At 47.9% G+C, this 72089-nt stretch overlaps 2 long non-coding RNA genes across 2 annotated transcripts in view; both read left to right on the top strand.

The window, feature by feature from the left end:
* Nucleotides 1–23857: 23857 nt before the first annotated feature.
* On the top strand, nucleotides 23858–44956 carry LOC119974872. The gene is made up of 2 exons (XR_005462598.1): nucleotides 23858–23955; nucleotides 44496–44956. It is a non-coding gene; the product is annotated as an uncharacterized LOC119974872 (long non-coding RNA).
* A 25262-nt stretch (nucleotides 44957–70218) lies between these two features.
* Nucleotides 70219–72089, top strand: part of LOC119974740 — a 7983-nt gene continuing 6112 nt past the window's right edge. Inside the window, exon 1 of the long non-coding RNA XR_005462567.1 lies at nucleotides 70219–70360. This is a non-coding gene — a long non-coding RNA (uncharacterized LOC119974740). The remainder of the gene's footprint in view (nucleotides 70361–72089) is intronic.

The raw sequence follows: 72089 nt of genomic DNA, 5'->3' as shown, positions 1-72089 counted from the left end.
CCATGCCCCCACGCTATCCCCGTAACCTCACCTAACCTTTGGACACTAAGGGGCAATTTAGCACGGCCAATCCACCTCACTTGCATATCTTTGGACTGTAGAGGAAACCGGAGCACCCGGAGGAAACCCACGTAGACATGGGAAGAATGTGAAAACTCCACACAGACAGTGACACAAGTTCGGAATCGAACTTGGGTCACTGGCGCTGTGAGGCAAATGTGCCACTGTGCTGCCCTTGTTGAACAATCCTAAAATATGATGCTAAGACATATATTCATATGCTGAGATCTGTACTATGAAAGCAAGAACAAATATCCAGACATTGCACCTTTTATAAAATTAAAGAAAAGCAAGAGTTCCATGGTGTATTCTCCATGGCAATGCCTGGACCAATCAGATTTGACTTGCCAATCAATCAGTGCCTTTTTCTCATGTGGTGTAAGTTGTTACATCTGTCCTGAAGTGTGCAAGCTGAAAAGCTTCGACAGCATGTCTCTTTTCTTCAGCAATCCTCAGAAAGAAAAATATCCCAGAATCGCCAATATGAGAAGCTGTATTATTGTTTTTTTTAAGGGGCAATTTAGCGTGGCCAATTCACCTTGCCTGCACATCTTTTGGGTTGTGGGGGCGAAACCCACACAAACACACGGAAAATGTGCAAACTCCACACGGACAGTGACCCAGAGCCGGGATCGAACCTGGGGCGTCGGCGCCATGAGGCAGCAGGGCTAACCCACTGCGCCACTGTGCTGCCCTCGAAGTTGCATTATCAAATAGATATACAGACACAGAGAAACTGGGAGAAATAAATGGATTGCTTTCTCAAAGCAGGGTATGAGGAAGAATAATAAAGGTCATTATGGGATTTAATGACCTTGTTGTTGATATCAGCCAATAGTCGATCTCCAGTAATAGATACAGAGCAGTAAAAGAAGAGAGGGGAAGAGTCTGAGCTGGACCATGTGAAGGTGAGAGAAGGGTGGAAATTTTCCAGTTCTGTGTGGATGTACGAAATTGCACGTATATACCTATCAATGTGTGGGATAAAGACAGAGGACTCTGGGAACAAAGATCGGGGAAGAGGGTGCACATAGTGCATAAAAAAAAGGCTTGCGCTCAAAGCGCAGGTGGAAAAGTAAGTTGTGACAGTGATACAGACAGTTTGCAAAGAGATATTGATTGGTTAAGTAAGTGTTCAAAAAGTTGTCAAATGGAGTATAATGTGGAAAAATGTGAAGTTGTTCTTTTTGCCAGGGAGAACAAAATATTATTTAAATGGAGAAAAACTGCAGAAAGCTGCAACACAAAGGGACTTGGGGTACTTCTGCATGAAACATGGAAAGCTCGCACACAAGTAATCGGGAAGGCTAATGGAATGTTGATTCTTATTTCAAAGGGGTTGGAGTATAAGAGGAGCGAAGTCTTGCTGTTCAAGATACTGGTGAGGCCACATCTGGAGTACTGTGAGCAGTTTTGGTCCCCTTATTTCAGCAAAGATATTATTTCATCCGAGGAAATTCAGAGAAGGTTCACTAGGATGATCCCCGATTATGGATCGGCTTATGAGCAAAGGTTGAACAGATAGGGTCTCTATTTATTGGAACTTAGAAGAATGAGAGGTGATCTCCTTGAAACATTAGGGATTCTTACGGATATTAACAGGGTAAATGCTGAGAGGATGTTTCCCCTTATGGGAGAGTCTAGGACCAGAGGGCATAGTCTCAGACTAAAGAGGTGACTATTTAAGACTGAGATGAGGAGGAATTTCTTCTCGGGAATTGCGAGTGTTTGGAACTCCTTGCCACAGAGACCTTTGTGGGGCAGAGTCCTTGTGTAGATTTAAGGCTGAGATCGAAACATTCTTGATTAGTAAGGAAATCAATGGTTATGGGGAAAGGGCAGGACATTGGATGTAAGGAATGTCGGATCAGCCACGATCCTATTGAATGGTGGAGAATGCTTGAGGCGCCAAACAACCTACTCCTGTTCTTATTTTGTCTGCTCATATCTTCAAATGGGTCATAATGAAGGCCACACACATGTACCTGATAATAAGGTGGCATTGTAATGTGAAGTTGCCTCAGCCTGCGCAGGCATGAAAGACATCATTTCCGGTTCAGCATGGCGAGTCGGAGACTGGTCAACAAAGAGCACTTACTCACCTTGCAGAATTGCAGAGCGCAAACAAATTTCCAAAAAGACAAGAAAAGAATGCCGGAAGCCAAAGTGTGGGACAAAAATAAAGGTCTCCAGAAGGTCTTCTAATCAAAAGAATAAAACAGGAAATGGAAAAGTTCCTGTTCTGTGAAGTTAGGAGTAAGGAACAGAGAAAAACACTTCCAAGGTAAAAAAAACAAAGAAGCAGGAAGCAGATGTGAAGCAACATAAGCCTTTGAGGAGCCAGAGTACCAAGAAGACAGCCAAAGTTCTGTAACCCCTTACTATGGGCCTGCGAAGCAGAGGTATTCTCCTGGTATGGATGAATATCGGAGAAAATGTGTGGAAGGCAAAGTTTGAATGACGTGGTGATCCAGAGGAACATAGGAAGAAGAGATCGAAGCTCTGGAGTTGGATGCTTGTGGAAGACATTCAAGAGAAAGAATTATTTGAGAGAAGATTCCAAAGCAAGTAATTTGACCATTGAGATTGGAAACTTCATTGTGAGACCAGTTGCTGTGTGGCACGCCGCTGAGGGGAGTTGATCCATAGCATCTGTTTGGGGTGGCATCTGCCATTTAGCTTCAGACTGAGGTGTGTCTGATCACAGGTTGCCTATTGGTTTACTGGACTTTGTACTTATTATGAACTTCAGAGGATAAGATTTTATAACTTGTGTTATCCCAATGAATCTATATATATCTATAAAAGTACAGTTGTGGGTGAAGGAGCAGTGTAGTACACTTCACCTTTTCTTAGTTAATGAATGTTTTATTATTTTGTTAAAAGTTCATCAGCAGATTCTGTGGGTGGAATTTTCCATTCTCTTCACAGAGTGCTGAGGGAGGAAGGAAACTGGCTCGCAGGCTGCAGGGTTGGCTTACCTCTGTCAACCATCCAGCACTCTGTGCAAGAAAAATGTGCAGGAGTGGCCCATGCCACCTTGCTGGCAGGGTGTGGCCGGAGAAAGCTGGGAATCCTGAGATCAGGGCGCCATTTTTAAAGAGCACCTTGATCGCTGAAAAGGACTCCCCCAGCCCCAACACACTCACTGAGACCCACACACCACAGACAAGGGGGACCCTCCCTCATGAACATAGGGGAGCCCTCTAAATGCACAAATGGGGCCGCAGGGTAGCATGGTGGTTAGCATAAATGCTTCACAGCTCCAGGGTCCCAGGTTCGATTCCCGGCTGGGTCGCTGTCTGTGTGGAGTCTGCACGTCTTCCCCCTGTGTGCGTGGGTTTCCTCCGGGTGCTCCGGTTTCCTCCCACAGTCCAAAGATGTGCGGGTTAGGTGGATTGGCCATGCTAAATTGCCCGTAGTGTCCTAATAAAAGTAAGGTTAAGGGGGGGGGTTGTTGGGTTACGGGTATAGGGTGGATACGTGGGTTTGAGTAGGGTGATCATGGCTCGGCACAACATTGAGGGCCGAAGGGCCTGTTCTGTGCTGTACTGTTCTATGTTCTATGTTCTAACCCCTGCCCACATTCACGAGGGAACCATCCATCCCCCACAAGTCATAAGTGGAACCCTCACAACGAAGCTCAGGCCCCCCTAACCCAACACTGGGCCCTTCCCAAGGTGCCAAGGGGAAGTGCTAGGGCATTGTCCAGGTATGCAACTCTCCCCTCAGGGGCTATACCTACCTGTACAACCCCCCCCCCCCCCCCCCCTCCCCCACCCCCGGTGGATTCCCTTCGCCTGGTTCCGATGGTGGGTGGAGATTCTTCAAGAATAAAATGATGGAATAAGTTACTATGGAACATCAACACTAATATACATTCTGCTCACTGCTGATCTGATTTTAAAGTCCCCGTCTTTTCCCAGCCTTTATCTGGGGTGGTTGGAGGCCAAGGCCGGGTGTGGTGACTAGGCCATCCACCAGAATTAGCAAATGCAGAGACATTGCAGCAAAGCTGTCCATTTTAAAAGTGACTTGCGGGGGCAGTAAGGTGATGCAATGGTTAGCACTGCTGCCTCACGGATCATCTCCATGAGGGCTGGGGGTGTTGAGAGATTAGACACCCATGGGCCATGAGACTAGAAACATTAAAGCAGCGAAGGGCAGCCAAAGAGTCACAGACGTAGGTGAGAAGAGTTTGGGTAAGGGAAGGAAAAATAGAATTGAGATGAGGAGAAATCAGTTGAATGGGACAAGAAAAAGTGGCACAATGGTTAGCATTGCTGCCTCTCAGCGACAGGGACCGGGGTTCGTTTCTGGTCTTGGGTGACTGTCTGTGTGGAGTGTGCACATTATTGTGGGTTTGTGTGGGTTTCCTACGGATACTCCGGTTTCCTCCCACAGAGCAAGATGCGCAGGATACGTGGATTGGCCATGTTCAATGTCCGGGGTTACGAGGATCGGGAGGAGCTGAGATAGACTGCTGTTTCACAGGGTCGGTGCACACTCTATGGACCAAATGGCCTCCTTTTGCACTCTCTGAATTTTATGGAAAAGGCTAAAACAACACATCTAAGAGTTAGAGGAACACTTTGTGGATCCCAGGCAGGAGATAGAAGTGGGCTCTTCAGAATAGGGGAAGTTGTGAGGATGAAGGCAGAAGATCATAGAATCATGTGATCATAGAATATCTACAGTGCAGGAGGCCATTCGGCCCATCAAGTCAGCACTAACCTCTGAAAGAGCACCCTACCTAGGCCCACTCCTCCACCCCATCCCCAAAACCCCACCGAATCTTTGGACATGCAGGGGCAATTTAGCATGGCCAATCCACCTAACCTGCATATCTTAGGACTGTGGGAGGAAACTGGAGCACCCAGGGGAAACCTACACAGACACATGGAGAATGTATAGATTCCATACAGACAGTCACCCACGGTCAGAATCGAACCTGCGTCCCTGGCACTGTGAGGCAGCAGTGCTAACCACTGTGCCACCATGCTATCCCCAATTTTTTTGCCTCCATGCCACCTTGCCCCAATATCGCCCCTAACTATCTCTGATATTTCAAAGATGAACTATATCCAGAGATCAGTGAAGTCTTGGCAATGATGGCTTGTTGTCCAGTGGTAATATTATGGTTCATGAGGAGGAAGGAAGTGACAGAGTTTTAACATTCCGTCACTGCTAGGTAAATGTTGGTGCGCCAAAGAACAGGACCAGTCTGGACAACAAATTTGATGGCAATGTTAGGACTGTACCTGAGGGACTGAAATGCTGCAAGCTCAGAGGGAGGGAGGTTACAGTGAGCGAGGGGTCGACAGGGAAATTGAAATGTCGCACTGGTCGTTCTGAGTGAAATACCCAGAGAGTGTAAGAGGGAGGGATACAGGTGGAACAAGGATTCTGAAGAAGGGAAAAAGGGTCTTGGTGGTGGGCAGAGGCCCACCCAGCTCGAGCTCTTAGGATCAAACATAAAAGCTGACCTGGACAATGCTGATTGTGCCAACGGGGACTGTTTAGTGTAAATTGTTTACTGTCGTGGGCAGACTTTATGTTACCTTAATTAAATTCAAAGTTCTTCCAATCGCTGGCTTCCTGGTCATTAAAATTGCTTTTACAGTTTTGTATAAATAATTAGATTGGACCAAAATATTTTCCTAACTTTGAGGGAGGATCTAAGAATAAATGAATTTGTTTTGCTTCTACTGCCTATGTAGCTCTGTGACTTAGTACCAATTCTGCAATGTCCTTCCAATTTAAAATATTAAATGATAATACCATCCTTTATTCTGTCCATTATCCATGCCTTATTGTTCAGCCTGATTACTAATTATAATAGATTAGATGTACTGTGAACAATTATGGGTAATGATAATTTTCTTCCACGGTATTAACTTATGGCTGCAGTCCATGCTATTCTGAAGCAGCTCTTTTACAGAAATGTGCTGCTGAACACCAATTCTGAGTGTTTATAATGAGCTGAACAGGCCAATTATGCAATAAATGTGGTTCCCATGACTGACAAATGTTTTAAGTGCAGCATAAGCTTAATTATGCTCATTTCGGTGGATCCAGTTTCACATTCTTGGCAATGCCAAACCCTATGATAAATTAATCGTAACTTGCCTTCCCGAAATTGTTTCCCGTAAATTGTTGTTTGTTGCCTGCAGTCGGAATTGGGTGGGGTTTATAGTTCATGATATGAACAAGGGGACGATTTTTTGTATCACAAACAATGTTCCCTCTAAACTGCGTTGTTGCACAACAACCTGGAACCTCCCACATGGGTTGCACGCAAGTTGACCACTTAACATTACAAATGCATGTGCAATTATACAAAACAATTAAAAGGGCCCATGTACATAGAGAAAAAAAACACCCACACACTCAAAAAACAAAGTAGAGGCTATGTTGATCACAATCCATTTTATTTCAGTCATAAATTTTAAAGGTACATCATTATAAAATGACAAATCTTTTCCCACTCATTAACAAACACAGCAGTGATAGCAACAACTTATTTGCGTGTGTGTTATGATTATAATGAAAATGGAGGGCGGAGCTTCCTGGATAGCCTCTCCCCGAGATCGCAAATTCCCACGGTGGACGAGACTGGAAAATTTACGCTTCCGACTCTCCTCCTTCCTTAAGTGAAAATTTTAATCTTACCTCTTGTGAGATAGGCACAGTGCTTTGTTAATAAACGGTACAAATCTAGGGGTTGGATTTTCCGGTCGCATCTGCCCAAGACCGGATATTCCCACCTGAGGTTAGCGGACCTTTAAGTGGTCCATTGAATTTTCCATTCTTCCCGTGACGATTCCCAAGGCCGGCAGAATCAGAAAATGTACTTGTATCATAGCAGTGCCAGCCCCCCCCCCCCCCCCCCACCTCTCTCTCCCCGTGACGTGATTTGTGGCGGCCCACCATTGTCAACCGGAAGATCCCGCCACTGACAACGAAGTTTTCTGCTGTTTGCATCCTCTGGAAAATCCCACCAAAAGCACAGTGGGCTAAATAGCTGGCTTGTAATACAGACCAAGGCCAGCAGCGCAGGTTCAATTCCCGTACCAGCCTCCCCGAACAGGCGCCGGAATGTGGCGACTAGGGGCTTTTCACAGTAACTTCATTGAAGCCTACTTGTGACAATAAGTGAGTTTCATTTCATTTGCAGAGACTGGTTTAGGCAGGGGCTGGTTTAGCACAGGGCTAAAGAGCTGGCTTTTAAAGCAGACCAAGGCAGGCCAGCAGCATGGTTCAATTCCTGTACCAGCCTCCCTGGACAGGCACTGGAATGTAGCGACTAGGGGCTTTTCACAGTAACTTCGTTTAAAGCCTACTTGTGACAATAAGTGATTTTCATTTCATTTTCATTGATCAAAATGGATCCCGACAACCTGTTCATTCAGAGGCGGCTGTGTTACCACAGAGCCGAGGCTGACGTTAGACCAAAAGGGAGAAATCCCTTCACATTGGGCTGCTTCTGCACACATTCATATTGATTTGCAGGGGACAGACAGCGCACAATGGGCGAAATTCTCCCCAAACGGGAGAAATCGTCAAACTGCCGTAAAACCCGGGCGGGTTTTACGGCATCGCGCCCCTTCCCGACGGGGGACCGATTCTGGTCCCCCGTCGGGGCTAGCAGCCCGACGTCGGAGGCTCCGACAAGTCGGGCTCAACGAAAATCGTTAAGCCCGCTTGTCGGACTTAGCGCCGGCTGACGCGTCATATGACGTCAGCCGCGCATGCGCAGGTGGGAGGACTCCACCCGCGCATGCGCGGGTGACGTCATCGCGTTTTTGCGCGAAACCCGCGCATGCGCGGTCCGGGTTGCCCCTCAGCCGCCCCGCGTATTGATACTGCGGGGCGGCGGAAGGACAAATAGTGCGCGGGCATCGGGCCCGCTGCCCGCGATCGGTGGGCACCGATCGCGGGCCCATGGCACCCTTGGCACGGCCGTGGTACTGCCGTGCCAATCGGTGCCATGGTTATTTTTTTCCAGGTGGTCACGACGTTTTTACGAACGGCAGGACCAGGTGTGTTTGCCGTTCGTAAAAAGGTCGTAAAGGGCTGGGACTTCGGCCCTTCTAACAGCTGTGAATCGCTGCCGGCCGTAAAAAAACGGCGGCAGCGATTCGTGTCGGGATTTCGGCGGGGGGGCGGGAGAATAGCGGGAGGGCGTCAAAAAAGTCGGGAAGGCCCTCCCGCTATTCTCCCACCCGTCGTGGGGGGGGGAGAATTTCGCCCAATATTCTTTGATCATATGTCTGCATGGAAGCAGTATTGCACAATCAAATTTCCCCTGTTAAACTTACACAAAATATTCATCCACCGTACTTTGTAATTATTTTACATTTATACTATCAGTGCTATGAATTACCTCATGGATACTAACTAATGTACTTCATGAAGGCAATTTGGACATTTCTTCAAGTAAGACCAGGAAATCACCAGCATGGAAGGAAGGAATTTGGATAAAGTGCAAGACTGCCTGCACTTACATACCTCGCATAGTCCATTAAAGATAGGGATGAACATCCCATGATTTATGGAATGCCAGTGCAAGTACAGAGGAACAGAAAATGCATGTGCTCTATCCTGAAGACAAGAAAACTCCATCCCATGGTCGGAATCACTAATGAGGACAGTATGGGTTTTTAATAACAACACCTTCTGCAGTCCATTTAAGTCAGCTTGGACCAAAGACACTCCACTAGGCCCATTCTAGGCCCAGCGGATACAAACAGGACTTTTCATCCCAGAGGAATTGTTTCCTCTGTAATGTTTGATTTGTGGGGGGATGGCCCGGGGGGGGGGGGGGGGGGGGGGGGGGGGTGTCTTTCTCTGTAGCTTCAACAGTACCCACATCAGCTCTCAAAGCAGAATGAGTGGCATCCCCAGGAGAACAAGGGCATCCTCAGATACGCTTCCTTGAGGGTGGGAATGGAAGGATATGGACTCCGTAAGTGCATGCGGTTTTAGTTTATGCAGGTACCATGGTTGGCGCAAGCTTGGTGGGCCGAAGGACCTGTTCCTGCGCTGTACTGTTCTTTGAGGCAAAAGTCCAGCAACTGCTCCCCAGAATGGATCTGACGGATCAGTATAGTTGGGCTTGAATTCTCTATGTCAGCAAAATTCCATCCAAGTTCCTGCATGACCATCATCTAACCTTAAAAACCCCTGAAAGTTTGAGACCCAAGATCCCAAGGGTGGTACATGGTGGATTGGTTGGGGGGAAGGGAATAAACAACAATAACAACAATTTATATAACACTTTTAATGTAATGAAAAGTCCACAGCACTGCCCATGATTATTATAAAACAAAATATGACACTGAGCCACACAAGGAGAAATGGTCCAAGAGTTGTTTTTTAAGGCGTGTAAGAAAGGAGGTTAGTGAAAAAGAGAGAAAGATGTGGAGAGGTTATTCCAGAGTTAGGGCCTGAAGGCATGTTATCAATAGTGGAGCAGTTAAAATTGGGGAAATTCAAGAGGGCAAAGTTAGATGAGTGCAGATATTTTGCAGGACTATGGGGTGGTGTTGCACGTTTTACTTGAGTGTTACGTGTTTTATTGGAGTGTATTAACACGCCTCCGTTTAAAGGCCGTGTGCTTAACACTACTACAGCTCTGTGTATGTAATTCAGCTCAGGAGTCGCCAGGTGCCTTATTTAGACACCTCACAAGTACATCAAGGTCAGGTTCAAAGTAATAAATCTGTACACCGATTAGTAAGTTCAAACGATTGATATTTATTATAACAAATATAATAAATACACATGCATACGCTAAAGAGACTAAGTTACTTCTAAACTAAATGACTAAAATACTTATCGAAACAGGAACAGGCAAGGTCAGGGAGCGAGGCCTTCGTCCCGTTCTTGGTCTGCAACTCTCAGGGTCTTATAATCGTCAGGGTCTAGTAAAGTCTGGATCACATAGCGATCGTTGTGGTGACACTTACAGTTCAATGGCTGGTGGCTCAATGGCTGGTGACGGAACTGGAGACAGGATGCGATGTATCAGCAAAGCGATGAAGACAGCAGAGAGCCGGAGCCAAAACAACAGCAAGCCGGAGCAACAACAGACCGGACCATGTGCGGGGTCTACTTTTATAGGTCCCCCCCAAAGTCTGTGCCTCTTCGGAGCGGTCTCTACCTGCTGTATATCGATTGGGCCTTCTCCCAATCGATATTTTCCAAACCCCCCAATCTGAGGGTCGCTTCTCGATGGGTGGGGCGGTCTCTATGGTGCTTTGTGATGGATACTTATGGTGCCGTTTCGTCTGGGCGTCTACTCAAAGTATCCATTCATACCTAAATGTTTCTATTGTGTGGGCCTGGATCTGGATCACCTCATTACTATGTAAATCATTGTTGCCATTTACACCTTTAGCTGAGATTCTGCACCTGGCCATAAACTGGTTTCTGTATGTGCAGAATGCTAATTATCCTTCTGCAAACTGCTTGTCCTTGCTAAGACTGTTTTCTCCCTGCAGCCTTAGCAGTTCTCCATTTTGTAGCCCAGTGTCCATCTTAAGTGGCTACAGTGGGAGGGGATTACAGGGATAGGGAGGATCCACGCCATGAACGAATTTGAAAACAAGATTAAATTCAAGGCATTGCTTGACCGGGAGCCTATGGACATCAGTACGCCCAGAGATGATAGGGGAACGAGTCTTACTGTGAGCTAAATTACAGACAGTAGAGTTTTATACGACTTCAGATATATCTCACGATATGATGGAAAGGAAAGGACAGTTAAATGTGCTCGCCATTATTGATCTGTAATTTATCCAGTATTTTATGGGAGACCGAGTGCTTCGAGAAACCTGAGACCAGAGGTAACAAAGGCATGACTGAGGATTTCAGCAGCGATGTGCTGAGATTGGGGCAAACACAGGTGATATTACAAAGGTGGAAGTAGGTGGTCTATGTGATGGCACGAATATGAATGTGGCAGTTTATCACCAAGGTTAAAAACTGGCTGGTTTAATCTTAGGTTGTTGCCAGAGAGCAAGTGGAGTCATTAGCTAACTTTGCTTCAGTTTGTTCAGAATATGTTGTAACCATACATGTCAAATGTCCAACACTATGGGTGGGATTCTCTGGCCTCCCCGCGGCAAATTTCTCGGTGGCAGGAAGGTGGCCTGCCATTGGCCAGTGGCTGGATCTTCTGGTCCTGCCGCTGTCAATGGTATTTCCCATTGAATCCGCCCCATGCCGTCAAGCAACCCATGGTGCAGGTGTGCCATCGGCAGGACCCGAAGATCCCACCGCCATGAACAGTCATGAAATTTTCACCCACCCATTAAGAAAGCATTGGAGGTTTTCTTTCACCACACTTGCCTATGAGTGTTCATATCAGGTTCTGCAATTTTTGGCTGCTTGGTTTAGGAGACATTTCTCATTCATATGTGGTTTAATAGTTAATTTTAGCTCATACCAGGTTAAATCCACAGTGTACCCACTTTTGAATATGGATCAGAATTCAGCACATAAAGTATTAGATAAACTGATAGAAACAATGATGTTTTGTGCAACACAATTGAGACATGGAGATTCATTAAAGTATTTATAGTAAATATTCATACACAAAATAGCTTGATTCGTGTTGGGGTTAATTGGTATGTGTAATAGTTCATGAGGTACAATGAAGAATAATTGTGATTCAGAGGGTTTATTGTTCAACTAAGAAAGGGCATTATCAGCAGAAATCTGGTGAGGAATAAAAAGTTACTTTTTATTTTGGACACAAATGCAAAATAGGCAAAATTAATTAAGCTGCCGATTATACATTTCAGCAGGCTTTAATGTTCATTGCAGTAAATGTCCTTGAAGGTGCCTGGCTCTTTAAGTTGCTGAATTATCCGCCGTCGGGATTCTCCGTATTGCCAGTAGCCCGACAGCGTGGGGCTGCCCCACAATGGGAAACCCCATTGACCAGAAATCTGGACGGAGAAAGCCGCCCAACTCTTTCCTGTACAATAAATTCCAATTTTTTAAAGTTACATTCAGATGATGGCCTAGAATTTGATGGAAAGTAAAGTAGAGTTAAACATCCTCATCATTATTAACCTGTAAATCATTCCAATATTTTGTGCTGTGGGCGACACATGCTGTGTGATGTAGACCACCATAAATTGCTTGATTATTTGTGCGGCTCCATCAGTAGACTTTCAAAAATGACAACTGGCTATCAAGCTCACCATCAGATTCAAGAAATTTGCATTGTGGAAAGAAATTAAAGACAGCACATAAACTTATGGCATGTACTGAACAGTTCAAGGATCTTTTCAATGGCAAGATTTATGTTCCGGAAACCGGAGCACCTGGAGGAAACCCACGCAGACACGGGGAGAACGTGCAGACTCCACACAGTTAGTGGCCCAAGCTGGGAATCGAACCTGGGACTCTGGAGCTGCGAAGCAACAGTGCTAACCACTGTGCTACCGTGCCACCCACAGTAGAGAATCTAAAATGCTTTTGTTGCATAAGAAAAATTACCTTGATATATTTTGTTCAAAACAATGTTCCTTCATTCAGAAAATCTTGATTTCACCAAATCCCAACTATTTGGAATGTTTGTATTAGTTTTCAGGTAAAAAATGCATAGGCTTCAGAGTGAATATCACAGGTCCAATAAAATGAAGAAAGAACAATGCAGCACAGGAACAGGCCCTTCCGCCCTCCAAGCCTATACCGCCCTTGGCCAAAACCCTCAGCACTTCCCCGCTGTATCCGTCTATACCCATCCTATCCATGTATTTGTCAAGATGCCTGTTGAACGCCATTAATGTATCTGCTTCCACAACCTCCCCTGGCAATGCATGTCAGGCAGTCACCATCCTCTGTGTAAAAGAACTGTCTTGCACATCTCCTCTAAACTTTGCCCCACTGACTTTAAACCTATGCTCCTTGGTGACTGACCCTTCCACCCTGGGAAAGAGTGCCTGCCCATCCATTCTATCCATGCCCCTCATAATCTTGTAGACCTCAATCAAGTCATCCCTCAACCTCCGCTGTTCTACTGAAATCTAGTCCGAGTCTATTCAGCCTCTCCACATAGCTAACACCTTCCAGACCAGGCAGCATCCTGGTAAACCTTCTCTGCACCCTCTCCAAAACCTCCACATCCTTCTGGCCGTGTGGCAACCAGAATTGTGTGCAATATTCCAAGTGCGGCCCTACCAAGGTTCTATACAACTATAACATGACTTGTCTGTTTTTATACTCGATGCCCCATCCAATGAAGGCAAGTATTCCATATGCTTTTTTGACTACCTTGTCTATTTGTGGTGACACATCTGTGGGCCTGCACACCCAGATCTCTTTGACTTTCTATATACCTAAGAGTTTTGCCATTTATGGTATATTTCTCCTTTGTTAGACCTAACAAAATGCATTACCTCATGTGCAGACATCCTAAACCGTAAAACAAAATTCTTGATATCTATTACAACTTAATTAGACTTTTAAAAAAACATTCATGAAAGCCCATTCAAAACATTTAAACCCCATCGATTCATAATTCATAAAAAAACATTAATATTCACATCTCCTCAAAGACAGCTAATCTTTTATCAGCTCCTTAAGCTGTCAATCAAACTGTGAACTTGCAGCCCCACCCCTCCCTCCCACTGTGATAAGGCAAGTGCCAACTTCTCCAATCTATCTTCAAGACTGAAGTTCCTCATCCTTGAAGCCATTCTCCCGAATTTAAGAAAGAAAATGACTGAAACACACAGTAGAGGGTTTTAATACTTCCGATTCAGCCCTTCATTACGAAAAGTGGATCAGTATAAACCTGTTTGCATGGGAGGCAAGACATGATCCAGGTTCATAAAGTGCCTTAGAAAATTAATCACCCAGATGTAAGTACGTGAGGGAAGTGAGTGCATAACCAAGGTGGTAAAATTAACCTTCACTAGCAGCAGAAAGCAGGGTCATAGCAAACTGGATATTGTGCATAAAAGAACCGATTGAATGGCCTTTCCCCATTTAGCTTTAGAAATATCTTCCTTCAGTATGACTGTAAACACTTATGAGCAAACTGCTGTGCAGTACCTAAACCAAATTATACCAGCCACAACTCTCCTTGTTAAAGTTACGTTTCAGATTTTACTTAACTCTTCGTATCAGGCCAGCTTCAGAATCAGGAAACATTGAGGGGCCTTCGGAATCAGTGGTAAAGGGAAAACCTCAGAATTCAAGGACACAAGGGGAGGACTAAGGAAGAACTTTGTCAGGGACTCAAGGGGAACTTCGGAATCGGGGCCATCAGTTATTTTACATCAATGAACTCAGAAGTATAAGAATGGTGGGTGATCATTTTGACGGTGAGGCACACCTAATACATGTCTAACCAAGCCAGCTCATCACCATCGGAATGCACCTTTGAACGCATGAGCGGCAAAGCATGAACAGCCCTCAATCGCCCTGGGGAAAACCTGAAAAGAATACAGTTTTACGAAAGGTTTTGCTGCTGTGAGTTCCAATTTTGAGCACGGAATATTCTTAAAGAAATTTACTTTGAGTGTGTGCCTTTCTGCAGTCATTACAAGGCGGACAGATCAGGATGTGGCTTATTAGACTAAACCTTGACTTTGACATAATTTATCGGTAGTTATGACTGATGCTTATCTTTGTTTCTGTTGGCATGTTTCCAGTGTTCTGCGACCGCATAGTTTCAGCGAACAGCTGATTTTAATAAATTAATCATTGTTTCTCTGTGCGTCTTCCTATCCCCCTCCTCTCTAAATGTTGGTGATTTCTCAATTAATTCCTCTTGGATAAGGAAATCGATGGGTGGATCACTGAAGAAAGCTTAAAAGACCGATCGGAACCTTTTGAAATGGAAAATTGCTGCAGTCTCTTTCACCTGAGCAACCTCACTCCCCTCTGACAAAAAACTCCCTCACCCCCCTCCCCCCTATACTGGCTCCCCCCCCCCCCCCCACCCCCGACAAGAAACTCCCCCAACCCCACCTTCCCACACTGTTGTCAAATTTAGGAAACTCAACTCAACGGGGGTGGGGAAACGTCCCATACAAATTCTTTACCACCTGGCCAGCCATAGCAGAAATGAAGGTGTTGCCCTGCACCAAGTGAAATTGGCTGATGACCAAAAAAGGCCCCCTGCACGTTCCCCTCCTCTCAATATCTGAACACCTCCCGAAAATCCAAACCATGCAGAGAGCTGTCCATCTCTAAACATCTGCCTTTATTTCCGGTTGTGGGTACCCATGGATACTCCTCAAACCTGCGTGTATCATGGGTCATCCAGATGACAACATAACTTCTGGGAGGATAATTATGTTACTGTGGTGCTTCCCTATAATTTTCTGCTGCGCATTTGTTCAAAACGTATCCAAATGAGGCAGCACAAAGTGATCTTTCTGCCCATATTTCCAAACAAGAATGTGGATGATTCTAAGTGCCTTCTGAAGTGGCCTAGCTTAGCCATTGAGTTGTTAAAATGACAGAACAACCGGCACTGTCTCACGGCAACCAGTCTCAGGCAACGAGTGTGGCCTTGCTGAGGTTGCTCACATCCTGAGAGCCAATGGACTGAAAATTGTGAATTCTGTGCGGTTTGGTTTCTTTATGAGTACAGCTGCCATGTGTAACACAATCTAGCTCAAGTTTCAGCTGTTAACCACTGATCACAGTTGTAACACAACGCAATTCTATGATAACCATTAACAGTCGACACCTTTGGTTCACAAGTTCAGAACGCAGTCTTGCTTACATAGTGCGATCGGTTTCCTAAAGCCATTATTAATTATTAGCCACAATTGGTAACCAAATTACTTGAAGTACAAATGGTAAAGTGAAATTACAATAATATTTCATGAGCAAACATTTTGAACAGTTAAACCTTTAATGGAATGAGAGAGGAATGTGCTGTGTGCGGCATTTTGAGTAGTCGAAGATAAAATGAGATTGTTTTTTCAGCCAATACCTAGCTCCATGGTAATATTTGCACATAAGAGAAAGGGAAGAAAGATTAAGGTGGAATTCTCCATTCAACGCCGCTCCGATTGGGCTTCCCGATTAGGCGGAGAATGAAGCATCAAGGGAAAAACGGGTTTGCCGCCTAATGCTGATTCCCACTGGCAACCTCACCTATCCTGTCGTTTCCATTTGATTAATGGGTTGGAAGTCCGAGTCTCCACTTCCCCATTATGTACTGACCCCCACAGAGGGAAATCCTGTGGTGGGCTTTGGTGCAAGTTTACTCCAGCATGAGTCTGGTGTGGTGAGCCTCGAGGTAGGTCAAGGGGTCAGTGCTTAACTGAGATGCTGTCCAAAATCCATCAGAAGGCTCCCCTCTCCCCCACAATGCAAATACTGCCTCCTTGCTAACAAGTAGGGGCAGCCTCCCCCCACCATAGGAATAATGGGTCACCACCCCACAGTATTCACGCATATAAACACTTTTGCTACAATTGACAGATCCTCACCACATCCTCTTTTTCACAGCAGAAGGCACTTAGCTCCTTTTGAGGTGGTGAGGACCTGTCAAACGTAGCAAGGGTATTATGAACAGTGTAGTTAGCATCAAAGCAGGGCAGTAGAGATGCATTCAAGCATGAAGGGAAAGATACATCAATAATCCACCAAGCACCTGTCTTTGGGGTAATAAAACTGTCAATCACTGGCTAATCTAATGTATTGCTATGTGAAATTGAATTGAAGATTTGCATTTCATAGACTGTCAAGGGAGTTGAAGCCCTTTGAAATTTGCTGGGCTTTTTCTGACACTTGTAACAGCTGCTGCTTGAAACAGTTTTGTCTGAGGCAGCAGATGTAAGTGAAAATGCAATGATTTTTCACTATACGGCCTGGACTATTCCTTAGCTGACAGGCAGTGGTCTCCAATGGTGATCTCTGCTGGGGCCCTCTGATTGGAGTCTCACTTGAGAGTCTCTTTTGAGGGTGAGTTAAGGGTATCTGAAGAGGGTGGGGGGGGGGGGGCAGTGGGGGATGGGGGTCAGATCACCTTCATGTGTGCGTGCTGTGGGGTTGATTTCAATTCCAACTCTAATCCTATTGTGCTTAGAGAGAGTTATGATGCGAAGAGTAAGTAGACATATGTCATTGCTTAGCAACAGAATGCCACTTTCCAGAGGTGGTGCTTTTTCCATGTATCTGTTGACCTTATCCTTTTAGATGGTAGCACTTGTGGCATTGTAAAGTGCTGTCTAAGGAGACCTGGTGAGCTCCTGCAATGCACCTTGTAGAGACTACACATGGCTGCCACGGCTACCACAGCTCGTCAGTGGTGGAGGGAGTGAATACTTGTGAAAAAAGTGCCAATCAAGCGGGTTGCTTTGTCCTGGAAAGTGTTGAGCTTTTTGAGTGTTGTTAGATCGACACGCATCCAGACAAATGGGGAGTAGTCCAATACATTCCTGACTTGTACCTTGTAGATTGTGGTTTAGACTTTAGGGAGCCAGATCAAGGGGTGAGTTACTTGCTAAATGATTCTTAGCCTCTGACTTACTCTTGCAGCCACAGTATTTGTGTGGCTAGTCCAGTTCAGTTTCTGGTCAATGATAACCCCCAGGATATTATCAGTGTGGGATCCAATGATGGTAATGCCAGTGAACGGCAAGCAGAAATGGTTAGGTTCTCTCTTGTTGGAGATGGTTCTTTGCCTCGCACTTGTGTAGCACAAATGTTACTTGCCACTTGTCAGCAGAAGCCTAAATACTGCCCAGATTTTGCTGCATTTGGACATGGGCTGCTTCATCGCCTGAGGAATCGTGAATGGTGCTGAGCATTGTACAATCATCAGCTAACATCTCCACTTCTGACCTTATGATGGAAGGAGGGGAGGGCAGCACAGGAGTGGATAGCACTGGGATTATGATGCTGAGGACACGGGTTCGAATCCCGGCACTGGGTCCACATTCTCCCCCTGTCTGCGTGGGTTTCACTCCCACAACCCAAAAGATGTGCAGGTTAGGTGGATTGGCCATGCTAAATTGCCCCTTAATTGGAAACAAAATAATAATTGGGTACTCTAAATTTATTTAAAAAAATGATGGAAGGAGGGTCATTGATGAAGCAAATAACAAAGAACAAAGAAAAGTACAGCACAGGAACAGGCCCTTCGGCCCTCCAAGCCCTTGCTGACCATGCTGCCCGACTGAACTAAAATCTTCTACACTTCCTGGGTCCGTATCCCTTTATTCCCATCCTATTCATGTATTTGTCAAGATGCCCCTTAAATGTCACTATTGTTCCTGCTTCCACCACCTCCTCCGGCAGCGAGTTCCAGACACCCACTACCCTCTGTGTAAAAAACTTGCCTCGTACATCTCTTCTCAACTTATCCCTCGCACCTTAAACTTATGCCCCCTAGTAATTGACCCCTCTACCCTGGGGAAAAGCCTCTGACTATCCACTCTGTCTATGCCCCTCATAATTTTGTAGACCTCTATCAGTTTGCCCCTCAACCTCCGTCGTTCCAGTGAGAACAAACCAAGTTTATTCAACCACTCGCTATAGCTAATGCCCTCCATACCAGGCAACACCCTGGCAAATCTCTTCTGCACCCTCTCTAAAGCCTCCACATCCTTGTGGTAGTGTGGTGACCAGAATTAAATACTATACTCCAAGTGTGGCCTAACTAAGGTTCTATACAGCTGCAACATGACTTGCCAATTCTTATACTCAATGCCCCGGCCAATGAAGGCAAGCATGCCATATTCCTTCTTGACTATCTTCTCCACCTGTGGTACCCCTTTCAGTGACCTGTGGACCTGTACACCTAGATCTCTCTGACTTTCAATACTCTTGAGGGTTCTACCATTCACTGTATATTCCCTACCTGCAGTAGACCTTCCAAAATGCATTACCTAAATGCAGTTGAAGACGATTGAGCTTTGGACAGTATCCTATGGAAAACCTGCAATAATGTCCTGGAACTGAGATGACTGAACTTCAACAACCACAAGCATCTTCCTTTGTGTCAGGTATGACTCCAACCAGCAGAGTTTTCCCCCAACTCCCATTCACTCCAGTTTTTCCTCAAGCTCCTTGGTGCCGCACGAGGTCAAATGCTGCCTTGATGTCAAGGGCAGTCACTCACATCTTAGCTCGGGCATTCAGCTCTTTTTGTCCATGATTGAACCAATGCTGTAATGAGTTTAGCAGCTGAGTGACCCTGGTGGAACCTAAACTGAATATCAGTGAGCAGATTATTGCTAAGCAAGTGCTGCTTTATTGCTCTGTTGATGACCCGTTCCATCACTTTAGCGATGGTCGACAGTACACTGAGGGTTGGTAATTGTCTGGGTTGGATTTGTCTTGCTTTTTGTGTGGAGGGCACACCTCAGCAATTTTCCTTGACATCGATGCCTAAATGCCAGTGTTGGAGCTGTACTGGGACAGCTTGGCTAGGTGTGTGGCAAGTTCTGGAGCACAATTCAAACTATTGGAAGCATTTCTGAGAGTCAGAACTAATCTGCATTTGGAGAGGCAGGGATTAATCAAGAACAGTCAACATGGTTTTGTTAAGGGGAGATCATGTCTGACCAACTTGATTGAATTTTCCGAAGAGGTGATCAGATGTGTAGATGCATTTGACGTAGTCTACTTGGACTTCAGCACGGCTTTTGATAAGGTGCCACATGGGAGACTAAGAAGGAACCCATGGGATCCAAGGAAATTTGGCAAATTAAATCCAGAATTGGCTGAGTGGCAGGAAGTAGAGGGTGATGGTTATGGGTTCCAACTGGAAACCTGTGTCCAGTGGGATCCCGCATGAATCAATTGTTTGTTGTTAAATAAATGATTTAGACATGAATGTAGGAGGGTTGATCAATAGACTGACGGATGATACGAAAATTGGTGGGGTGGTAAATAGTAAGGAGGATAGCCTTAGATTTCAGGAGATTATAGACGGGCTGTTCAGATGGCCTGATCAGTGGCAAACAGAGTTCAATCCAGATAAGTGTGAGGTGATGCACTTGGGCGGGACTAACAAGGCAAGGGAATACGTGATAAATGGCAGGGTCCTGGGCAATAGCGAGTATCAGAGGTACCTTGCCGTGCATGTTAAGGTAGCAGGGCAGGTAGATAAAGTAGTTAAGATGGCATTTGATATATTTGCCTTTATTAGCCGAGGCATATAGTTTAAATGCAGGGAGGATAAGCTGGAACTATATAAAACATTGGATAGGCCACAGCTAGAGTACTGTGTGCAGTTCTGGAATCGTCATTGTACGAGGGATGTGCACTTGAAAAGGTGCAGAGGAAATGTACCAGAATGTTGCTTGGGTTGGAGAGTTCAGCCATGAAGAGTGTTATGGGCCAGGGTTTAGAGAACCCCAAAGTGTATCATGGAGTTCACTTGACCCACAACTTTTAATAGATTGTGGTATGGGGAGCACACGGCCCACTCTACAGGTGTGGTACAGCAGAAATGGAAAAGTATTTTTTAAAGCAAAACAATGTTTATTCTATGAACTCAAGTTAACCTTTTTAAAACATACAGTGGACATCTTAGCAACCATTAATTCAAATACGACCCCCAAAGAATAGAACACTAAGTAATGCTTAATAACTTCCCAAACAACATCCAGAAGACAGAGGAAACACCTTTCAACAGAAGTACATTAGGTTAAAGTCATTACTGTTCTTAGTTTTAAATCACCAGGATCGATTTACAGTCTTTAGATTACAGAGAGAGATTCATACACCTTCTGGCTGTGACTGCAGCTATCCAGATCAGAAAATAAAACTAAAACACACCCTGCAGCCTGCTCAAAAACAAAAGTAAAAAGCTGACAGACAGCCCAGCTCCACCCACTCTCTGACATCACTGCAGTGATAAACACTGATTTCTTAAGGGTACTCTCACTACAGATATTTATACACCCCCATTTATAGACACCCACTTCTTAAAGGTACTCTCACATGACAAGAGTGATAATATGTACTTGGATTATTTTCCTTGGAGTAGAGGAGACTGAGGGGGAACATGATTGAGACTTATAAAATTATGAGGAGGATAGATAGAGTAGTCAGGAAGAATCTTTCCCCTTTGGTGGAGAGATCATTGACTGGGGGCGTAGATTTAAGGAAAGGGGCAGGAGGTTTAGAAGGAATGTGAAGACAAAGCTTGTCACCCAGAGGGTGGGAGGAGTCTGGAACTCACTGCCTGAAAGAGTGGTGGAGGCAGAGACCCTCATAACATTTAAGAAGTATTTAGATGAGCATTCATGATGCTAAAGCATACAACGCAACGGTCCAAGTGCTGGAAAATGGGATTAGAATATTTAGGTGGCTGTTTTAGACCAGCACAGACATGATGGACTGAAGGGCCTTTTCTGTGCTGTAGACTCAATGACTCTATGATACCTACTCCATTTAGCATGGTTGTTGTGTTAAACAACATGATCGAGGGTCAGGGTCCCAGGTTCGATTCCCGGCTTGGGTCACTGTCTGTTTGGAGTCTGCACGTTCTCCCCATGTCAGCGGTGTTTCCTCCGGGTGCTCCGGTTTCCTCCCATAAGTCCCGAAAGACGGGCTGTTAGGTAAATTGACATTCTGAATTCTCCCTCCGTGTAGCTGAACAGGCACCGGAATGTGGCAACTGAGAGCTTTTCACAGTAACTTCATTACAGTGTTAATGTAAGCCTATTTGTGACAATAAAGATTATTTAAAAAAGAACAGTTTTGGTCCACTTATCCAAGGAAAGATATACTGGCATTGGAGACAGACCAGAGTCGGCTCAGTCGGTTGAGTAAGTTGAGCCTGTACTCATTGGAGTTTAGAAGAACGAGAGGTGACCTTATTGAGACACATAAGATTCTCAGGGGGCTTAACAGGGTAGATGCTGAGAGGATGTTTCCTCTTGTGGCAGAGTCTAGGCCCAGAGGGCATAATCTCAGGGCAAGGGATCTCCCATTTAAAACAGAGATGAGGAGGAATTTCTTCTCTGAGAGGGTAGTGAATCTGTGGAATTCTTTCCCACAGAGGGCTGGAGAGGCTGGGTTGTTGGGTGTGTGCAAGGCTGGGATAGACATTTTTTAATCAGTGAGGGAATCCGGGGTTATGTGGATGAAGCGGGGAAGTGGAGTTGCGGATTCTTTTGTTACCTTACTGTAGTGTGTTTGGTAGCACTACTGTACGTAACATGCGTTACTCAATCCAGTTGTGGCAGAGGCTTTCTGCACCTTGATGAAGAAGGTTCAAAGTCGTCCAGAGGTATTGAAAGGTTTATTGAGTAACAGAATTTGACAACTGCGTGAGTTCTTACTTTAAGATCAATACCAGTAGAAAGGTTACAACATTTATATATAGTAGCTATGTCTGACCACACTGGTAGCCCTGAGCTGGATCTATGCTCCTGCTCTCGTCACAGATTAATCACCAAGAGAGGCAGAGAGCCGCTTACGTCTGGCTTTTATACCTGCCAGTGCTGCCCCCTAGTGATATTTCAATTTCCCTTTAACCCCTTATGTACATACCCATGTAAAGATCACTACAAGGATTATCATTTCAGATAAGTCATGACCTGATTGAATGGCGGAGCAGAGTCGATGGGACAAATGGCCGACTTCTACTAAGTCTTAAGGTCTAACTAAAATCTTATCATTATGGTATTGCCATTTGTGAGACCTTGCTGAGTGCAATTTGGAAGTCGTTTTTCCCACACTACAACATCGACTTATCTTTCAAATCCACTTCAGAGGCTGTAAAGGGCTTTGGAATGGTCTGAGGTAATGTAAGTTGCAATATAAAGAAAGTATTTTCCAACTGAACCTCCCCCCACCACAATTTCCAACTACCTACTTACCTCACAGAAAATGTCTGCCATCATGGCTGGCTACTTTTCTGACAATGCGCAGCAAAGAATAATTTACAAGCGTAAACAAGCAATGCAACTTTAATCTTGAAGACAAAAGGACATTCAATGGACGTCCCATCGACATTAGTCAAGCAGTGATGCGAACCATTCATTCTAATAATTTATAAAACATGTTCATTTACTACTTGTGACATTAAACATAGCAGATTAATCCTCAGATGTCCCTTGTGAATGTTAGAACAGAAGTGATATTCTATTCAGGAACAGTATCAGTGAATTGGGACAGTGGAATATTCTCACTATAATAAGAGATAAAATATGTCCATGTTCACTGTAAATTAGTTTCATTATATATCATTTATTTTACAAAGAACCATTTGTAATGTATCTTGAATTTAATTAAAATATATTTTGGAAAGAATCGTCCTTAATATAATGTTCAATTTAATTTTGGTTGGTAAATTAAATCATGTCATTACAACAGTAGGTATTCAGAAGTCTTTCTGATCAGTGCATGACTAGAATAATAATAAAAACACGACAAGGCTGACACTTCCAGTACAGATTTGAGGGAGGGCAGCACTATTGGAGATGCCAAGCCCTCACAGTTGGACTTAACGGTATGTCTTTAAAGAATAGCCGCATGATATCAGAAGTGTGCCCTGCAATCAAGTCACAGTTTTTCCTTTCACTTTTGAGCAGCGCACATCGACACTTTTACTGCTGACATTTTCAAGTTTTTTACCTATTTATAAATGTCCTCGTGCGCCCATTCAAAATAAATGAAAACACAACCATTTTTACATAACCCCTCATGAGCAATTGGTGTTTAAATCAGTACAACAACACGACAGATTACATGACACTGTTTTGAAGCAGAACAGGGGACATATCCCTGGTGTCCTGCTCCATATGTTCGTTCAATCAACGTCACACAAAGAGAATATCTGGTCGCTGTTTGTGGGACATTGCTGTGTGTAAACCCTGTTTTCTACACTACAACAGTGACCACACTTCAAAAGCACTCTGTTGGCTGTAAAACACTTTGGGACATCCAGAGGTAAGACATGACAAAACTGCAATTCTTTCAAAATTTCTTTGTAATGGGGGTGATGCAAATACTAACCGCATAATATTGTACATTTCTCCTCAAGGGCCCAGAATCCAAGCAACATCTTGTAAACCCTCATGGGGTCATCTGCTAAAAATAGTGGACACATGTAATCATTGGATAGAAACAGAAAATAGGAGCAGGAGGCCATTCATTATTATCGATCATCCAACTCAACAGCGTGATCCCACCTTCCGCCCATATCCTTTGGACCCTTTCACTCCAATGCTATATCTAACTCCTTAAGAACATACAGGGAGTGATTTAATGGCCCCGGCGTGCATGGCTTGGTGACGCGGCGAGGCTGTTGAATCTTGCGAGAAACCTCTCGTGAGACTCGCGATCCTTGAAATGCCTTGCGAGATTTACTGAAATCTTGATGATGAGATGCCGGCGTTGGACTGGCGTGAGCACAGTAAGAAGTCTTACAACACCAGGTTAAAGTCCAACAGATTTGTTTCAAACATGAGCTTTCGGAGCACTGCTCCTTCCTCAGGTGAATCACCTGTACCAAAATCTTGTGAGACATCTGGATCTGGCACTCGCTGGGGGAGATCCAGATTAACATATTTAAGTGAGCCATGAGGCTCATTGAAATATGCTGTGCCAGGTGCTGCCAGCGCCCAGGAACTAATGGCCTCACCTGGGAAACCTTGCCAATGTGTCGTTCAGCACTGGTTTCCACAAATGTGGACCAGGCATAAATTGCATCTCGGTCTGGTTCTCCCAGGCCATTAGAGAACCATGGGTGGTTGGGCGCTGGGCAGGATGGTACCCTCTCACTTCCGTGGACACCTGGTCACCTTAGCACTGGCACCTCAGCACTGCCACCTGGGCACCCTGGTAGTGCCACCCTGTCACTGCCAGGGTGCTCAGATGGCACTGCCAGGTGGATAGGACACTTTGAAGGTGCTAGGTGCCAAGTTGCCAATGCCAGGGATCAGGCCTGGGTGGTGCCTTCCCCTTAAGAGGAGGGGTGAGCGGGGACTCAAGGGCCCCATAAGAGCTACGTTGGGTTTCCGGAGGCTGCGATGGGTTGGCTGGGGGTTTCAAAATATTCGAGTGGCATTTAAAAATGGTGCCACAATTCGCAAATACATTTGCTGCACTGGTGAGCTGAACTCATCAGTGCAGGAAATGATATCAATGGCAAAGAACCATTAAATAGCGGGGTCAGTCCCGGCGATGCAGGTGCCACGGAAAACCTCGCAAAATGCGCCCGAGACGGGACTCTGTTTCTGTCATGTTAAATTGCGCCCACATTGATTTGGCCTCAACTGCTATCTGTCTGTGGTAGCAAATTTCACAGACCAACCACTCTCTGGGTGAAGAAATTTCTCCTCATCTCAGCTCCAAATGGTTTACCCCGTATCCTCAGACTGTGACCCCTGGTTCTATATACAGCCACCATTGGGAACAGCCTTCCTGCATCTACACTGTCCTGTCCTGTTAGAATTTTACAGGTTTCTATGAGATTCCCCCCTCATTCTTCTGAACTCCAACGATTACAATCTCTCCTCATACGTCAGTCCTGCCATCCCAGCAATCAGTCTGGTAAAACTTCGCTGCACTCCCTCTGCAGCAAGAAAATTCTTCCTCAGATAAGGAGACAAAAACTGCACACAATATTCCAGGTGTGGCCTCACTAACGCCCTATATAATTTCAGAAAGCATCCCTCCTCCTGTGCGCAAATCCTCTCGCTATGACGGCAAACATACTATTTGCCTTCTTTACCGCCTGCTGCACCTGCATGCTTACCTTCAGCAACGGGTGTAGGATGGCACTCAGGACTCGTTGCACTTTCACCTTCTCCAAATTTATGGCCATTCAGATATTAATCTGCCTTCCCGTTTCTGCTACCAAAGTGGATAACCTTGCATTTATCCAAATCATGCTGCACCTGCCATGCATTTGCCGACTCACTCATCTTGTCCAAATCACACTGAAGCATCTCTGCATCCTCCTCACAGCTCACCCTCCCACCCAGCTTTGTGCCATCTGCAAATTTGGAGATAGTACATTTCATCCCCTCATCTAAATAATTAATGTATATTGTAAATAGCTGGGGTCCCTGTGGTTCACCACTAAATAAAAGTGCCATTATATCTGACTTGCTCACCTCCTGAATCACACATGGAGAATGTGAAAATACAGAAATTGTTCTACTGCCTATCACTCACTGACTTTAACGAGGGAGGACGAAGGGATAATTTGAGAAATAAAGGTAATATAAAAACATGCAGTAAATTCTCATGCAAGGATTTAGCTGAATTAAATGTTCAGATAGCCGACATAGTAATCTTTCATCAATCACCATGTCCAAGTGGGTTGGTATTTTGCTACACTTGCTGCATAAGTACCTATAGTTTCACTTGTACCATTCATACCAAACCAAAATAATATCCACTGAAGTGAAAACTGCAAAAAAGCTTGCTCAATCAGGTTCAGAAACATTTTATTTTGTTCAACTGTGAAACTCCTGCGCACTGGTTAAGAAGTCAAAATATAGAGAGGTTTGTAAAATTATCATTTAAGTACTTCACCAGGTCGAAACAACAAATGGTTCTTGTTTGCACTTGTTTCTGGCACAGCAGAATCTTCCTCAAGTTAAAACCACAATCTCTCACATGGTATCTGTGACAGAGATGGTGAAATGGTTCCCCTTTTTTTTTTACCTCTGAACTAACCGCAAACAAATGTGTTGAAACATAAGTGTTCCAACCTCTTGGGTGCTGTTAGTTTTATGAATAGGCTTTCGCACAAGGTTAAATGAAAAGAAGGAATAAAGTTTTATTTTCTCAAAATGTTTAGGCAGAGGGCGGTGAGTGCCTGGAACGATTTGCCAGGGGAGGTTGTGGAAGCAGATACATTGACGGCGTTCAAAAGGCATCTTGACAAAAGCGTGGATAGGATGGATACAGAGGGATACGGCACAAGGAAGTGCTGAGGGTTTTGGCAACGGTCGGTATCATGACCGGTACAGGCTTGGAGAGCCAAAAGGCTTGTTCCTGTCCTGTATTGTTCTTTGTTCTTTGTAAATGCGGCAGCACCCACTCACCCATTCACATAAGATCCATACGCACAAAAAAGATTATTACAAAAAATGTAGCGCACATTTTCATTTCTAAAATAGTCCATAAAGACAATGTTACTATCAGTGCCTGAGAAGGTAGGTGGAAATGTTGCAGGCCCGAGGATTCTCGCTTGGACCATTGAAGACAATGGAGGTTGGACGTTTCTGGTGATGAACTCAGAGTGGATTATTCCGTGCAAGAGCAGGTTTCTGGCTTTTCCAGCCAATCCTGTAAGCTGGTGCAAAGGTAAGCTGGACCCTGGTCCACTTCTCCATCATCCCCAACTCCTCACCCTCTACCCATAGCACTTTCCTATGCAATCGTAGAAGGTGTAACACCTGTCCCTTTACCTTCTCCTTGCTCACCATCCAAGGGCCTAAACACTCTTTTCAAGTGAGTCAACGCTTCTCCTGCACCTCCTTCAATCTGGTCTATTGCATTTGTTGGAGAGACTAAATGCAGACTGGCTGACCGCTTTGCAGAACACCTTTGGTCAGTCCGCAAGCAGGTCCCAGACCTTCCTGTCACTTGCCGTTTCAACTCACCGTCCTGCTGCAATGTTCCAGTGAAGCCCAGCGCAAACTGGAGGAACAGCACCTCACCTTCTGATTAGGCATGTTACAGCCTTCCAGACTTAACATTGAGCTCAACACTTCTGACTGTGAACTCTCTCCTCCACTTTCACCCCATTTGTATTTCTATCAATTTATTTTCATTTCTCCCATCAATCCGTCCCCCTTCATTTCCATCCCCATGAGGCAGGCAGGTCTATCAGGTACTGTTACTCTGAGTCACTTTAACTGAAGTGGAGAGGGCAGTTATCAGAAATTGGAGACGGTTGTTTGCATTTAAATGGTTTCCTGGAGGCATAGTCAGACATTAATCCGGCCCCGTACCTGTACAGAAAACACAAAAAAACGTCGCCTGTTTCGGGAATCCATCTTGTCAGAATAAATTGTCCACATTTTAAAACTAAGGATGTCCATCCCCTTCATAGGTTTACAGGCACGGACTGGTCCAATTCAGGTGCGCGGGGCCAATCAGGGGACTTTGTTTCTTCCTTCTCCATGGCGCTCGGGGCGGCGGCTGGATCCGCAGCCAAAGCTGCGTGAAGCCCCTCGGGTCCCTGCTAGCCCCCTGCAGGTAAGCTCTTTATTTGTTGCAGGAAACTGGGAACTGGGGAGTGAAACACCAGCGTTTTTACACCGGCATGGGGACATAGCCCCATATTTGGAGAATCCAGCCCAAGACCTAAGGATGGTTTTCCATATGTATATGGGACTGGATTTTCTGGCAGATGCCGGAAGTCAGGAAAAGTCAAAGCTGGGGTGGGGTTATGGCAGGTGCAGGCTGCAGCTTGGACAGCTGACCTGGGAAAATGTTTTGGATGCTGGGTTTGGATTTGCGCTGTTTAAAAGGCCCAGCTCAGCATTGTGGGACATAAAAAAGAACAGAACCAACCCCGCGCCCCTCCCCCCTCTTCAGCCCTCACAACCGCTCACACCCATATAATCCCAATGTAACAGGGTTCACCGCTTGGGTAAAGCTCCTATACAACGCTCCCATGGCGAGTGTACGGACCAACAATACCAACTCCCAATACTTCCAGCTGCACAGGGGCACCAGACAAGGATGCCCACTGTCCCCGCTGCTGTTCGCACTAGCAATCGAACCGCTAGCAATCGCGCTCAGGGCAGCAAAAAATTGGAGGGGGATCCGAAGGGGAGGTAGAGAGCACAGAGTCTCACTCTATGCGGATGATCTGCTCCTCTATATCTCGGACCCACAAAGAAGCATGGACGGAATCATAGCGCTCCTGAAAGAGTTTGGAGCCTTCTCGGGCTACAAACTCAACATGAGCAAAAGTGAGATCTTCCCAGTACACCCGCAAGGGGGGGGGGGGGGGGGGGGGGGGGGCAGCACTAAAGGGGCTGCCGTTCAAACAAGCCCGAAATAAATTCCGCTACCTGGGGATCCAAATAGCCCATGACTGGAAAGGGATCCACAAATGGAACCTCACCAGCCTGACGGAGGAAGTTAAAAAGGACCTGCAAAGATGGAACACACTCCCGCTCTCCCTCGCGGGGAGAGTCCAGACGATCAAAATGAACGTACTGCCCAGGTTCCTTTTCCTGTTTAGATCCATTCCAATCTACATCCCCAAGGCCTTTTTCAAAGCGCTGGACAAACATATCATGGCGTTCGTATGGGGGGGTAAAAATGCTAGGATCCCAAAGAAGGTCATACAAAAAACAAAATCCAGGGGGGGGGCTAGCCCTCCCGAATCTACAATTCTACCACTGGGCGGCAACAGCCGAGCGAGTAAGGGGATGGATCCAGGAGCCAGAAGCCGAGTGGGTGCGTGCGGAGGAGGCCTCCTGCATGGGAACCTCCCTCCGGGCCCTCGCCACGGCAGCACTCCCATCCCCGCCCAAAAAACACTCCACCAGCCCAGTGGCGACAGCCACCCTCCAATCCTGGAACCAACTGCGGCAGCAATTTGGCCTGTACAAAATGTCGGACAAGGCTCCCATCTGCAACAACCATAGGTTCAAACCAGCACTGACCGACGCCACCTTCAAAAGGTGGAGGCAGGACGGGGGGACACTGACAGTCAGGGACCTATACACGGACGACAGGATCGCAACACTGGACGAACTGACAGAGAAATTTCAGCTAGCTGGGGGGAACGAGCTACGGTACCTGCAGCTCAAAAACTTCCTACGAAAGGAGACAAGGACGTACCCACAACCGCCACGACAGACACTATTGGAAGACCTACTGGACGCAAGTATCCTAGAGAAAGGGAACTGTAGTGACATGTATGACCGACTGGTAGATAGGGACGACACCGTACTGGACGCAACAAGAAGGAAATGGGAGGACGACCTGGGGATGGAGATAGGGTGGGGACTCTGGAGCGAAGCACTGCATAGGGTCAACTCCACCTCCACGTGCGCAAGGCTCAGCCTGACGCAACTAAAAGTGGTACATAGAGCCCACTTAACGAGAAACCGTATGAGTAGGTTCTTCCCGGAGGTGGAGGACAAATGTGAGCGGTGCCAGAGAGGCCCGGCCAACCACGCCCACATGTTCTGGTCTTGCCCCAGACTTGTGGAGTACTGGACAGCCTTCTTCGAGGCTATGTCCAAAGTGGTGGGGGTGAGGGTGGAGCCATGCCCGATAGTGGCGGTCTTCGGGGTTTCAGACCAGCCAAATCTATTCCTGGGGAGGAGGGCGGACGCCCTTGCCTTTGCCTCCCTGATTGCCCGCCGTAGAATCCTGTTTGGCTGGCGGTCAGCAGCACCACCCAGAGCTGCAGACTGGCTGTCCGACCTCTCGGAATCTCTCCAAATGGAGAAAATCAAATTCGCCATCCGAGGGTCGGACGACGGCTTCCACAGAACGTGGGAGCCATTCATGCAACTGTTCCGGGACCTGTTTGTGGCCAACGTACATGAGGAAGAATAGTCGGGTGGCCAAGAACCAGGGGAAAATGGACGGGAATCGGGGGAAGGTAGCCGGGGGGAGGGGGGGGGGGGGCTACGGGCTCGGTATGGGGGTTTGATGGCAAGCCAAGGCCCAAAACCAAACTATAAATAAATGCCTATAAACATGTGCCTCGGCCATATTGGGGAATGTAAAATATGTATGCTGGCTAAAGGGGGCGGCCACAATTATTGTTATGAAGATGCTTACCTGTAAATATTCATGTTAAATTTTTGTGTTTTCCTTTTTTTTTTTCTCTCTCTCTAATAACTTGTAATTTGTCATATATAAAATATGAAAACTCAATAAAAAAACATTTATAAAAAAAAATAATCCCAATGCTCCATCCATGTCACCTTATTCCCTCCATCCACCCCCATGCCACCAGGAAATCCACGGAGTGAGTGCGCTGTCGGCGGAACAGAGGATCCTGCCAATGGAGAATTCAGCTTCTTAGCCCCAGAGAAAACAATGCTCGATTGACAACTATAGCTCTCTAATCTCCTCTGTGTATTTTATTATGCTTATTTCAATAAGGGGTTGGATTCACCATCTGTGTGTTTCTCGGTGGCATGCCTTTTATTGGAGGATTCTGCTGCTTGGCACTGGGATTTCCCATTAAAGCCACCTCACACAGCCGGGAACTCATGAGGCTAAAATGTGCTGCTGGCAGGACCAAGAAATTACAACAGCTGGAGAAATCTAGCCAAGATAAAGAGGTTTCAAGTGCTTACAGTTTCTGCTACCGAAACTTTAACGGTTCTGGATGAATTACTCTTTTATTGGGCTGTAGTAAAAGCTATGTTTATGAAAAATTGCTGTCTTTTCTAAATGTTTTTATTTACATTTCCTATTGCCACTAAAGGCGTCATTGCGTCCATACAGTGTATAATGGATGAAAGGGTATGGAAGTACCATAGCTTGGCATAAGAACCATAAGGGATCATAGTGGCTGACTGGGGTGGGTCATACTTTGCATAAGTGCATGAGGAGCTATGACGTTGGGGGCATGCCATGGCATGAATGTGGCATGAGGAGGAGGATCTTTTGAAGCTATTTTCTCTGAGGTATAGTGAGCCTGATTCCATGAAAATTACTGAGGAGTGTCCCCACTATTGACCCAAACAAGTCTGCACCCTTAAAAGGTACCAAGGTACCACTGAAAATCAGAAAGACTAGGGAAGGGCCAGGAATCCCAGAATCTGGTACTGCCCACCATTCTTAAAGGGCTCCCAAGACATTGCGATTCGGCGAAAATCCAGTACATGGTGTCAGCTGATAACCTAGTTGGCACTGTAAATATTGGCAAATGGTGGCATGTTACCCACAATTTTGGATCCATTGACTTCGATGGATGGGAAATTATGGGTAGAGCACCAGATCTGCAAATTCAACAGCTCAGGTAGCTTAGTAACAGTCATACTGAGAAAAATCATCCTTGTGTGATTCGGAGAGGTCCATTTGATAGCCCCTTCTTTCTGTTTTAGATCATGGTCATGAATTGGCAGCTGATGCTGCACCGTGCACCCACTGAAACTCACAATGCGATAGTTCAAACTCTTTTTGGAAACTCGATTTCAACCTCTTTTATGAGATTTTAAGATGAAAGTCTGGACAATATTTTGAAAGTCAACGGCAAACAAAAACTGTCACTGTGGAAAGTTGGCTGCCGACTCTCCAGGCATGGTCTAATTTCACCCCTCCTTTTTTATAAGTTATATACGTGTACATTCAGGCACATTGGGCGAGATTCTCTGACCTCCCCGCTGCGTGTTTGTCAGCGATGAGAGGCGGCCTGCAATTGGCCGGCAGCGGTCCCGCTGCTGTCAATGGGATTTCCCATTGAATCCATCCTATGTCACCGGGAAATCCAAGGCAAGTGGGCGCAATCGGCGGGACTGGAAGATTCCGCTGGTCTGAATAGCCTGACGATCTCGTCCATAATGTATATATATGTACATGTATATCATATATATTATGCATAGTTTTAGAATGTTTATTAATATTGCAACAGGTTAATGTGACTAATTCTCAGAGAACAATTTGTGTTTCACTGAATGATACAGATCAGCCATACTCGAACTGACTAATGGAATAGGTTTAATGGGCTGAATGGCTTCAACCTATATTTTGAATGGAAGAGGTGAGGAAGACAAATGGGCTTGCCTAGATTCTCTTGTCCATACCTGTACAGCCTGAGTAACTTGGGGTTTCTTTTCTTTCTGCTATTAGAGTACTTTTGGGGAATGTGCACATCTGTGAACAAACAGATTGATTTTCAGGTTGTGGTGTAATTCCTAGAAACATAGAAACTAGAAGCAGGAGGAGGCCATTCGGCCCTTCGAGCCTGCTCCGCCATTCATTATGGTCATGGCTGATCATCAAGTTCAATACCCTGATCCCACCTTCAGTTCTTAATGCTTCAGAACGGGCACACATCTTATCAAAGTGGTAATGAGCTTATTGCACGCAAGGTTTCAGGCTCAATTGTTCGTAGCTCCAGGTGATTTGGAATCATACAGGTCATAGAGACCAAAAGCAGGAGTAGAAAGTTACATTGTGGGGGTTGGCGTGAGAGTAAGTACTGCAGATAATTGAAGAGAAGCAGCAAAGGAAGGAACAAAAATTCTCTCCGTTGCTGATCATGTGAAGAAGTGACTCACAAAGGAAACTGCAGAAAACCCAATGCATGGGAATGACCGTACAAGCTACTGACAGATTTATCACCCAAATCCCCGTTTGATGGCTGATGAATTGCAAGTGCTGCTGTGTGAGGGACGTTCCCCTTTTTGCCACATCCGCTGGCCTACATTTCAGTGTTTCAGGAAGGAAGCGAAGGTTGCGCTTGACCATTATTGCTATTCGGATGTTTTGCATTTGGCTGCCTGTTGATCTGAAATTTGGCCATTGCTATTCCAATGATCCCTGCAAAGCTTATTTGACCTTCATTAATGGTATGTTTGTATATTGGTACCTGTTGCCAGTAAGGCTATGCTGGCAATTGACCAACAGAACATCTCGGGAGGGATTGTAAATTCCAGAACCCAGCGGAGGAAGTGTGGCGTTTATGGTAGCGCTGTCACCACGTGGAACGCAATCAGTTCCATGGAAAACGGTGCCGGATTCGCCGGTTCTGTTATTGGCACTCGTGAGGATCACACGCCGCAGCCGCACTTAAATGGTCCTCCTCTCCAACCCCCCCCCAACACACACACACACACACACACCATCCCAGCCAACAAGGTGGCTGGAGGGAAAGCTGCCCCAAGGTTCAGCGACGTTGAGCTGGACACCCTCCTGGATGCCGTGGAGGAGAGAAGAACGACCCTATACCTCGGCACGGGAGGAAGGCCAGCAGGTATCACTGTCCACAGTGCCTGGGCACAGATGGGAGAGGCGGTCAACGTCACCCGGACTGGCATGCAGAGCAGGAAGAAACTTCACAAACTTATCACGGCGGCCAGGGTGAGTTGGCTGCTCCGTGCCCCTGGCACTAACTCTGTCCCCCACACACCCGTAACCTGGTCCCACGCCCTCGTAGATGGGCAAACCCGCACACTGTCCCACATGCCAGCACCCATGCCATCTGCCATGGGCGGGTGTGCTGCTCACTGAGGCCACCATCTACCCACCTTTGCTGCACGCGTCAGACCGTCTCACGGTGTCATTGTTTGTGTTTGCTGCCCCCCCTCCCCCCAGGAGGAGGACGTGCACAACCCCCAGGAGTGGGAGAAGACCGGAGGGGACCAGCAGAACTGCGATCCCTCACCGTGCCCGAGCAGAGGACCCTGAATGTGGCCGATGGCCGAGAGGAAAGGGATGACGCCAGGGTTGAGTGCGGTCACGGGCGAGCAAGTGAGTAGTGGTTGCCCATGACACGTATGTGGGCACTCCCCCTCACCTCATCACACCCCTCTAACCCCCTCGTGCCACACTCCCCTTACCCCCTCGCCCCACCACCCCCCTCACCACTCCCTCAACCCCAACCCCACAGCCCTCAACCCCCACATCCCCATCACCCTCCTCACCCCCTCATCCCCCACTCTCCTCACCACCTCACAGGCAGCCATGTTCCAGAGCCACCTGGACATTGCAGCGGCGCTCCTCAACATGGTCCAGTCACAACAGGCCATGACTGGGAATGTCAGGGGCATTGACCAGACGCTGGCCGGCGTTACACAGACACAGAGAGAGATGGCCCAATCCCAGAGGGAGGAGGTCCAGTCACTGGCTGATGTGGCACAGTCACAGCATGATGTGGTGTAGTCCTAGACAGAGATGGTCCACTCCCTGTGATCCATGGCTACGAGCATGCAGACTCTGGTTGAGGCCAGAGCGGGCCTCCAGGACTGGCAGCGCCAGGTGGTGGGGGGTCTCAGGGGATGGTTCCGCTCGTACCCCGTCCCATGGAGTAGACCGGAGGCCATCGGGCACCCCGAGGGAGGAGGGGATGATGGGGCCTGTGCCGGTGACTACCACAGTGGAGGTGCTGGAACATTACAGAACCTCGGACTCTCCAACTCCAGTCCCTGGTGCATCTGGTGGGCAGCGGGTAGAACAGGGCGGCACCATGCCACCATTGACACCTGAGCAACGGCTGGACCCATCCAGGCCAGGTCGCCTCAGGAGACGCGGACCAATGGCCCTTGTTGCTGGGCAGGAGTCACAGCAGGTTGCCTCCACTCCTGCTGTACCGTCTGGGGAACCACCTAGGCATTGTGTCAGGACCCGTAAGGCCAGAAAGTTAGATACCAGTTAAGTTGGCATGGTTGCAGGGCACAGTTTAATTATGGGGGTTAGGGCACAGACTGTATACATTTCTTCACAATAAACACCTGTTTACACCATTAAAACTTGCCTCGGTGCTCTTCCCCGACTGTCCCCAGCACCCCCAGTCCAGGCATTCGACAGGACCGTGTGATGGACTGGCCAGCTCGCATGCAGTGGTCACCCAGGTGGAAGGTGCTACTGTGGGCATGAGTCAGACATTGTCATACGATGTGGAGCACAGAGCTCATCACAGAGCGGGCTGTCATCATACTCCATCGCATGGACCAAACCCGCTGTTATTGCCAACCCTGGGTCCCCAGCTCGTAGCACCGCAGATATGAATTATTGATGGGTGTGCAAGCGGATGGTCTGACGGTGTGAGAGGTTAAGGGGTGTGGGTCTGGGATGTGGTGTCCATGCCCCTGGCTAGCACCACATTCTCCACCCCCTCCCTCCCAGTCGATGAACCTGGAGGCAGTCAGAGTGTCCCGTGTGCATTGGCCCTGGCGATAACGTTGTGCGACCTCCCCTGTCTGCCCGGGCCCCATGTCCTGCTCATCGTCCCCCTCCCCCGCATTTTCCTCGTCAGACAAGGCCTGTGATCCCTCCTCCTCCTCCAGTACATCGCCCTTCTGCTGTATGATGTTGTGGAAGATGCAGCAGGTTACCACAATGCAGATTACCGGCTGGGTGCCCCCCCAGTCCCCGGGCTGGGTGCCCCCTGTCCCCTGGGCTGTCCCCGGGCTGGGTGCCCCCATGTCCCCGGGCTGGGTGCCCCTGTGCTGGGCTGGTTGTCCCCCTGTGCCCGGGCTGGGTGCCCCCTGTCCCCAGGCTGGGTGCCCCTATGTCCTCGGGCTGGGTGCCCCCTGTCCCCAGGCTGGGTCCCCCTGTGCCCGGGCTGGGTACCCCCCTGTCCCCGGGCTGGGTGTCCCTGTGCCCGGGCTGGGTGCCCCCTGTCCCCAGGCTGGGTGTCCCTGTGCCCGGGCTGGGTGCCCCCTCTGCCCGGGCTGGGTGCCCCTGTGCCCAGGCTGGTTGTCCCCCTGTCCCCAAGCTGGGTGCCCATGTCCCCGGGCTGGGTGCCCCCTGTCCCCAGGCTGGGTGCCCATGACCCGGGCTGGGTGCCCCCATGTCCTCAGGCTGGGTGTCCCTGTGCCCGGGCTGGGTGCCCCCTGTCCCCAGGCTGGGTGCCCATGTCCCCGGGCTGGGTGCCCCCTGTCCCCGGGCTGGTTACCCCCCTGTCCCCGGGCTGGGTACCCCCCTGTCCCCGGGCTGGGTGCCCCCTGTCCCCAGGCTGGGTAACCCCATGTCCCCGGGCTGGGTGCCCCCTGTCCCCAGGCTGGGTGCCCCTCTGGGTGCACATTCTCCCCGTATCTGTGTGGGTTTCACCCTCACAATCCAATGATTTGCAGAGTAGGTGGATTGGCCACGCAAAATTGCCCCTTAAAAAAAGAATCAGTGGACTTCTACGATTGCAAAATATGTGCCGTACCCGGACCAATTCATCCACCGTTTAATGGGTTAGCACCAGCGAAACTTGGAACACGATCGATTCCAATGAAAAACGATGTTGGATTCACTGCAGCCACATATTTGCACGCCACTCCTCACACACATTCATCCCAGCCAACAAGATGGCAGCACAAAGAGCGGCATCCCGGTTCATGGATGCTGAATTCGAGACCCTGCTGGATGTTGTGGAGGAGTGGCGGGCTACTCTGTACCCTGGGGTGGGAAGGAGTTTGCCACCAGGGTCATACAAAGCTGCACGACCTCCAGGGTGAGTAGGCAGCACTGTGCTCCTGGCACCAACCCCACCCCACACACCCGTAACCCCTCTCCCACCTGGAAGACAACTGAACCCTCCACTCTACACTACTCTCCAGCACCCAGACCGGCTGCCATGCCAGGTGCCCTGGCCACGAAGTTACCAGCTACCCACCCCCTGTTCTCCATGTCTGACTGTCTAACACTGTGGAGGGGGTCTGCCGGACGTGTGGCCCCTCGGCAACAGAGCAGTGGGCACTGAACCCAGTCGATGGGCCTGGACACAGGACAGTCAGGACATCGGTCGAACATGTGAGACCCTGCTGAGTTACCGTTCCCCATGGCACGTGTGTCACCACTCCCACCACCACCGCCGCACACCCCCACCAGCACCACCCCACCCCCACACCCCCTCCACCACCAGCGCCCCACAACACCCCACACCCACCCCACACACATTCCACCACCAGCGCCCCACAACACCCCCCCACAACCTTTACACACGCCCTTCACCAACCACCCCACCACCCCACCCCCACCCCACACCCCCTCCACCACCAGCGCCCCACAACACCCCTCCACAACCTTTACACACGCCCTTCACCAACCACACCACCACCCCACCACCCCCCCTCCGCCGCCACCACCCCACCACACCCCACCCCACCCCACACCCCCTCCACCACCAGCGCCCCACAACACCCCCCCATAACCTTTACACACGCCCTTCACCAACCACACCACCACCCCACCACCCCCCCTCCGCCGCCACCACCCCACCACACCCCACCCCCACCCCACACCCCCTCCACCACCAGCACCTACAACATCCCACCACAACCCCCACACCCCCCTCCATCACCCCAAACACCCCTCCACCACTCACACACACCCTTCCACCACTCTCACACACACCTCCACCACACCCACACCCCCCTCCACCACACCCACACCCCCCTCCACCACACCACCCCACCCCATCCCTCCACCACCCTCACACACCCCCTTCACTACCACCCCTCCACCACCACTACAACCCCCTCTACCTCTACCACCCTCACACACTCCCTTCACTACCACCTTTCCACCACCCCACAAACCCCTCTACCACCACCACCCCCCCACCCCGCCCTCTGCACCACCACCCACCACACCCCACACCCCCTCCACCACCAGCACCTACAACACCCACCACTCCCCCCATCATCACCCCCAAACACCCCACCACCACTCCCACACACCCCTCCACCCCACCCCCCCTCTACCTCCACCACCCTCACACACTCCCTTCACTACCACCCCTCCACCACCCCACAAACCCCTCTACCACCACCACCCCCCACACACCCCTGTCCACCAGCACCCGCCACCCCAACCCGCGATCCAATCATCCGATATGTCTTGTGTCCTGGTGAAGAGGTGGGCTGTTCTGGTGTCCCCCACCCCCAACCCCAACAGTGAGGAAGGGGACTTGGCCAGCGACGGGGGCTCTCAGCCTACCGCTTGACACACCCCAGAGCACCAGGCTGGGGACAACACTGACTTCACATCACAGCTGTCTCCAGCACCCTCGACCATCCCAGAGGCAATCACCTCGGTTGGGCATGTTCATGAAGAGGCTCCTTCAGCATTACCTGTTGTGCAGCACACATGTCCCATGGTAGAGCAGGTGGAGGTAGGAACCCCCAAGATGGCGGATGGTTGGTGGGAGGCCCGACTCCAGGGACTAGCTGCCATCCAGATGGGCTTTCGGATTCTGGAAAGGGCGGTCCCATCGATAGTGGAGATATAGTCGCAGAGCCAGTGCCTGCATGACGGGTTGTCAGCAACCAGCCAGCGGTTGCAGGTACAGTTGGAAGAACCCAACTGCCTGCAGGAGCAGGAGGTGGTGCCGACCAGGAGTGTCCCCAGGCCAACACTGCACGGGTTTCATCCACAGAGGAAGCCTTGGAGGGGCGAAGGTTTCGGCCATGAGTCAAGACATCCAAGGCCTGGGGCACTCTGTGCGGACGGTGGATAAGGCCCAGGATAGGGCGCCCCTGACACAGGCTGCCATTTATCAGGGCCACATGGACATTGCAGCAGTGCGCCAGAGCATGGCCCAGTCACAGCGGTCCATGCCTGACGGCATCGTCGGCATTATGCATGGTCCTGGCTGACATGGCAGAGACCCAGAGTGAGGTGGCACAGTCAGTGGCTGATGTGGCACAGACCCAGAAGATTGTAGCACAGTCAAAGCATGATGTAGCACAGTCCCAGAGGGAGGAGGTCCACTCCCTGTGCTCCAAGGCCACCAGCAGCGAGACCCTGATTGGGACGGGAGCGGGCCTCCAGGACTGCCAGTTCCAGGTGGCAGGGGAGCCTCAGAGGTTAGTCTGCTCGCATCCCTGACCATCAGGTACCCCGGGGGGAGGAGGAGGGGATGAGGGCAGTGCTGGTGACTCCCTCAGGGGAGGTGCCAGAACATCACAGCACCTCGGACTCCCACACCCTTGTCCCTGGCGCATCAGGTGGGTATCGGGCAGAACAGGGCGGCATCATTCCACCTAGGACAGCTGAGCAGCAGCCGGAGCTTTCCTGGCCTGGCCACCCCAGAAATGGACCCAGGTCACAGGAATCGCAGGATGCCACCTCCACTCCTGATGTACTGTCTGTGGATCCACCAAGGCATAGCATTAGCACCCGTAATGCCAGAAAGATAGACAACAGTTAAGTTGGCACAGGTGGGCAGCATGGTAGTGCAGTGGGTTAGCCCTGCAGCCTCACGTCGCCACAGTTCGATCCCAGCTCTGGGTCACTGTCCATGTGAAGTTTTCACATTCTCCCCATGTTTTGCATGGGTTTCGCCCCCACAACCCAAAAGATGCGTAGGTTAGGTGGATTGGCCACACTAAATTGCTCCTTAATTGGAAAAATGAATTGGTTACTCTAAATTTTTTTTTTTTTAATTTTGGCACAGGTATGGCACACATTATAGTGATAGGCGCTCGGGCACAAACCTGTGCATATGTGTTCACCATTGCACATACGTTCACAACGTTTTAATCTGTCTCGGTGCTCTGTCAGACGGGTGTGAAGGATGGGCTAGGCTCGTCTGCGCTGGGCTGGGCTGGCTGCAGAGAGGGCACTTGTGGCGAGATGGGGGGATATGGGCAGATGTTGGGGTGGGCATGGACCAGCGACCCCAGTTCAGCCTGCGCTCACCACTCTGGTGCCCACCCTATCCCTCTCCACCCCATCCACAGCACCTCTCCCCTACCGTTCCACCTCTGCCGCCCCAAGTGTTTGATAGGACCGTGCGATGGAACGGCTGACAGGCATGCAGGGATCACCCATGTGGACAGTGGAAAGTGAATCAGACATGAAATTGTGCGGCAGACCAGAGCTCATTGTGAAACGGGTAATCATCATCCTCCAACCCATGGACCTGACCCACTGATACTGCCAACACAAGGCCCATATTCCGTAGTGAGGCAGGTAGAAATCACGGAGGATATTTCAAGGAGTGGGGGGGGGGGGGGGGGGGGAGGGTGGTACAAGGAGTGTGTACATGGGGGGGGGGGGTCAGCTGGAGGAAGGGGTTATGGGGAGTGGGATGATATGTCTGTGTCAATGGACAGAACCCCTAATTGGTGAACCTGGAGGTGATTTAAGCATCCTATGCGTGCTGACCCAGGCCTCATGCGCCTCTCCGGGCTACATTTCCTGCCCATCTTTGCCCTTCCCCGCATTCTCATCGTTAGGCCTGGCATTCATCCTCCTCCTCCAGCACATCACCCCTCTGCAAAGCGATGTTGTGGAGGATGCAGCAGGCCTCCGTGATGTGGCAGACCCTCCTTTTTAAAATTTTAAAAAAGTATCCAATTCTTTTTTTTCCAATTAACCGGCAATTCAGCGTGGTCGATTCACCTATCCTGCATGTCTTTGGGTTGTGGGGGTGAGACCCACGCAAACACGGGGAGAATGTGCAAGCTCCACGTGGACAGTGACCCTGGGCCGGGATTGAATGCCGGGTGCTAATCACTGCACCACCGTGCTGCCCATGGGAGATCCTCCTAGAGTTACTCGCGGGCCCCTTCAGAGCGCTCCAGGCACCTGAACCGCATCTTCAGGATGCCGAAGCACCGATCAATCACACCCCTGGTCACAGCATGTGTGACACTAAATCAAATTAACCAGCATCTCTGTAAGTCAAACTCTTTCCCTAGATGGGGGTATAAGTCTTGCCGAACATTGGCAAAGCAGTCATTGGCAGGGATGTGTTTTCCGTCAACTTTTCCGGTGGCGGGACAGGGAAATTCAACATCTGAAACATCCTGCCTCATATTTTAGTCAATAGGAACTTAAAACCCCATAGGAACGAGAATTTTGGAGTCAGATAAATGTATCTAATCAACGAGGATGCCACCAGAGCATGTGGAGGTCCATTGCGAGACCCGATCGAAAGCAGAGTCAAAGGACCTAGCCAGATCACAAAAAAGTAAGCTGACTTCAACAAATTGTTCCACATTCTGATATATGTCGGAAGTCTTTGCTTAAGGTTGTTCTGCTTCGGAACTTTCTTCCTCTCAGTTCAGTTCCATTATGCTTTTGGGTGTTGGGGACTCCAATGTCAAAGAAATGGGATGCACATTCTCCAGCAGACTGGGGAGTGGAGTTCTCCCAAGCCTCCGCCAACGAGTTCAACAGTGGGCAGGGGCATAGAATTTGATGGAAGGTCCAAAAATTGGTTTTACGCTGGCATGAAGATACAGTGGGTTCTTCCCATGGTGCCCTCCATGTGCATCAGGAAACCTACTGGAAGCCAGCAGGAACCTCATTTGCATCCCACTAATGGGATACAGATGAGGGCCCGATGAGCCGCTTCTCCAGCAGGAAAATATGCTGGTGCGAAGCACGTCTGGAATAACATGGGTGCAGATGTTGGGACTCACCTGAACAATGCCCTGGGGATGCCACTGGAGTTCAGGATGGAGGCAGGAGACAGCCCTGGACCACAGGCCACCACAACAGTGGGTGAGGGGAGCATCTACAGTGGATCATCCAGATTTATTGTCCTGGAGGGGGTCCATCTTCCAGCCTCAGAATGTTCCAGGAGATCCATCTTCACTCTCAGGAGGTCGGACTTACGGCCTCAGAGTTCTCCTGGAGATCCTTGTCATTTTCAGGATGTCCATCTTCTTTCTGCGATGGTGTGTCAGTGATGTTGGGTTCCTTTTCAATATGGTGCCCAGATAGAATAGCGTACTGCACACCATCCTGTCTGCTCGGTGACGGAATACCGTGGCAGCACGGTAGCATCGTGGATAGCACAATTGCTTCACAGCTCCAGGGTCCCAGGTTCGATTCCGGCTTGGGTCACTGTCTGTGTGGAGTCTGCACGTTCTCCCAGTGTGTGCGTGGGTTTCCTCCAGGTGCTCCGGTTTCCTCCCACAGTCCAAAGATGTGCAGGTTAGGTGGATTTGCCATGATAAATTGCCCTTAGTGTCCAAAATTGCCCTTAGTGTTGGGTGGAGTTACTGGGTTATGGGGATAGGGTGGAGGTGTTGACCTTGGGTAGGGTGCTCTTTCCAAGAGACGGGGTAGACTCAATGGGCCGAATGGCCTCCTTCTGCACTGTAAATCTATAAAACGCCTAGTTGCATAATTACTAAGGTCAGGATCGGAAGATTCAGCGTGTTTCCCCCGTGGCCTTCGCAGTGAGAAATGCTGCACATTCCCAACCCGCCAAGAGACTTAGTCCCCAGATGGTAGAATTCCACCCTATGTTTCTAATTGTGAAGAAACACCGTTACACAGTCAGTACCATCATTGCAATGCTCCCACACTTTAATAGCAGCATTGTTTCATTAACAGTGGAAGACCATACAAGACCACACATTAAGTACAGAAGTGTTTCAAATACAAGCGTGATCATGTGGTTGGCACCATCACCTTCTCAAGGGTGTTATGGGAGCGGTGTTTTCTGAAACCCAAAATGTATCATGGAGTTCAACCAACCCCCACTTTAATGTATTGTTGCTTTTGAAGCGCACGGCTTGTTTTCCAGGTGTGGTGCTACAATTATGGACACGTGGGTTTTTAAACACAAAACAATGTTTATTTCATGAATTCAACTTAACCTTCTTAAATAAACATTGGATCCCTTAACACCCCTTACTTAAAATAATACAACACTAAATAATTCCTCAAAATGTTCCTTCAAACCTCCAAAAGACTTCACACCTTTAAGCAGAAACACATCAGGTTAAAGACATTACTATTGTGAGTTTAAATGACCCAAATGATTCAGACATTCTTTCCTGGCAAAGGTCACAGCAGTTTCAGCTTACTGCAAACACAGACACACCCAAGCTCTTTTCTCAAAACTGGCTTTCTCCTTTCAAAACAGCTCACAGCAAACCAGCCAGGCACTTTTCAGCTGCTTTCTCAAACTGAAACTAAAAGCAGAAGTGATCTCAGCTCAGCTCCCCCCTCTGACATCAGTTCAGTAATATGAGCAGCTTCATTTCTTAAAGGTACATTGCTTAAACATCCATTTCTTAAAGGTACTCTCACATGACAAGGGAAACTAGGGATAGGCGATAAATGCTGGCCGAAACAACGATGCCCCCATCCCATAAATGATTTTTTAATAACATGTGCATTAGAATACAGGTGCCAGAGTTTTGGATGAGTGGAAGTTATGGGTGGTAGAATTTGAAAGACCAGCCAGGAAGCATTGTATCGACAGCACCTTAACCCACAAACTCTACCACCCAGAAGGACAAGGGCAACAGATGCATCGGGACATCACCAGCTGTAAGTTCCCCTCCATTGTGGCCTGCAACTATATTGCTGTTCCTTCATTGTTGCCGAACATCCTTGTTCACAGCACCCTGTAGTGTAACTACACCTCATGGACTGCAATTGTTCAAGAAAGTGGCTCACCACCACCTTCTCAAAGGTAATTAGGGATGGGCAATGCATGCTGGTTCGGCAAGTGAAGCCCACACCCATGAACAAATATTTGAAAAGTAACAAATGCATGGAAGAGGGTTTCAGCAGCAGACAGGGTTATTGCAGAGAGGAGATGCATGATCTAATGGGAGCAGGAAGAAGGCGGTCTTGGTTATTGGGCAGATATGGAGACAGAGGTTCAGCTCAGGATCAAACAGGACACTGAAACCTATTGAACCTTCTGTTGCCTATGCAAATGCATGACTTAATTTAACTCTGCCATTTAATACAGGCTTTCAACTTTGGTCATCAATGTCTTGTTGAGCAGCAGCTGTATTTATAACTTGTGAAGGATCTGAACTGAGCGAGCACTTGGCTGTTACTGAAGAAGGTTAGCTCTGAAGAAGAGTCAGATGAACTTGACCCCTTAACTTTTGTTTCTTCCTCCACAGTTGCTGCCAGACTCGCTGAGTTTTTTCACCATTTCCGGATGGAATTTTCCAGTCGTTCATATCGGCGGGATCCTCTAGCTCAGCTGACGGTCCATCCTCGCTACCGGGGGCACATTCAAAAGGAAGTCCTGTCAACAACGGCGGGACCAGGAGATCCATCGTCGGCCAATGGCGGGCTGTCTCCCACCGCCGCAAAACACGCAGTGGGTTACCCTGAAAATCAGGCCCTCGGTTTTCACTTGGCTGTTACTTGGCTGCTGTGTCGCTTTTCCATTACCTATCAGTTGTGCTCAGGAGGCATTCCCGACAATGACAGAAACCATTGATTGGAGTTGGATTCAGTGCAACAAAACAAAATACTGGATAAAGGCAGCAAGCCTGACAGCATCCATAAAGAAAAGTAGGTCACCCATTTTGGATAAGGGCCCTTCATCAGAACAATAAAGGAATGTGTTCTAAAATGTTTACTTCGGCTTCTCTCTTTTCAAAGTTTGCCGGACCTGCGGTGTAATTCCAGTCATTTCTGCTTTTATTTCAGATTTCCAGCCTTTGAAGTTCTGGATTCTTTTTAAACATTTCATTGAATTTCCTGTGATTAGGGGAGTCATGTCTTACACGTATCTGACACATTTGAATTTCCTGTGAATAGGGGAGTCATGTTTTACACGTATCTCTGACACATTCATTTCAACCTCCCAGTTCTTCAAAGATGACTCAGTTGAGCCATGGGTTTGTGCGTTCTCAGCTGTTGATGAGCTCTGTTGAAGTAAATATTTATTTTTTACAAGTATAAAAGACTTATAACTTGCACTTATTGGCATGTTCCAACAGGCTACTGAGGAGCCTCTGGGCAGTTCAGGTTTCCCACACCTGTGTCTATTTGGACAAGAAGCACTGGGTGGATATGCATTACTTTGGGGGTTAGCAAAGATTCAGGGTGTGGATAGTTTAACAAGTGGCTCAGTGCCATTGAGCAAATGTATTTGATTGGTCTCCTGTTTGTTAATTCAAGTGTATCTGATCTCACAAATAAAGATCTGCAGGTCTGTCAGGGCAGAAACATCTGAAAATCCGACGGCATAAATATTTTTGTTTTCAAGGCAAAATGACAAAGAGCAAAACTCCAAACGGGTGTGTCATGGCAAGAAACCTAAATAGGTTAAAGAAGCATAATTTGCAAAATGCAATTGACTTCTGATGGCTCCGCTCCAATATGTATTGTGAACAGGATAAACAAGATTATCACATCAATAATTGTGCATTTTGATAATCCTTCGACAACATTGTGTATGCACAATTACTCAGCATACATTTTAGGGGCTGGTTTAGCTCACTGGGCTAAATCGCTGGCTTTTAAAGCAGACCAAGCAGGTCAGCAGCACAGTTCGATTCCCGTACCAGCCTCCCCGGGCAGGCGCCGGAATGTGGCGACTAGGGGCTTTTCACAGTAACTTCATTAAAGCCTACTCGTGACAATAGACGATTTTCATTTCATTTTTCACGATCTGAATTGATGGCGATACAAATGCTCTGTAGTCCAGATGTATGTGCCTTTTGTCACTTTGTCAAATGGTTGTTGCTTTTGTTGTACTCACTTATTCTGATGTGAAAGAAAACGGCTAATTTGCCAGAGGAAAGAGAAGATAGAGATTAAATAAGCATGTGTGATGCGCCTCGAATTGGGATGGATCGCCTTCTGCCACAGGAACGGAACCAGTTTTGAAATGTAACAATGCTGCACTGTACCTTCTCAGAGTGTCATCCAGAATACCTTCTTCAGGTATGATAGGAAAACAATGAAATATTCACAATGGTTAATCTTTTACAGTTGACTTGGTCATAAAACAAGGGAGGGCATTGTGAGCCCACACTCTCCTTCCGTGAGTAACCCGATGCGAGCTCAAAATCCGGAAAGAATCAAAAAACGCGGGGCTGGATTCTCTGTTTTTGGGACTATGTCCCCACGAAAAACTGGCGTGAAAGGGCCACATATTTCTAGCCCTGCAGGGGGCGAGCAAGGACCCAGTGTAAATCTAGCAGCTTCTGCTGCAGTTACGCGCCCCCGCATTTCCGGGCCAGAGGCCCCGCAACCAAAGGAGTTAAGGTCTATAGCATTTCAAATACACTTGGCTGGGAAGTTTGTCTGTCAGGAATTAGTGTGTGGAGCTGTGAAATGGGAGAATGAGGGCGCCCTCAAGGTATGTGCTTGTCATACTATTTGCAGGCGTCACTGTAATCCGCTATGCCTCATCTGCCACAAGAGGCAATCATTTGCGTGGTATTCTCTCTCACCCTTTATTCACAAGAGAATTGTGCCATTGATATCTGAAGAGTTAAACTTCACCGCCACAGATTGGTGTCCCAAGCATTATACTCCAATGTTCACAAAAGTGTTAACTTCACACAGGATACACTGATGTGAAAGCCAAATTAAGGCTTTATGGCGAAGCTTATCATCATTATTGGTCATGAGGGAGGGGCATCTTTGAGATGCCCGGTGAGGATGCAGACATGGGTCCTATGCATCCGCTATTTGTCCTGTCACCTAATGCAAGGGTTGAGGGCGGTGGGGAAAGTTGGGGAAATTTTAGGAGAAATGTGCCAGTGAGACTCTGAAGGGTTTAGGCGCCTATTCCTGGTGGAGTTGAAAGGGACAGCTGTGGGGATTTGCCAGTGTGAGAGGGGAGGGTGTGAGGCTTACTGGAGAGGTGAAAGCTCTCTAAAGGGGAAGCAAATGGGTGGAGGTTCCAGATGAGTGGAGGGCTGTGAGACAGGGCTTTGTCAGGAACCTTCACCATTCACTTTGGTGTTCTTCTCTTTTCAGTGCTGGTGAATCATGGAGCCTGCCGAGTTGGCGTTTTTAATAGCTGTAGAGCAGCAACAAAGGCAGAGATGTGCCACTGTACTGGGACAGGACCAAGGTCCTGCTGAGGAGGGGGCGCCTGGGACCATAGCTATTCTGGGAGCAGCATCACAGAGGGATCAGCCCCATTTGAGACAGTACTAGCCAAGGTTATTCCAATGTCAGACACCCTGGGCTGGATTCTGCGCCCCGCCGCGCCATATTTCTGTTTCAGCAAGCCGGCGGGATGCTCTATTATGCCGGCTGGTCAATGGGGTTTCTCATTGTGGGGCAGCCCCACGCCATGGGCTGCTGGCGAAACAGAGCATCCCGACGATGGAGAATTCAGCCCCTTATCTACAGATGTTGGTACCATATTGCCCGAGAAAAATGCGCTTGTCCTCGGGGATGGTGGACCAACTTTACCACGTCCTGCAAGTTGATGGAGAACACCCACTGCCCGTCCTTAAAGTGATGGTCACTCTGAACTTCTATGCGAGCATCCTGGCAGCACTGGTGACTGTGTGGCATGTCCCAGCCAGCTGCACACAAATGCATTAAGGAGGTGACAGATACCCTTTAAGCAAGGACCAACATGCATATCAACTTGGACCAGGACAAGGAGAGCCAGGTACCAGGTCCATGGGCTTTGCCAGCTTAACTGGCATGCCGCAGTCACAGTGTGTGATAGCTTGTACTCTGCATTCTGGAGAATGCAGACTGGCCATGGCATCATGCAGAGCCATTTATGAACGGTAAGGGATTTCACTCCCTTAATGTCCAGATTGTCTGTGACCACACAATACGAATAATGCAGGTGTGTACCCGTTTCGCAGAGAGCACCATGATAGTTACACCTTGGAGGCACTTTCAGATTCCTGGTGGGGTGGGGTAGGCGGGGGGGGGGGGGGGGGGGGGCAGTATGGATGCTGCCAGCAGCAGTGCACCTTTACTGAATCATCATTGTGGGTGATGGGGGAGACATAGTGTTGCCATTTTCACACTGCACAGGGATGAACATGGAACATAGATCATAGAACAGTACAGCACAGAACAGGCCCTTCAGCCCTCGATGTTGTGCTGAGCTTTGTCCGAAACCAAGATCAAGCTATCCCACTCCCTGTCATTCTGGTCTGCTCCATGTGACTATCCAATAACTGCTTGAAAATTCCTAAAGTGTCCAACTCCACTATCACAGCAGGCAATGCATTCCACACGCTAACCACTCTCTGAGTAAAGAACCTACCTCGGACATCCCTCCTATATCTCCCACCCTGAACCTGATAGTTATGCCCCCTTGTAACAGCTACATCCACCCGAGGAAATAGTCTCCGAAAGTCCACTCTATCTATCGTGCTCATCATCTTATAAACCTCTATGAAGTCTGCTCTCATCCTCCTTCGCTCCAATGAGAAAAGCCCTAGCTCCCTCAACCTTTCCTCACAAGACCTACCCTCCAATTCAGGCAGCATCCTGGTAAATCTCCTTTGCACCCTTTCCAATGCTTCCACATCCTTCCTATAATGAGGTGACCAGAAGTGCACACTATACTCCAAATGAGGTCTCACTAAGGTCCTGTATAGTTGCAGCATAACCCCATGGCTCTTAAACTCAAGCCCCCTGTTAATAAACACTAACACACTATAGGCCTTCTTCATGGCTCGATCCACTTGAGTGGCAACCTTCAGAGATCTGTGGACATGAACTCCAAGATCTCTCTGTGCCTCCACATTCCTCAGAACCCTGCCGTTGACCCTGGAATCCGAATTCAAATTTATCCTACCAAAATGAATCACCTCGCACTTATCAGGGTTAAACTCCATCTGCCATTTTTCAGCCCGACTCTGCATCTATCAATGTCTCTTTGCAGCCTATAACAGACCTCCACCTCATCACTACTCCAGCAATCTTGGTGTCATCAGCAAATTTACTGACCCACCCTTCAGCCCCCTCCTCCAAGTTATTTATGAAAATCACAAATACCAGAGGACCCAGCACTGATCCCTGTGGTACACCGCTGGTAACTAGTCTCCAGTCTGAAAATTTTCCATCCACCACCACCCTCTGTCTTCTATATGATAACCAGTTACTTATCCAATTGGCCAAATTTCCTTCTGTCCCACACCTCCTTACTTTCTTCATGAGCCAACCATAGGGAACCTTATCAAACGCCTTACTGAAATCCATGTATATGACATCAACTGCTCTACCTTCATCTACACACTTAGTTACCTCCTCAAAGAATTCAATCCAATTTATGAGGCAAGACTTACCCTTCACAAATCCGTGTTGACTATCCCGGATTAAGCTGCATCTTGCCAAATGGTCATTAATCCTATCCCTCAGGACACTTTCCATTAACTTGCCGACCATCAAAGTAAGACTAACCGGCCTATAATTACTGGGATCATTCCTATTCCCTTTCTTGAACAGAGAAACAACATTCACCACTCTCCAGTCCTCTGGCACTATCCCCGTGGACAGTGAGGACCCACAGATCAAAGCCAAAGGCTCAGTAATCAAATCCCTTGCCTCCCAAAGAATCCTAGGATATATCCCATCTGGCCCAGGGGACTTGTCGACCCTCAGATTTTTCAAAATTGCTAATACATCCTTCCTCAGAACATCAACCTCCTCCAGCCTACCCGCCTGTATCACACTCTCATCTTCAAAAACATGGCCCCTCTCGCGCTGTTTTCACTCCCCTGAATGTCTCTCCTCTTGCGCTGTCTTCAATGTCCCCACTGTCTCTCCTCTCGCGTTTTCTCACTCCCCCGAATATCTGTCCTCTCGTGCTGTTTTCAATGTCCTATGAAGCACCGATTGTGCGCAGGGGTTTGAGGAGCATGGAGCCATGAAATGACAGGGTGGGGGAATCTGCTGGTGATCAGAGTGAAGTTTATTTACAAGGGCTACATTACAGTGGTGGCCTATCTTAACTAGTGCCTAGGTTCAGCGCTGCCCACTAGTTGCCCACAGTCTCTTACTCTTCCTCAGCCTCACAATACATCTGGGTGCATGAGGCAGTCACCACTGTTGTGTATATCACACATGAGATGTAATACGGTAAGGCTCCTGTTCTACAGGTACGGGGGTAGATCCCTGTCTGCTGGCTCTGCCCAGTAGGCGGAGTATAAATGTGTGTGCTCACCGAGCTGCAGCCATTTCAGCAGCAGCTGCAAGAGGCTACACATCTCTGCTTAATAAAACCTTGATTACTCTCTACTCTCGTCTCGTCGTAATTGATAGTGCATCAATTTATTAAGCAGAGATTTTACAACGATGGATCTCCGCATCAAGCCAGATCGCCTGCAGCTGCACACTCAAGCAAACAACGCCAAGTCTGCCTTTGCCCACTGGCTAGCTTGCTTTGAAGCCTACATCGGATCTGCGACAGAACCACCCACAGAGGCACAGAAACTCCAGATCCTGTATACACGGCTGTGGTCCGATATATTTCCTCTCATCCGGGGCGCACCCACCTACGCTGAGGCCATTGCGCTTCTGAAAGAGAACTACACCCAGCAGACCAACAAACTCTATGCCAGGTTCCTCCTGTCCACGCGGCATCAACTCCCCGGTGAGTCTTTGGAAGATTTCTGGTGTGCCCTGCACGCCCTGGTGAGGGACTGCGATTGTGAGGCCGTTTCGGCCATTGGACATTCCGAACTCCTAATCAGGGACGGTTTCGTTACGGACATAGGGTCGCCGTACATCCGCCAGTGCCTCTTAGAAGGGGCTCCTCGACCTCGCGGCGACCAAGAAACTCGCAACCTCACTAACGGTCGCCTCCGGTAATGTACAAGCGTACGCCCCCAACCGCACGGCGCCCCCCTCCAGGACATCGTGGACCCCAACGGCGAACACCCCATAGTGGACCCCAGCAGCGACTGCCCCATCGTTCACCCCACCAGCGACCGCCCCCAGCCAACCCCAAGTCTGTGCTGCACGGCAGCAAGCCAACCCCAGGGGACCCAAGTGCTACTTCTGTAGGTAGACAAAGCATCCCTGGCAGCGCTGCCCAGCGCGGAGCGCAGTCGGTAAGGCATGCGGGAAGAAAGGACATTCTGCTGCCGTGTGCCAGGCCTGGTCGATCGCCGCTGTAACCAGGCCCATTATTCCAGCACTCCCCATGTGCGACCTGTGGGCGCCGCCATTTTCGTCCCCCAACCCACGTGCGGGCCATGGGCGCTGCCATCTTTCTCACCTCAGAACACATGCAGCCCTTGGGCGCCGCCATCTTGCTTGCCTCAGGACAGGTGCACCCCGTGGGCGCCGCCATCTTCCCTGCCTCAGGGCCCCTGCTCGTCGGGCACCTCATCAGGCCGCTCATCGACTGCAACCGCCGCATACCAGCCAGGGGCCTTCCAACACCAGCTACGGCTCGCCTCCATCACGATCGACCAGTCCCGGCCCCACAAACTCGCAACTGCGTAGACGACGGTAAAGGTCGATGGGCACAAGACATCATGCCTTCTTGACTCCGGGACCATAGAGAGCTTCATCCACCCCGATACAGTAAGGCGCTGCTCCCTCATGGTCCACCCCATCACACAACGAATCTCCCTGACCTTCGGATCCCACTCCGTGGCGATCCGGGGGTACTGCATCGCCACCCTCACCATCCAGGGCGTAGAGTTCAGCGGCTTCCGGCTCTACGTCCTCCCCAACCTCTGCACTGCCTTGCGACTCGGCCTGGACGTCCAGTGCACCCTCCAAAGTCTAACTCTGAAATTCAGCGGGCCCCTACCACCCCTCACCGTCTGCGGTCTCACGACCCTTAAGGTCGACCCACCTTCTCTGTTTGCAAACCTCACCCCGGATTGCAAACCCATCACCACAAGGAGCAGACAGTACATTGCTCATGACAGGACCTTCATCAGGTCTGAGGCCCAGCGGCTACTGCGCAAAGGCATCATCGAGGCCAGCAACAGCCCCTGAAGAGCTCAAGTGGTAGTTGTGAAAACTGGGGAGAAACACAGGATGGTCGTTGACTACAGGCAGACCATCAATCGGTACACGCAGCCCATGCATACCCCCTCCCACGCATATCTGAGTTGGTCAATCGGATTGCACAGTAACGGGTCTTCTCGACAGTGGACCTGAAATCCGCCTACCACCAGCTCCCCATTCGCAAGGCGGACTGCCCGTACACTGCGTTTGAAGTAGACGGCCACCTTTACCACTTCATTCGGGTTCCCTTCAGGGTCACTAATGGGGTCTCGGTCTTCCAATAGGAGATGGACCGAATGGTTGACCGGTTCGGTCTGCGGGCCACCTCTCGTACCTGGATAACATCACCATCTGCGGGCACGACCAGCAGGACCACAACGCTAACCTTTCCAAATTCCTCCATACCGCCAAACCCCTCAACCTTACGTACAACAAGGAGAAGTGTGTGTTCAGCACCAACCGCTTATCCATCCGAGGCTATGTGGTCCAGAACGGACTTCTAGGGCCCGACCCAGATTGCACGCGCCCCCTCATGGAACTCCTCCTCCCCCAGTCCCAAAAGGCCCTCAAACGATGCCTGGGATTCTTCTCATACTATGTCCAGTGGGTTCCTAACTATGCAGAAAAGACCCGCCCACTCATTCATTCCACTGCTTTCCCCCTGACGGCCGAGGCTCACCAGGCCTTCAACTGTATCAAGGCCGACATCGCCAAGGCTGCTATACACGCCGTCAACGAGGTGCTCTCCTTCCAAGTCGAGAGCGATGCATCAAAAGTCGCTCTGGCCGCCACCCTCAACTAGGCAGGCAGGCCCGTGGCATTCTTTTTATGCACCCTCCATGCCTCCGAAATTCGGCACTCCTCCGTCGAGAAGGAGGCCCAAGCTATCGTAGAAGCTGTGCGGCAGGAGATTCACTCTCCTCACTGACCAACAGTCGGTTGCCTTCACGTTCAACAATACACAGCGGGGTAAGATCAAAAATGATAAAATCTTGAGTTGGAGGATCGAGCTCTCCACCTACAATTACGAGATTTTGTATCACCCTGGTAAGCTCAATCAGCCCCCCGATGCACTGTCCCGAGGTACATGTGCCAGCGCACAAGTGGACCGACTCCAGGCCCTCCACGACGCTTTCTGTCACCCACAGGTCACCCGGTTCTTTCACTTCATAAAGGCTCGCAATCTGCCCTACTCCATTGAGGAGGTCAGGGCTATCATCAGAGACTGCCAGGTCTGCGCGGAGTGCAAACCGCACTTCTACCGGCCAGACCGCACGCATCTAGTGAAGTCCTCCCGCCCTTTTGAACGCCTCAGCGTGGATTTCAAAGGGCCCCTCCCCTCCACCGACCGAAACACGTACTTCCTTAACGTGGTCGACGAATACTCCAGATTCCCCTTCGCCGTCCCATGCCCCGATATGACGTCTGCCACAGTCATCAAAGCACTCAACACATCTTCGCCCTGGTCGGTTTCCCCGCCTACATCCACAGCGACCAGGGATCCTCCTTTATGAGTGATGAGCTGCGTCAGTACCTGCTCAGCAAGGGCATTGCCTCGAGCAGGACGACCAGCTACAACCCCCGGGAAAACGGGCAGGTGGAGCGGGAGAATGGGATGGTCTGGAAGACTGTCCAGTGGCCCTACGGTCCAAAAATCTCCTGGTCTCCCGCTGGCATGAGGTCCTCCCCGACACCCTTCACTCCATCCGATTGCTACTTTGCACTGCGACTAATGCAACACCCCATGAACATCTCCTTGCCTTCCCCAGGAAGTCCACCTCTGGGGTTTCGCTCCTAACGTGGCTGGCAGCTCCAGGACCCGTTCTCCTCTGCAAGTACGTGCGGCTCCACAAGGCGGACCCGTTGGTCGAGAGGGTACAGCTACTCCATGCAGACCCACAGTACGCCTTGGCATACCCGATGGCCGCCAAGACACAGTCTCCCTCAGGGACCTGGCACCAGCTGGTTCCCCACCCACCCCCCCTGCCCCGGCGCCACCCTTCCTTGCCCCAGCGCACCTCACCACAGCCCCCGCTCCAGGACGATTCATCCTCCCCTTGGTCCCACCCGGGGATGAAGATGAGGTCAACACGCTCCCGGAGTCCTCGACGACCGAACTGGCGCCTGCATCGCCACCGGGACTGCGGCGCTCACAACGGAGGATCAAGGCACCTGATTGGCTGAATTTGTGAACCTTCCCCAAAATGCTAACCTTAAAATGCATGTTAATGGTTTTGCCACCACCCCCACTGGACCTTTTTTTTAAACAAGGGGTGACTTTGGTAGTCACCACTGTTGTATATATCTCATACATGAGATGTAATACAGTAAAGCTCCTGTACTACAGGTACAGGGGTAGATCCCTGCCTGTGGCTCCGCCCAGCAGGCGGAGTACAAATGTGTGTGCTCACTGAGCTGCAGCCATTTTGGCAGCAGCTGCAGGCTTCATGTTTCTGCTTAATAAAGCCTCGATCACTCTCTACTCTTGTCTCGTCGTAATTGATAGTGCATCAGTGCATCCCCAGGATCCACAACTGAGATTGAAGCGGCTTGCTAACTTCCAGCCCCTGTTGCCTGAAATGACTTTGGCGGGCGTCTTCTGGGGGCCGGGACCTTGATGGCTCAGGTCTACTTTCAGACAGTCCAGGTGCTGCAGTGCTGCCCTCCTCACTGAGCGGGACTGGAGGTTTGTGGGTCACAGGGAGCGATGTGTCAGATGGGCTGGACACCCCCAGCGTCCCTTTGGTGGAGGGCCCTGGGCAGCGCACCAGCTGATCCTCTTCCCTTCAGGTGCCCAGAAGCCCCTATACTCCTCCATGGGGTAGGGGAACAGCTGGAGTGAAGGAGCTCATGACCTCAGCCATGTTGGCCTCACTGCGTTGGACTGATGGCACCGTCTCCTCAGACAGAGTGATGGGGCTCCTCCAGTTGGCTTTGCAGTCCGGGGAGAGATGCTGTCATCCCTTCCCGATGCTCACAGCTCTGTCTTTGCAGTTCCATCAGCCCTGGGATGACAGGACCCAGGGACACTTCATCGGCTAGGTGCTCAGCAGTGTCCTGGGCTCCAGCATCCCTCAGAGCTACGGATCCCTGGGATGTCGCTACCTCCACCTGCTGTGGATCTTTGGCTTTGAGGTGCTCACCTGTGAGTAACCCAGTAACCTGCCTATTAGTTAATCTCACCGAGCTGTGAGTATCTGCACTGGGGGAGGATGTTGGTGACAGATGTGTCGCCTCCTCAATGGTGATATCCGAGCTGCTCGGGTCAGTGGTATTCAGAGGTATTCCTGGCAGCCTCGCCAAGTGGCTTGGGCAATCCCACTACTGATAAAATACCAGTAGCACCTGAGTTAGGAGATGCATCACTGACTGTTGATTGGCCACTTCCTGAAAGCTCCTGGCTCTCCTGCTGGTACTCTGGTGGCCTTGTGCGTGCAGACTATTACACCCCGGATCCAGCAGTACACAGCCATCACCACAAACCCTCATGTCTCCTCCACCTGGCTGCCCTCATCTGCCTGATAGTTGATGTTGGAACCAACAATTCTACGGACACGTGCTTGTAGGATTAGAATAACGGTTTTAATATACTCACAACAGAGCCAACCGGTTAGCCATTGAACTTTCGGGGAACTGGCCGGCTGACCATGTGGCACTGAGCTTTTATACAGCAGCTTCCGGGGGAGGACTCCTGGGCAGAGCCAAGGGAGAAGCCCCATATAACTCGAGCATTCCCAGAGCTACTCCCCCTGGAGGACAGGTAGTGCAACTGCACTTACAATACAGACACATGTATATACAGATTATAATCCGGTGTGAATCACATTCACCACAGTTGATGAACCTGCGGACGAGTTCAAGGATGGCGTCAGTCACTAGCTTAACACCGCTGAGTGCAGCTGATTGCGAGATGCCGCACAATTTTCCCCACTGAACCATGAAAAGAAGCAGAGATGTGGAAGTCGTGGGTCTTCAACACCACAGGGGGTGACTGCCCACACAGTTCGAAGCAATTTCAGGACCTACCATGTCACGAATTGACGTCACCAAACCTCCTGCAGCACTGGACCTCAGACATTTGGACGTAGTTGACGCTCTGTCTGCAAACTCTAGCTGCTGGGTAGTGGCATCTTTGGTGTCCCCTCCCACCTTGACTGACCTGCTGGCCCTACACCAAATGAGCCCATTCCTCTCATCTTACAGAGCTGCTTGCAATGCTGCCTGTGCTCACCCGGCCACCTCGCCCTCCTGCCTCTCACTTCCTCTTCAGAGGAGCTTCCACCCGCAGAATAGACTATCCCGATTGGAGCAGATGCAGGGACCAGTGTCTGACAAACTATGGATCATTGTGCTCCAATTCTAAGAAAAACCTTCCAGGGAAGTCCTCAAATGCTGAACCCCACACTTCAAATGCTGAACAATAACTAGGAAACTCAAATAAAGCTCTATGCTCACACAGCTGTGAAGGAAGCTACTGTTCCAGGGTCTTTTATCCCACTCTTGGATGGGGAAATGCCCATCTGTTTTGCCCAAGCCATTTTGCCAGTGAGTTGAAAATCATGTAGACTGCGTAAAGTCCATGTCGATTGGACATTGAATGGCCTTGATTGGCCCTTCATTTGTTGGCTGGCACACATATCCAATTCGCACAAGTGCCCACCAACATCAAAATCAGGCACGAGTGCGATGACATCGCAAAACGCTCCCCAAGCATCTCCTCGCACGGTTTAATACACTTCCGGTCAGGCACATGCCGGGCCCAGCCACATAAAATTGTGGCCATGAAAGAGAGAGGAATAGAGGGATGTGTCAAGGGGTTAGTGAGGAACGGTCGGAGGAGGACTATTTGGAGCTTATGGGCGTGGATCTGTTGGGCCGAAAGCCCTGTTTCTGTGCTGTAAACACATTGTAATAAATGGGTGGCATGGTAGCACAGTGGTTAGCCCTGTTGCTTCACAGCGCCAGGGTTCCAAGTTCACCTCTGCCTTGGGTCACTGTCTGTGCGGAGTCTGCACGTTCTCCCTGTGTCTGCGTGGGTTTCCTCTGGGTGCTCAGGTTTACGCCCACAAGTCCCTAAAGACGAGCTGTTAGGTAATTTGGACATTCTGAATTCTCCCTCTGTGTACCTGAACAGGTGCCGGAATGTGGCGACTAGGGGCTTTTCACAGCAACTTCATTGCAGTGTTAATGTAAGCCTACTTGTGACAACAAAATATTATTATAATAATTAAATGTAAAATAGGGTGGTGCTGTGGCGAAGGTTGTGCCTTTTGTTTTCTGTATGGCTAATTTCTGGCAGGTAGGTTGGGGTGCTGACTACTGGTCCCCACACCATGGAAGCACGTGTGGGGGAGTAGCTGGTGTTCACTGAGAATTACACCCTTAAGGAGCCTCAGTTTAAGCCATGCCAAATGAGAGCTGGCATGAGTTCTGCTGAAGCACCAGCACATTCCAAAGCATCCAGTGCCGGAGGTAATAGATCCTAGATACGATCAATTACATGCAGGAAATTGTCTGATAGCTCCTGGAGAAAAGAAACACTTACATTTACCAACTCTTTTTCATGACCACTGGATAACAACCAATGAAGTGCTCTTTGTGTGGTAATTATTGTCGGAAACACGGCAGTCAAGTTGTACACAGCAAACTGCCACAAATGGCAACGTGGTAATGACCAGATAATCTGAGTTTTGTTTGTGATGTTTATTGAGGGTTAAATATTGACCAGGGCAATGGGGATAGCTCCTCTGCTCTTCTTCAAAATAGTGCCACCTGAAAAGGTAATCGCTGTCTCAGTTTTAATATTTCATCTGAAAGATGGCACCTCCGACAATGCAGCACCTTCTCCACACTGCCCTGGAGTGGTAGCCTTTGCACACGTGGGAATCAAACCTGGAACCTTGTGACTTCCAGCGGTAACTGAACCACAGGTGGCACTGAGGAGGTGAAGATTTGGAAAACGCACTCCATTGGGTCTTTCTTGGACGTTCCTGCCAGCATTGGCCCTGCTTGATGTCCGGTAAACACTCCCTTGAATGTACGGACGGCTCTCTGAGCCAGTCCATTTGAAGCGGGGGTTAGGGAGCAGTTTGATTATGTTGAATGTCATTTGTCCTCACAAAATACAAGAATTATTCACTTGTTAAAGCAGTCCCATTATCTGAGAACAGAACCTCAGGCAACCCATGAATGGTGAATGAATGTCTGTTGCAATTTCTCTAACATTGCTGATGAGGTCGTAGACTTCATTTCATGTGTTTTCAACCACTTGGAGTGAGCAGCAGTGATAATAATAATAATCGTGTATTGTCGCAAGTAGATTTCAAAGAAGTTACTGCAAGAACATGGAGTTCATAAATGGGCCTATGAAGTTGATGTGTAAGCTTACCCAGGGATGACCTGGCCACTCCCAAGGGTTAATGAGGGCTGCAGATGGCAAGTATTGCAGCATTTGACACTGGTCACATTGTTTGACCAGATTGTCTATGTCGACATCCATCCCAGGCCACTATATGTACCTGCATCCGAACATCTTCATTTTTGTCATCCCAGAATGGGCGCAGTATAGCTTCTGTAACAATAACTTCCTCGTGGGGTTACTTCCCACAATAATACGCCATCTTCACAACTTAACTCATCTTTTCTTACCTGAAAGGGCCGTAGTAATTCAGACTCGTTATCGTAATGCCATTCATGAAGGACCATGTTCTTGACTTGAGGTAATAAGGGGTCCTTTTAGGTCCAAAGTCTTATCTCCCTCGCCAATACTAGTAACATATCAAGGAAATGCAAAGTAAGAATGATCTCCTGTGGTACTGGTGAAGGTGGTAAAATGCTAGGTTGGGGAAGAAGGCTCAAAATGTCCGTAATCGAAGTGTGGGAACGTGTACTGGTAGGCTACTAACAATAGAGCCCAGCATTGGACCCATGCTGAAGGTATGCGGGGGGGGATTTACTTTATCCGCCCTCATTAACCCAATAGAGGTTTATGGTCTGTAATGACTACAGTATAAAATGTCATCCATAGACGTATTGATGGAACTTTCTTTACTCCAATATTATGGGCAGTCCCTCCTTTTCAATTTGGGAATAGGCTTGTTCAGCACTGGTCAAAGTCTTCGAGGCATTGGCATTAGCCTTTCGGCACCATCCCATTGGCCAACACTGACCCGATTCCATAAGGGGACACGTCACAGGTAAGGATTATTTATTTTGTTGGGTCAAAATGGACCAAGAGACTGGATGACTGTAAAGTTAATTTATCATATTTAAAGGCTTCTTTCTGATGCTCTTTCCAATAACACCTCAGGTGCTCTTTAACAGTGTGTGTAATGGTGCCAACATTGTGGAAAGATTGGGAATAATTCTGCCATAATAGTTTACCATTCCTAAAAAGGATTTCAATTCTGATGCACTTTTGGGGGCGTGCATCTTTAATAACCTTGATCTTCTCCTCCATTGGGTGAAGCCATTTGGTGTCTACTCTGAATCCTAGGTATGTTACTTCCTGAGCTTGGAATGTGCATTTTCTCCTTTCGGCGTTACTCTAGCCTTCTTTAATCTCTTTAAGACTTCTTTGAGATTTCATAGAATCATAGAATCTACAGTGCAGAAGGAGGCCATTCGGTCCATCGCGTCTATACCAGCCCTTGAAAAGAGCACCCTGTTTAAGCCTACATCTCCACCCTATCTCTGTAACACAGGAACCCCACCTAACCTTTTGGATACTAAGAGATAATTTTATCATGGCCAGTCCACCTAACCTGCATATCTATGGACTGTGGGAGGAAACTGGAGCATGCCCAGGAAACCCACGCAGACACGGGGAGAAAGTGCAAACTCCACACAGACAGTCACTCGAGGCCGGAATTGAACCCTGGTCCCTGGCGCTGTGAGGTAGCATTGCTAACCACTATGCCACCATGCTCCTCTACAAGCACTCCTGTAATTAATACATCATCTAGATAGACCTTAAGTAGATCCTGTATAAATTTTCCAACATGCACTGAAATATCACACTGGCCGATTAAACTCTGAAGGGTGGCCGGGTATATTGGTACAAGTCTTTGTTGGTGTTTATGGTAACAAATTCGCTTGAAGTTTCAGCTAACTCTAATTGTTGGTACACATGATTCATCTCAAGTTTGGTGTAAGTTAAACTTCCCATTAGTTTGGCTTATAAATCTTCAATTCTTGGTATTGAGTACTGGTCCAATTTGGCTGCTTGATTCACAGTTAGTTTGTAGTCCTCGCATATTCTGATGGTTCCGTCTGACTTCACCACTGGCACGATTGGAGCTGCCCACTCCGAAAACTGTACAGGTTTGATGATACCTAATTCTTCTCGTCATTTGAGTTCAGACTGAACCTTTTCACTTAATGTGCAGAGGACAGGTCAAGTTCTGAAAAACTTGGGTGTAACCTCCAGATCCACATAAAACGTTGCTTTCAGGCCCTGATTCTTGCCTAACTCATTTTGGAAAGCCTCCTGATAATTTTTACGACGTCCTGAAGATCTCCTTCATTAATTTGAAATAGCTCCAATCAATTTAATTTAATTTGGTAGAGCCAATCCTGACTCATCAGACTTGCCCCCCCACTACTGTTAGGGACAGTTGAGCTAATTGGTCCCGGTAGCTTATGGGAATTGTGGTTGTACCTCGGACTCTTTAGGCTTCCTTAGTATACATGGCTAGCCTGGCCGATGTGATTCTCATATTCAGGGGCTGGGCCCCACCTTGCAGATAACAGCACGTTTGTTCACCCACAACTGTAGGGGATGCCCCCATGTCCATCGCCATTCTAAGTGGCTGACCATTTACACTCACCACAATCGCAATTAGGGGTGTCTTGCCCATTCTGATATTGTTTAAACAGTATACCTCAGCTTCATCTTCAGAGTTATTCTCAACAATCTGTACTGGAGCCTGCGTTTTTTTTTACTGGCCTCTTGTGGGCTTTGCCTGGTCTTGCATTTCCTTCAAATGTGTCCCCTTCTGTTGCAGACGTAACATGTAGATTCCCTGAATTTACATCTTTCCTGGGAGTGATCACCCCACATCAGTAATATTCTTTATAGTTCCTGGTCTGCAGTCCAAATTCCCGACATCTTTGCGCTCTCTTTCACTCTGAGCTACCTTTCTTCATGGTTTCTGCAGCATCATCTCTGGCGCTATGCCTGACGGTGGCTTCCCATCAAACCTGGCGGACCTCACATGCTTGTACACACTGAAACACCATTGCCCCCTTTTGGCATTTTCCTTGGCCTGGATGACCTCTCATGCCTTTTTTAGGTCATCTCTGGATCTTTTGTTTTGCATAGTCACGTCGTTAACACTAGAGACCAGCCTGTCTCTCAACATGTCATTGAGTGCAGACCTGAACTTACATCATTCAACCATTTGCTTTAGGCCACAAACAACATGATCATCTCCCCTGGTGAATGGTTCTAGTTTACCAAAAAGAGGCATTGTCACTCACAAACTGTGGAATGAGCTTGCTTCGATGGAAAGGTTTTCACATGAGGTCGGCCGGCCTGGTTTTTGAAACAGCTGGAAGACACTCCAGTTGATCTTTGTCACCAATATCGGGCGACTATCAGATGGATTAACAAATGAAAGATTTATTAAAGTAAGAAACTAGATACAGAGAGTGAGATAAAAGCTGCCATGCTCCCACTCTCCAAACTCCTAATGAACTGGGAAACCGGCAGGATTCACATTGGCCCCATTGGCCAATTGGGTCACATGACACTCTGGGGAGTCCACCCCCCCCCCCCCCCCCTCATGCTGCCTCAGATAACATTAAATACAAATTGGCATGGGAAAAAAATAACTAAAAAAATAGAAAGATGGCAATAAGTTGAGGGCAGTTTCAGTGGTGATCTGAAATCTGTGGAAGGAATCCAAGCATTGCTGGCAATAACAGCTTGCAAGAACTAAGACGTAATGGGGTTCTGCACCTACTTGACTATTTGTTCTGTGCCAGTTTTCCCACAACGGTTCTGTTGTCTAGTTTCATCCAGTTTGTCTAAACCTTGAGGCAAAATTTATCTATTGCAGAGCATAGAACATGTAGAGGAGAATTTAACTGACTTTAACCAGAGCAGTTAACTCAATACATTTAATCTTCATCCGGTGATTATGTCTGGCTGTGCAAACAAAGTGTTCAATCATCCCTTACCCTGTAATGCAGTTTATATACCGAGCCAGCTATATTTATCATCTGAACTTAGAGTTAAAGTAAAATAACATATTGAATCAAATACTAGGTACCGTTGCTTTCTTCAAGTGTATGGTCCAGTGCCCGAGTGCCTGAAATGTTACAATAAACAACAATAGCAGACTCACACCCTCAAGGGTCTGAAAAAAGAATCCATATCTCTTTGGACTGAAACAATTGGGCCATTTGTCTGGTGCGAGCCAGCCCCCTGCCCACTGTGTCGGCTACTGTATCACCAGTTTTACTGTAAATGTCATGAACATCGTGCGAGCTGGAAGGAAATCATGAGTAGTTTTGGAAGTTCCGTTTAATCAGCGCTTAACAAACCCTCCAAAAATGATCATGCTGTGCTTTAATATGCTTTTAACCAGATTACTCCCTACGGCATGTAATATATACTTCTTCAAAATGGGCTGTTCTACTGGAATTGCTAAACGCAAGTCTTCAGCGAGCAATACTCCAGCCTTCTGTTAACCTAGAAACTGAGGTTAAAGAATAATGGTCCTTTTCAATGCGATTTACAGTTTACGGCTACAGGTTCATTTGTCACCCTTTTCGTGATCATTTTATTCAATGTGCATGTTTGACTTTTAAATCTTCCGTCGCTTTAGAACCCGGCTTTGGTATATGTAAGCATGACTTCAACTGAGAAACAAATATCACTTCTAAGCATAAGATACGGTGCCAAAAATGTCAAACTTTCTGTTTACTTTCCTTTCTCCTGAGTAAAACATGGTGGCAACAAGTTGGTATTCTCAAGGTAAGTGATAATAGCTGACTGAACTTTTGAGCCACTGATACTTTCCTTCAAATATACCCACAGATTTACTCCACAGAGCATTCAAATAAAATGGGGTTCTGGAATATATTTTATTATAATTGAACTTGTTATTATCTGTTTCCACGGGTGTACTCTCTACTGATCTAACAATGTAGCACAGCATGCTATCGAATGTGGTTTTCAGGGTGTGGATGTTTAGTGTTGATTCTGTGATAAGAATACTGATCGCTGATGCACAGTTTGCAGTAATTTGACCAAACTTTAAAAATTGACCAAATCTTGTGTACTGGCCTGCTTAACACGGCCAAAAGACCTAATAATAACCGGTTTTTGTCACAAGTAGGCTTCAATTAAGTTACTGTGAAAAGCCCCTCGTCACCACATTCCGTCGCCAGTTCGGGGAGGCTGGTACAGGAATTGAACCTGTACTGCTGGCCTTGTTCTGCATTACAAGTCAGCTATTTAGCCAACTCTGCTAAACCAGCCCCATCGAAAGACTTTTTGATGCAGAATAAAATGCTGAACGCTGGATGCGTTTTTTTTGCTGCAGATGAGGAAGACCCAGGCCAGGAGCAAACTGATGGACTGGAAAAAACAAGCACACCATGGTCAGGTTTTGAGGCTTGCGGACGATTTAACAAACTACTGATAAGAGGAACTGGAAAACAAGCTCTCGTTGGAAATCAAAGGTTAATCAGTGCTTATAAGAAATGAGGACGGTGTGACTGGAATAACAGGCTTGATGAACAGATCCGAGTGTAAACAACTGATAATGGACAAACATAGACAGCAAAGCTCCTGAAAATTTGTTTGAAGGCCGGATTTGGGAGGTTCAAGGGAGTTGAGGAACTGATCACAGGGAATGGCAAAAGCTAGGATGTAAAGGCCATGAACAGAAAGCGCATGTGAAGGCTGCAGAAGCAGATGACAAGTAAGCAGATAACATTAAGACAGGCTTATATATCATTCTCTGGACAAAGAATACTCTCAACATATTATTTGGCATTTTTGCATTAAGGGAACTTCTTCAGGGCAATAAGGTCCGGTCAATATAACGGCCAGGTCCAACCTTGGAAAAAAGATGTAAAAAGGTCATACAAAAAGGTACTGCCATTAGCAGGCTCCAGCCAGCAAAGATGATGCTATTAATAAGTGTTATTGGGGCTCAGGAGAAGTCCCGGGGAGCTGAGAAGATGGCAGAGGGTCACAAGCTCCTCATTGGAAAGGGTTAGCGCTCAGAAGAAGACAACTGAGCCATTTATAGCTTGGTGTAGCTGGAGAGAGAGTCTGCACTGGCCCTCGCTCCAATAGAGCACCCTACCTAGGCCCAATCCCTCCTCCTATCCCTGTAACCCCACCTAACCTTTTGGGCAATATTAACATGGCCGATTCAACAAAACCTACACATCTTTGGACTTTTGGGAGGAAGCTGAAGCACCCGGTGGAAATCCACGCAGACATGGGGAGAAAGCGAATAGGAGTCACCAACAAGAGCTTAATTGACATTAATATGCCGGATGTTGAAATGGAACCAACTCAGTATAAGTTCCATTGTCTTAAAGTAAAACAAAACCTTTCTTTTGTTTTGACAAGGTGAAAAACTTGGACCATTTCAAATTCATCAATGGAGCCACAATGGTAAATGCTCCCACCCCAAAGGAGGGCGCCATTAATTTCAATGGGGAAAACTAGCAAAAGCTTAAAAGAGAATTTAATTTATTTGCCAAACCTCAACTTTTGACAATAGATGGAGTTGGGGGTAGAGGAATGTACAGGGCAGCACGGTAGCATAGTGGTTAGCACAATTGCTTCACAGCTCCAGGATCCCAGGTTCGATTCCTGGCTGGGTCACTGTCTGTGCGGAGTCTGCACATTCTCCCCATGTCTGCATGGGTTTCCTCTGGGTTCTCCAGTTTCCTCCCACAGTCCAAGATGTGTGGGTTAGGTGGATTGGCCATGCTAAATTGCCCTTCGTGTCCAAAAATGTTAAGTGGGGGTTACGGGGATAGGGGAAATACGTGGGCTTCAATAGGGTACTCTTTGTAAAGGCCGGTGCAGACTTGATGGGCCGAATGGCCTCCTTCTGCACTGTACATTCTATGATTCTATGATCAGAGTAAAATCTTCCACAAATCGTGCCATGTTGAACTGTTTCAATCATTTTGTTACCTGACAATCCAGTTGGTGAACCAATGCTATGTCTGCCTGTGCAAGATATCTTGGCTCCAGTATGTACATCAGTTCTGTGTTTAAATATTGCTGAGTTGGCTACACTTCTGGCCCCTTATTAAATGTTTGTATTGTATCTTTCAAAATTTTTAAATATTAAAATGGGGCTTGTTTCAACTTTTCTGGATACATTTTCCGAAATATAGCCAATGGAGAACAATGTGGGGAAATGTGAGATGATCCACTTTGGAATTGTACAAGACCCACCAAAATGTTGCCTCAATGGCAAGCAATGAGGACAATGGAGGGTTTTGAGTGTCCGTGTGCACAACTCACTAAAAGCTAGCAACAAGTAATCAAAAACAAGATATAGAATGTTGGTCTTCAAAGAGAATGATGCTTCAGCTGTACAGGCCTTGGTCAGACCCTGTGTGAAGTACAGTGTTCAGCTTTGGGCACCGTATTTCACAGATATTAATTTGGAATGCACGTAACACAGATTCTCCACAGAGGTGCACTAATGTGTCATTTTAAGAGAAATCAAACATGTTGGGCCAGATATTTGCAGTGTCGGGAGACCCACCAGTTCTTTAAAAATGGTGGGCGGGATACAGAACAGCAATCCCTGCCCCAATTTCCTATAGATCCCATTTTCACCAGTAGGGGAAAGGGGATACAGCACAGAGGTCAAACAAGCCTCATTTTCGCTGTAGCAATAGCCTTAATCTGCGGTGCAGGGGTTACGAATTTATGAAAAAGATGTAAAAGCCTCATGATAAGCTCTACAGAACTGCAGGAGTTTAGAGATTTAAAAATAAACAGCCTGTCTGTATCAGTGAGAGTTGAAAAACATTTGTTCGACCATTTACAAGTGCCTTTTGTTCCCATTATCCCAAGGGCGATCATTGTATCATTTTTTATGCTTGGCTGCTTTATCCCAGCAAAAGGTTGTAAATTCATAGTTTTATTGATAGCCCAATGGGATTTTCAAAGCATTAGCTGTCATTGACGTGGGGTTATGAATACAACTCTGTTTGCATTTAGAAGGGATTAAGTTCTTGTGGGGTATTTAAAGTTTTTGAATGGGCTATCATGAATGAAATTTTATACACAACAACAAAATTGTCCCAGGTTTGGATGCCTTTCCATCAAATTGATTTTAGTTAACTAGCTTTAAAATTGAAAATATAAAGTTGTAGTTCATGAGGAAAAATTAAAACAAATGTAAATGCTAAGATTGGATGCGAAAACTACTTGAAGACTATTCAGCTCATGAAGAGGTTTTAGATTGAGGCGACGCACTATGTCCAGAAACAATCAGGGGTTGCTGACTGTTCAGGGAGAGAGGTTGTTTGGTTTGGTCACCAAATCAATCAAAAGGTTTTTGGGTCAATGAAGCTTGGTTGCTATGTAGTGTAACACGGGTGGCACAGTGGCACAGTGGTTGGTACCACTGTCTCACAGTGCCAGGGACCCGGGTTCGATTCTGACCTTGGGTGACTATCTGTGTGGAGTTTGCACCTTCTCCCCGAGTCTGTGTGGATTTCTTCTGGGAGCTCCAGTTTCCTCCCACTGTCCAAAAGCTGTGCAGGTTCCATGGATTGGCCATGTTAAATTGCCCCTTGGTGTCTAAAGGTTAGGTGGGATTGCAAAGATAGGGCAGGGGAGTGGGGCTGCGTCAGGTGCTCTTTCAGAGGGTTAGTACAAACTCGATAGGCCGAAGAAACAAAGATCTGAGAGCTTGACGCTTGACTCCCTCCTAACTGGAGAATCCTAGCTGTATGTTACCCTCAAGGAGAATGAAAAAAAAAACGCTTCACAAAACTGCAGGAAAGGTTTTTTGAAAAAAAAATCTCATCTAATTGTAGTGTGTGACATTTTTTTCTATCCCACAATAATTACTGATATTGATAGGTATACACGGTGAACGGAATGTTAAGCATGTTCATGTTGAATTTTCACTTCACTCTTACTTTAAAGCTGTTACGAATTTAATTTCAGTCCAGGACACAGTGGCTCCTCAATTGTGCATACACTGCTGTCTATTTATATGTTGGATAACTAGATCTTGTAATGGAAAATCCCCTGTGCCATTAGCCCCATGCCACGAAAGATGAGCACCACATTAAAGAGCCTATTTATATCTCTTTGCTAATATTATATAATATTAATATTACATGACTGATGTAGTTATATCGAAGCTGGAGTGTGTCTCAGCCAATTTTTAAGGAGGTAGATTTATCTAGAAAGGTTAGAAGTGGAACAGAAAGTCTGTTAGCACAAGATCTGTTTCATAGCGCCCCCTAGTGAAAGTTCTTAAGCTAAGATATTCCACACATTCTGTCTCACCGGGTTTGTACTCATTCCCTTTTTATAAAGGAACATGCTTTCTGAATACAATCACATGCTACATTAAACATGTATGCAATTTGTACACATCCATTTTAAGATGTTCATCATAGTAATCTAACTGTAAATATCAAGAGTTCCTACGCAATTGTACTTTGAATATGAGTAGCTATAATAATAATAATCTTTATTATTGTCACAGGTAGGCTTACATTAACACTGCATTTAAGTTACTGTGAAGATCCCCTAGTCGTCACACTCTGGCGCCTGTTCGGGTACACTGAGGGAGAATTCAGAATGTCCAATTCACCTAACAAGCATGTCTTTTGGGACTTGTGGGAGAAACCCTGAGCACCCGGAGGAAACCCATTAGGAGCACATGGATCCCGTCGATCGCCGCCTTGACATGGGACATCCCATCAATGGCAGCGAACCCCACTGCCCGGGCATCCTGATGGGCTTGGGCCATATTGAAATAAATTTATTGATCCGCCTGGGCATATAGGGCCTCCGCGATGGCATGGATGCACCTGACAGGTCCCCACCTGGCATCTGGAAGGACCTTGCCATGTAAACGTTCAGGATGACAGTCACCTTCATGGCCACAGGGAGCAGGTGTCCTCCCCCATACCCCCATGGTGCCAAGTGTGCCAACATCTGGCAGATATGTCGCACAGTCTCTCTGCTCAACCAGAGTCTCCGACGGCATGCTCGGTCTGGCAGGTCCTCGAATGACAGGTGGTGCCAGTACACACAAGGCCTCATGCGGCGCCTCCTGGCACCTCCTCCTCCTCAGCCTGTTAGGGAGCCGGCTCTCCATCCTGGATGGCTGCCACCAGTTCCTCAGTTCCCCTCTCCACTGCTGCATGCTCCGCTGCTGGGCCACTCCGCTGCTACGTGGACAGCTGCTGCCCGCTTCGCTGCTGCAGCTTCCTCCTCCTTGAGCAGCTACAGCTCAATCGATATAAGTGTCAAATTGGGCTTGGTCGCGATGCCCATCCCAGCCTCCCCGAACAGGCGCTGGAATGTGGCGACTCGGGGCTTTACACAGTACTTCATTGAAGCCTACTTGTCACAATAAGCGATTTTCATTTCATGCTGCGGCCCCAGTGACTTGAACATAAAAGCCGGCTGGCCCTCTACTAAGATACTGAAGGGACACTATATTTTGACTGAAGTCAATCCTCTATCTAAATTGGAGGTAAAAGGTCCCATGACGCTATTTGAAAGAGCAGTTGCCGTGCCTTCACTGGTGGCTTGGCCAATATTGATCCCTCAGCCAATAGATTATTTGTTTATTGATCACAATGCTGATTGTGGCACCTTGCTGCCAACTTTTTTACCTCACAACCGTCAGCATGCTTCGGAACTACTTGATTGGCTTTGGGACTTCCTGAGGCAATGGAAGGCCCTTTATGTTTGTTTCATTCTACAAAAAGCAAAGCAGACAAGCTAAGCAATACTGTGACGACGGGAAGCTGTGGCATTGTTTTTTATTCTTTTTAAATTTAGAGTACCCAATTAATTTTCTCCAATTAAGGGGCAATTTAGCATGGCCAATCCAAATACCCTGCACATCTTTTGGTTGTGGGGGTAATTGTGTACTCTCAGCCCTCCCAACAGAGGTTCCTTTAAAATGTTTTCTTTCATCGTGACCATCGATGTCCTGAATACACCATCAATTGGACTTGACTCGGGAAGAAGTTCCATATATCAGGCTTTAATCAATAAGTTGTGTGCCCGGTAGTCGACTTACAGAGAAAGGCCGACTGCCGGGTCCTATGGGTTCTTATACCCCACCTCGTAGGCGGGACTACTTGCTTCTCGGCCAATAGGTGAGCAGTCACATGACTAGCCTCAACCAATCAGCAGAGAGGCACATGACCGACCTGAGCCAAAGGGCAGCGAGTGCTCTGCACCAATGGCAGATAGGTACCGTAAACCTCCTAGTTATACCACCACAGGGTGAAACCCACGCAAAATATGCAAACTCCACACGGACAGTGACCCAGGGCAGGGATCAAACCTGGGACCTCGGCGCTGTGAGGCAGCAATGCTAGCCTCTGCAACACCGTGCTGCCCACTGTGGCATTGTTGACAATATGCTTTCAACTCCGTCCGACAACTTAAACAATGAAACCTGAATCAAAGAATAAAGCGAGTCTTAATTCACATAACTATTGATTTGGAATGATGGGCTATTCACATATATAGCGACTCCAGGGAACCTGATGGTCATTTTTAGTAAAAGCTCTGCTTGGAAGATCTAATCACACTTTTGGTTCTATTTTTGAAATGTCTCTATCAAGTCTCTTATTTCTTGAACATGATGCAGAGAAGCCTGGTAATTGAGACTGCATAATTGAAGAGCTGGGCTACAGGCTGCACAACTAGATTGCAATAACCAGGTCACATAGTTGCACAAAGTACACTCACCAACACGCTTCTCTCACCTTTATTTTATCAATGGGGAAGGCATTCTACTAGCTTGACAATGCTTTGAGAGAGGAAAAAAAAAACAAGATTGACAGTCAAGGTGACATTTATGAGGTAAATTCCTGCATGCTGTGCTCTAATAATGCACTCTGCTTTATGAGAAATCCTTCCACAAAAGGTAAAGAAGCTGTTAAGGAAGGGATTAATTTAAAACACTTGTGCTGCCAGCCGTATGTGAAATCTCAGCCATTCTCTTTATTGGCTATAAATGTGCTGCAATAATGAAAGTTAAGGATGTGAAATGGAACCGCACCTGTAAACCAGTAGCTCACATACTTTGCTTCCCATTTTATTAAATAACAAAGTGAGGAATGTGACTGGTTGACACTTCTGACCATGTACATGCATATGAATGGTAAACGGGCAAACAAAATATTTTCCTTTTCTACTGAAAACCACGGCCGGAATTCTCCGGTCATCCGGATTCACTTTTCCCGTTGGCAGCGTACCCCCGGCAGCAGGTTTTACAGCGGCATGGGGTGGCTTCAATGGGAAATCCCGTTAATAAACGGCGGGAAGTTAGACTCTGCCACCAGCGAACGGCGCGCGGCCAAAAACGTGCGACTGGGCAATCGGACAATCGTGCGTTCAGTTTCCTTAAAAGCAAATGAGCAATTGGATAAATCAAGTTTTAAATAACTTGCCAAAAAATACAACTGTTAGAAAATCCAAATATAAGTCAATCAATTGGACGGTAAATACCTACTGACAAAGCACCTTAAAATAAGCATTACTTTCACATAAATATTATATTGAGGTAATAATGTACATTGTGGTTTGCTTATTCAATTGGGTTGATTGTTGAATAATGAATTTCAATAACAGAAAGCACAATTAAATATTAATTGATTGATCAAGTCTCCTTATTTAAAAGCATGCTATGTGTTTTATGTAGGCTTAATAACTCTACTTTTCATTCAATCATATGTTTAATACAGCAATAAGCAATGTAAAGAGTCTTATTTTCCACTGTGAAATGTGTACCAAAATTCATAATTAAGGTTAAGCCCTGAATTTATCCTAATGTGATAGAGGGGCAAAGAATGGGTTTGGGTTAGATGCTCATTTCACATTGTTATTGATTCTCCCCTCTCCAATACCTGGCCTGAACCTGACCTATTCCCGCATGTCATGTTAGGTATTCAGTGCTGTAAGCCTTTCAAGAACAAGGGGTGGGATTCCGGATGCCAGAATCAAGAAACACGATTAGGTGGAAAATCTGTTCTGACGCTGTAATCATGGCGGATGCCAGTTTCACACCAAATCATAATTCTCTGGAACCTCGACAGCGCCATCAATGTGTTCTACTCCGCCTGTGCAGCAAAAGCCATTGGCATATTGTTAGCGGGCCTGACCCGGCATTCTCCGGGGTCTCTGTGATTCTCCGCCTCCACTGAGGGAAGTCGAGATGGCGAGGTTCACTTGTGCTTTTGAAAATCAAGAAACAGGCACCGTGGCTGATGAGAGAGAGGTGGTAGGACACAGAGAGGCGCAACTGTGGGCTGCCAGTCCTGATTCTGGTTGGGTTGGCTTCCTGGGGGGAGGGGGAGGTGACAGGGGAACAGGCGTGCGGTCGGGGTGACCCCCCCATGAGACTGGGGCCATGTCCAGGCACGGACTGTCATTGCAGAGGCCCTCAAGGCAGCCATATTGCTGCAGACCCCATTGACCACCCACCATGGCCCCTGGTTCTGCTGAGTGACACCGGCCGGATGGGGGCCCCCATCCCGCCACCCCCACACCCTAGCAAACACCCTCCACTCCACCCTCACCATATCACACA

The sequence above is a fragment of the Scyliorhinus canicula genome, chromosome 12, assembly GCF_902713615.1.
Source record: "Scyliorhinus canicula chromosome 12, sScyCan1.1, whole genome shotgun sequence".
NCBI lineage: Eukaryota > Metazoa > Chordata > Chondrichthyes > Carcharhiniformes > Scyliorhinidae > Scyliorhinus > Scyliorhinus canicula.
Note: the sequence above shows the minus strand (reverse complement) of the source record. Positions and strands in the feature narration are given on the sequence as shown.